This window comes from Schistocerca nitens, chromosome 7 (assembly GCF_023898315.1).
Source record: "Schistocerca nitens isolate TAMUIC-IGC-003100 chromosome 7, iqSchNite1.1, whole genome shotgun sequence".
NCBI classification, from domain to species: domain Eukaryota; kingdom Metazoa; phylum Arthropoda; class Insecta; order Orthoptera; family Acrididae; genus Schistocerca; species Schistocerca nitens.
In genome coordinates this window covers 622222386-622294474 of record NC_064620.1, presented here as the reverse complement: position 1 = coordinate 622294474, position 72089 = coordinate 622222386, and the positions used below count along the sequence as shown (strand labels likewise).

General features: G+C 47.2%; 1 protein-coding gene across 1 annotated transcript; it reads right to left on the bottom strand.

The window, feature by feature from the left end:
* Positions 1 to 21950: 21950 nt before the first annotated feature.
* LOC126195795 (trichohyalin-like) lies at positions 21951 to 56324 on the bottom strand (the record flags this gene model as incomplete). The annotated part of the gene is made up of 4 exons (XM_049934431.1): positions 21951 to 21955; positions 44232 to 47370; positions 55639 to 55654; positions 56308 to 56324. Coding segments are annotated over 4 exons (3177 nt in total), but the record flags the coding sequence as incomplete, so codon positions are not given.
* Between the last annotated feature and the right edge of the window lie 15765 nt (positions 56325 to 72089).

Below are 72089 nucleotides of genomic sequence, written 5' to 3'. Positions count from 1 at the left end.
GCTTTTTCTTTTTTTTTTTTTCAATTTCCGTGGTGTGGTGCATCTCCAATTTTTGCCTCAAGGTCGTACGGTCAATAAGGGGTGTTACCTTGACTTTATGCTCCGTTTGCGAGAAGCAATACGCAAAAAAGTCCGGAATTGTGGAAAAACAGTTCACGGCTTTTGCACCACGACAATGCGCCTGCTCACCGTTGCTTGCAAGAGATTTTTCGGCCATAAACAGCGCGACAGTCCTGCCTCAGCCACCATATTCAAAGCATTTGGCCCCCTGCGATCGTTTTCCTGTTCCCAGAACTGAAGAGACCTATGAAAGGACGAAGATTTTCAACTGTTGAGGAAATAAAAACTACATCGCTGGAAGTACTCGCGGCTGTACCAAAAAGTGCTTATGAGAAGTGCTTCGAGGATTGGAAGAAGCGTTGGCACAAGTGTATTGTCCCTGAGGGGGTTTACTATGAATGGGACCGGCCAGAGTGGCCGAGCGGTTCTAGGAGCTACAGTCTGGAACCGCGCGACCGCTACGGTCGCAGGTTCGAATCCTGCCTCGGGCATGGATGTGTGTGATGACCTTAGGTTGGTTAGGTTTAATTAGTTGTAAGTTCTAGGGGACTGATGACCACAGCAGTTAAGTCCCATAGTGCTCAGAGCCATTTTTTGAACTATGAATGGGACAACATGAATATTGGTGAATAAATAAATGTTTTTCAAAATATAAAAGTCACCTTACTTTTTGAACACACCTCTTATATTCTAATTATATAAGAAACGGGCATGCAGAATGCTTGCCACGTTTCACAACTCTCCCTGTTCTACTTAAAGCTTTGCTTAGAGGGTGACACACTTACGTTAGGTAGTGGGGGCATCTACAAGCAATTTTTTTTTTTCCTAATATCTCTAATAGATCGTTTAACCTCTGGCTTGCCTCAAGGACAGTCCATCACTTTTCAAGAAATTGCCAACGTTAGTGTGGCTTTTCGTTATTAACACCACATTTACTCGATCAGAATCAAATTCGAGGAGACCATCCTAACCTTAATTTTTCCTACTGCACTGTGCACAGAAGGCACGTCCTTCAGGACTGTGCAACCTAACAATAAGGGCAGAAGATCCAGGGAGCAAATTAGCAGATCAGAACTATTACGGTGAAGAGCATATCGTCAAAAGTTACTCTGCCTGATATTCTCACTGGCTGCTTCCCCTCTCATACTACAAGATGAGTGATCCTCATTCATATTTGTCTGTAAGAAATGTGTATTGCGTGTACTGTAATTTCTGGACATACATTTATAATGAAATTTTGTAATTGACTCCCCTCGGTCTGACTGAATTTAGCTTTGAACTAGCCAGGACAAAATCGAAAGCTGCACAGACCAATAGTATCGCTAGGCATTGAACATAATATCGATGAATCGTTAAATCTAATTCTTATGACTGACTACCCATGTTTCCGTAACACTTACATAAATATGTGTAGGAATGTAGTTCTTCCTAGCTGGGGTGATCTTAAAAACTACATGCTCTGTTGTGGAAACATGGCGAGTGTTTGTAACAAATGCAACAATACGATATTGCAGTGCCCGTATTGTTCAGAATTACGATGCAGTGTTCCTTCGGATAGCACGCGTGTCGTCTGCAGACAAGCCTTCGGCCTGAATTCTCGCTGACTGGAGCGTAACTGTCTCCAGTGACGAGCCCTGCTGGTCACGCGCCTGGCAGCAGACTGATACCAAAATGACTCCGCCCGACGACCAAGAGTGACGGTCTGGGGTGACGTTTCAGTTCACAGCAGGAGCCCTTTGGTTTTCATCCGCGGCACACTTACAGTACAACGGTGCACCGACAGTATCCTACGCCGCGTTTTGTTTGCCTTCGTGGCAACCCATCCTGGGCTTACATTTCAGCAAGATATTACATGCCCGCACACGGCGAGAGTTTTCACTGCTCGTCTTCGTGCTGCCAAACCATACCTCGGCCAGAGAGGTCACTGGATACCTGCCCAGTTCAGAACGTGTGGAGCGTTACGGACAGCGCCCCCCAACGAGCTCGTGATTTCGACGATCTAACGCGTAAATCAGACATTTGGCACGGTACCTCTCAGGGAGACATCCAATAACTCTTGTCAGTCAATACCCGGCTGAATACCCGCCTGCATATGGGTCAGAAGAGGACCACAGCATTATTGAGTTGCTCAGTTTGTAAAGCCTCTTCGCTTGCATAAATTATCCAATATTTCCGAAATTGTAATCGTTTGTTGGCTGCATATGTACATCACGTCTACCGATTTCCGTTGCATTCCGATAGTTCCTTTGCGGTGCGTCGTTTTTTGTTTTGTTTTTTTGTCTTGAAGTGTGTATTCCTTTTCTTGCCTTTACTATATTATCTGTGAAACATGCCGCTTCGTTTTCTATTGTATTACTCTGCCTCCGTGTATTGTTGCCTTACGCTCCCTTACAAAACTCACAACCAGTCGTCGGTTCTCCCGCTTTACGCAAGTCCCATCTCGTTAATCTTCTACCTTCTTGCAATTTGTTCGATTTTAATCTGCAGGTCACAACTAATAGAGTATGATCAGAGTTCACATGTGACTAGGACACGTTTCGAAATCTGTGCCTTACTATTATACAATCTGAAAGCTTCCGGTGCCATCAGATCTGTTACTTACAGGCAACTTTTGCACGATTCTTAGTCACATTGTGCTCTGCACAAGGTTCTACCACATCGGTACCCTTTTAATTCCTTTCTCTCTATCAATATTCTCCTACTCTTTTCCCAACTCTTCTTTCTGCTATTACCGAATTCCAGTCCCTAAATACAATTAATTTTTCACCTGCCTTAACTATCTCAATAACTTTATCTCGTAATATATTCTTTAAGAGGAGTAGGACGTCAAACGGGCCAACTTGGAGCAGGAGAGACACCACAGGACATTTTAATTTCCACTGTCTACACTTTTACAAGTAAAACTTTGTCAGCATGACCAGGAAGGATTCACGATTCACACTCATAGCAGTAAAAGTTCAAAAACATAATAAAATCCCCCCCTGTGAGTCTGGTGTTTAGAATAGGCCCCAGGTATTCCTGCCTGTTGTAAGAGGCGACTGACAGGAGTCTCACACGTTCCGGCCTTTATGTGATGGCCCCTGTAGGGTTTGACCATTTCTCAAAATTTTCCCAAAGAGTGAGCCAATTGAGGAAGCGCGCCTTACACGGTGCACAGTGTCCATCGTACGCTGAGACCTCTCGCATCCTTCGTCGACGTGGATCTGCACTTCTGCTCATTCTCCAGCTTTTCGGCGAGGTCACCCTACCGGGTGCGTTTTCCACCGTCCTCTGTGCGGTATCGCTTTCTGCACTGTCGACGGTAATGGGCTTCTTAGCTCGTTTGCGCCTGATATACAGCACGGTAGCCAGTCCGTTGTGGTGGGGCTGCCGTGTACCCCGTCAGTTGTAGCCCCCTGACTGCACAGGGAACGCTCTGCTGATGCCTGCGCTGTTAACTCCCCACATATTCCAAGGGGTAGATGCCCATCACCCTGGGGCATCAGGACTCCCGGCAATGGCCATCCTGCCAGGTGGCCTTCGCTATGGCTGGGTGGCGCTCGTGGGGAGGGCGCCTGGTCAGAGTGGGTGGCATCAGGGCGGATGACATGCGATGAAGTGTAGCACGTCATCTCTTGCTGGTGGTCAAACACCACCAGTCTCTAAGTGGTCGAGGTCTAACTTCAATCCTAAGAAATACGACCTCAAATCGTTCCCTCTCCCCCCTTCACCCAGCTACACCTTGGGAGGAACGCCAGGCTAAGGATGGCAGGGAAGCTTATTCATCCTGGTACTTCGAATGTACGAGAGTGATGCGGAATGTTTCTTGTCAATGAAACCTCAGGTTTTTGTGGAGCATTTAGGGGACAAGTTTTTGGACGTGGAGGGCTTGTGCAAACTGAGATCTGGGTCAGTCTTGATCAAAACAGCACCCTCTGCCCAGTCATGGGCACTACTCACCTGTGAAAAGCTGGGGGATGTTTCTGTTTCCATCATGCCTCATAAGAGCTTAATTATGGACCACGTTATCATATTTCACAGGGACCTTCTTTTGCAGTCTGATGATGAGCTGCAAGCCAATTTAGAGTGGCGTGGTACCCATTTCGTCTGGCGCGTCCACCGGTGCCTTCATCTTGGCTTTCAAGGTTGTCACATTACCCGAGAATGTCAAGGTGATGGTCTACCGCTGTGGCGTAAAGCCATATATCCCTCCCCCGATGCAGTGCTTTAAGTGCTAGAAGTTCGGCCATATTTCTTCCCGCGTCACCTGTCTGGATTGTGGGCATCCTTCCCATGCCAATACTCCCTGTGCCCCACCTCCCATCTGTGTCAACTGTGGAGAGCACCATTCCCCTTGCTCTCCAGACTGCAGGATACTCCAGAAAGAAAGAAAAATCATGGAATACAAGATCCTGGACCGACTGACCTACACTAAGGCAAAGAGAAAATATGAGAGGCTACATCCTGTGCATATGACATTAACCTACGCCGCCGCTACGACAACGGTTCTACCATCATCCGTTACGCCATCTACAATTGGCTCTCAAAGCCGTCAGACTCCACCTGACCCCTTGATGGTGGCGGGCACTTCCCTCCCTGTTGCTCCTGCACAACCTACTTCAGGAGCAACACCCCCTCAACCATCGGGAACATCAGTCCCCACTTTTCAGTCAGAGAAGTATAAGTCTTCTTCAGCTCCTCTCACCAGGAAGGGATCTCTTGGGTCCCTCCGTTCCCAGGTTGCTGCTAGTGGCAAAGCTGACACTCACCAGTGGGTGAAGCAACCACAGGTAGCTGGTCATTGGGCTTCACAGTCCTCTTCAGCCCCTGAGAGTCAGTGAAGCCCTCCCAGCTGGACAAACCCAAGGAGCAGTGAGAGAAACCTAATAAGAAAAAGACCCCCAAGAACCAAGGCACTGCAGTGGCACCCACACCGCCACTACCTACAAGCTCTGTGTCTGAGGATAAGGTGGAGATTCTGGTGTCCACTGAGGACCTAGATCTCGCTGGGCCCTCAGGCACAATGGCTGTCGATTGCACAGGTACTCATCTTGTTGCAGCAGGTGACCCTGAGGCGTAGACAGCCTCATTGAGTGTTTCATGCCTTTCCATGCTCACGATCACGTAAGCCTCCAGTGGAATTGCAGCAGTTTTTTCCACCACCTGGCTGAGCTATGGCAACTGTTAAGCTTTATACCTGCTTTCCGCATTGCCCTCCAGGAAACCTGGTTCCCAGCAATGCGGACCCCTGCCCTCTGCGGCTATAATGGATACTACAGGAACCGTAGTGACTATGATAGCGTGTCAGGTAGAGTTCGCATCTATGTCCCAAACTCAGTTTGTAGTGAACCTGTGCCCCTTCAAACCCCTCTTGAAGCTCTTATTGTCAGGATGAGGACGATGCAGGAAATAACTGTCTGCAATTTATATCTTCCTCCAGATGGTGCAGCACCCCTGAACGTATGGCTGCACTGATAGATCAACTCCTTAAACCTTTCCTACTTCTGGGAGATTTTTAACACGCATAACCCCTTGTGGGGTGGTGGCATGTTTACTGGCCGAGGTAGGGAGGTCGAGAATTTACTGTCACAACTCAACCTCTGCCTCTTAAACACTGGGCCCGCCACACATTTCAGTGAGGCTCATGGTAGTTCCTCGGCCATTGATTTATCAATTTGCAGCCCGGGACTTCTCCCATCTATCCACTGGAGAGCACATGACGACCTGTGTGGTAGTGACCAATTCCCCATCTTCCTTTCACTGCCCCGGCGTCTGGCCCACGGACGCCTACCCAGATGGGCTTTAAACAAGGCAGACTGGGAAGCCTACGCCTCTGCTGTCACCACTGAATCTCCCCCACATGGTGCCATCGATGCTGCCGTTGAGCAGGTCACTACAACGATCGTTTATGCATCAGAAAACGCGATCCTACATCCTTTAGGGTGCCCATGGCGAAAGACAGTCCCTTGGTGGTCGCCGTAAGTCACTGAGGCAATTAAAGGCCGTCGGCGAGCTCTACAGCGACATAAGCGGCACCCTTTCCTAGAGCACCTAATAGCCTTTAAGCGGATCCGTGCGCGCGTTCGCCAGCTAATAAAACGAAGGAAAAAGGGGTGTCGGGAGAGGTACGTGTCGACCATTCGGTGCCATACGTCACCTTCCCAAGTCTGGACGAAGATCAGACCTATTTTTGGGTACCAGACCCCCAGAAGGTGTCCCTGGCATTAACATCGATGACGTGTTATCTACCGGCGCAAACGCGATTGCCGAGCACTTTGCAGAGCACCATGCTCGAGCCTCTGCAAGGCCTAATCCCCAGCACCTCAAACAGCGGATGGAAAGGAAAGTCATCTCGTTCACTACACGCCACAGTGAACCCTATAACGCCCCATTTACAGAGTGGGAGCTCCTGAGTGCCCTTGCACATTGGCTTGACACAGCTTCTGGGCCGGATCGGATCCACAGTCAGATGATTAAACATCTCTCGTCTGACTTCTATGTAAGCTGCTGGAACATACAGACGTGTCCAAAAAATGTATCCACTGTTTAAAAGCCCATAACTTGCAAACTAATTGATGAAGTTGCTTAAAGTCCAACTTAAAGATATCACTGTAGGTGTTCGAAATGGTCTCCATTAACATCGACACACAAACGATGCCGCCGAACTGCAGCACGAACTACTGACTGCAATGTGTTCAGCTGGATATTTGCATATGAATGTACGATGGATTCTGGAAGTTCATCCAATGTGCGTGGTTTTTGTCGATAAACGACGTCCTTTAGAGTTCCCCACAGGTAAAAGTCCAGAGGAGTTAGGTCTGGGGAACGTGGTGGATACTCCACAGCACCTCTACGGCCTATCCATCTTCCTGGTAGATTTTCGTCGAGATACGCACTAACACGATTTTGGTAGTGGGCTGGGGCACCATCTTGTTGAAAGTAAACTCTTCCGTCTCCATACAATTCTCGGACGGCAGGTAAAATGGATGTCTGAAGCTTCTGAAGGTCTCACCGGTAATCGTGGCGTCTTTTTTGACTTACATAAAGCATACGACATGACCTGACGACATCATATCCTTGCCACATTGTATTAGTGGGGTCTCTGGGGCCTGCTCCCGATTTTTGTTCAAAACTTCCTGTCGCTCCGTACTTTCCGTGTCCAAGTTGGTGCCTCCCATAGTTCGACCTGCATTCACGAGAATGGCGTTCCACAGGGCTCCATTTTGAGTGTCACTCTATTTGTAGTGGCTATTAACGGTCTAACAGCTGTAGGGCCGTCGGTCTCACCCTCTCTGTATGCAGACGACTTCTGCATTTCGTACTGCTACTGCTGAGCGTCGCCTACAGAGAGCTACCTGCAAGGCGCAGTCATTGGCTCTAGCCCACGGCTTCCAGTTTTCGGCCACTAAGTCGTGTGCCATGCACTTCTGTCGGCGTCGTACCAGAACTTTACCTTAATGACGATACACTCACTGTAATGTAGACATGTCAATTCTTAGGACTGATTTTCGACGCCCAATTGACTCTGCTACCTCAGCTTGAGTGGAAGTGCTGGCAGCACCTCAATACCCTCCGCTGCCTGAGTAACACCAACTGGGGTGCAGATCGCTCTATGCTGCTGCAGCTCTACATAGCCCTTGTTCAGTCCTACCTTGACTATGGCAGTCTCGTTAATGGTTCGGCGGCGCCCTCAGTGTTGCGTTTATTCGACCCAGTGCACCACTGTGGCATTCGCCTAGCGATAGGAGCTCTTAGGGCGAGTCCGGTGACCATCGTCCTGGTGGATGCCGGAGTCTCTCCATTGAAGGTTAGGTCTGCACAACTGCTCGCCAGTTAGATTGCACACGTTCATAGTTCTTCTGCGCATCCGAATTTCCGTCTTCTTTTCCCAACCATGGCAGTTCATCTCTCACATCGGTGGTCCATGTCAGGGCTTACGATTGTGGTTAGTGTCTGGTCCCTTCTGTCTGAGCTGGAGTCCATCCCGTTACCACCTCTCTTTGAGGTCCATTCACGTACACCTCCATGGTGTACACCTAGGCCACACATTCTTCTGGACCTTTTGCTTGGCCCTGAGGACTCCGTTAACCCTGCAGCTCTCCACTATCACTTCCTCTCGATTCTCGACGTGTACCGGGGCCATGAAGTGGTTTACATGGATGGCTCGATAGTTGATGGTCAAGTAGGCTTTGCGAATGTTCATGGAGGACATATTGAACAGCATTCCTTACCAGATGTCTGCTGTGTTTTCACTGCAGAGCTGGCGGCCATGTCTCGTGCTGTCATTAAGGAGACTACTAATATGTGGAATTCTTCCATGCGATTTTCTCGCAGTGAATCAGTTGTCCTCTGCCAGCTCCGCATTGGCCATACGTGGTTAACGCTTGGTTACCTACTCCGTCACGAGGACCCACCTCGGCGTCGCTGTGGCTCACAAATGACAGTCGTCCATCTGTTGCTGGACTGCCCACTTTTAGCCGCGCTGCAGAGGACTTTTAACTTTCCCAGCACCCTACCTTCAGTGTTGGGCGACAATGCCTCAACAGCAGCTTTAGTTTTGTGTTCTATTTGTGGGGGTGGGTTTTATCATTTGATTTAAATTTTAGCGCATTCCTTTGTCCCTCTATGTCCTCTACCCTAGTGCTTTTAGGGTGGAGGTTTTAATGTGTTGCAGAGTGGCTGGCTTCTCCTTTTTATTCTCGTGGTCAACCATCCATTGTAATCTGCTCTCTTGTTTTGATCTACATGTTTCTTGCGTATCTCTATGGTTTTCTTGTCCGATTTTGTCCATTTTATTGTTTGTTGGTCTTCTGTCATTGGCTGCATTTGTTGCTATAGGTACATTTTTCTTCGTAAGTAAGAGAGATTGTTCGACTAATTTTGCAGAGCATACAAAGCATACTTACATGTGTATGAATTTTCCAAATTATTAAAAAAATGTGGTAAAAATTGAGATAATTAACCATAAAATTTGTGTTTTTTCTAAACATTCAGTTTAAAATGTAACAGCTCATTCATTTTTTTCATAAATTAAATAAATTATAGAGTTTCATACACCTGTAGGTATGGTTTGTACGCTGTGCAAAATTCATCGAAGAATCTCTCTTACTTAAGAAGAAAAGTGTACCTATAGCAGCAACTGCAACCAATAGTAAGTGAAAAAATGATGAAATTTCACATGTAAAAAGAAATTATTTTTTTATGTTTTTGATCTTCCACTGCCTTGAATGTGAATTCTGAATCCTTCCTGGTCATGATGACGAAGTTTTACGAATTTATTTGTAGAAGTATAGACAATTGAAATTAAAATGTCCCGTGGTGCCTCTCCTGCTCCAAGTTGGCACCCCCTTTAAGTCTCGTCGTCATCTGCACAGCTTGTTGCGGTATAAACCTGTACTACTGTGGTGGACGTCGGCCTCGTGTCTGGCTCGGCTGCTATCGCGTATTCACTATCCTGTTCACACTAGCTTACCCACATTCCTGTTGTATCCTTGTCCATTATTGCACTTGCTTTTGGATTATCCCCATTTGCAGTTATTATACGAAAGTCAGCAGACAGAGATCCTTCAGACCCAAAATCATACAGACCCATATGTCTAGTAAACACCACGGCAAAAGTCGAAGAGAGGCTGCTGTGTGACCGCTAGCAGGCCCACAGAGCCCTGCTTGGACTCAGCCCACAAAAATTTGGATTCAGAAAAGGCAAAAGCATTGATGACGCAGTTAAGAGAGCTCACAAAATTACACGAAATTACACAAAATACAGACAACACACACTCCTTGGCAATTGTGATTGACGTCGCAGGGGCATTTGACAACCTGTGGTGGCCAGCACTGTTTCAGAGGTTACGCCAGATCGAAGTACCCACAGCCCTATACAGTAGTCTACTAGACTACTGCAGGGATGTAATAGTGGAATGGCGTGCGGGCAACCGGAAGGTAATAAGGAAAATTACCAAGGGTTGTACCCAGGGTTCGATCTGTGGGCCCGTCTTCTGGGACATAACTATTCAACCGCTCCTGCAGCTGTTGGATGGGGACGTTAGGGCAGAAGGAGCTGTTGCATATGCAGATGACCTACTTGTGGTCATTACAGCAAATACATGAGCCCAGCTAGAGGAGAAGAGGATTGGTAGGTACCCTGCGCGCTCTTCGGGTCAGTACTAAGTTTTGCGGCCAGTACTTGAGCACACGGGCTCAACCTCCTCACAAACAGAACAGCGGTTAGGCGGGGACAGAGAAGCATCCTATTGTGACTATCTGGTGCTACGGCACAACATCAGTCGAAGCACTGTGTGTTGTGCTCGGAGTCAAAAATGTTCAAATGACTCTGAGCACTATGGGACTTAACTTCTGAGGCCATCAGTCCCCTAGAACTTAGAAATACTTAAACCTAACTAATCTAAGGACATCACACACATCCATGCCCGAGGCAGGATTCGAGCCTGCGACCGTAGCGGTCGCGCGGTTCCAGACTGTAGCGCCTAGAACCGCTCGGCCACTCTGCTCGGAGTCTTCCTGATGGATATTACAATCAGGTATCGGGCCGCTCTGTACTGGTTAAAGATGAGTAGACTAGACCAGGTTAATATAATAACTGGTTCACCGCTGGATAACAAGAGGGACCTCAGAAAACGGAAAATTGACACATGGCAGGAAGAATGGGGCGCAAGTGATATGCGATGGAGAGTACACACAGTTCTTCCGGATATAACGGGAAGGTTAAGAATGAAACCTGCTTACCCTAGCCGCGACATGGTGTATTTCTTGACTGGGCACGGACCTTATCCCACGCACTTGAACCGCGTGACTCTGAGAGACACATTCAGATGCTCATGCGGAGGTATGGGAACCCCCCGAACACACAAACCTATTCTGCGGGAAATACATACATCACAGGAACACACCTGCAATGCAACACGTACAAACTGAACGACACATATACGACGCAATAAGTACGTTTAGTTCGTCCCATAGTTCTATTGCTGTAATAGAACAAATATCAGACGAATGCCACAAAGAATACAAATGGGAGAGGCCGTACAGACGACAAACCTATATGCAGCACCTGGACAGACACCATAGTATGGAAGATGAAAACTAAGAACAAAAGACCTGACAGAAATATCCTTAACCTAGAAGTAGCGTCCTAGATCCAACACAATTATAGCCATAATAATGGTCAATACCAGACTAGATCCAAATCTGTACATAGACGTAAACAGTGTCGGTGTCGCAGTTGCCACAAACACACACGGCACTTGGAACTTGTAAATAGTGTAATTAGTTTAGTAATAGCTCTAGTAATTAGCTTAGCAGTAGCTCTAGTATAGCATAGATCTTCCTGGTTTAAGGGTTAAATTAATAGGTATTGGAGCTTGAGGACCAATGGTTTTCACCCTCAGTACCCCAGGCTGGCGGCACTTGAAACTTCAAACTTCTTCCTTTCCTGTCTTCCTTCGTCTTCTTCATTCTCAACTGACTACTTATTTGTATTTCTTTTTCAAAATTTCAAACATCTTGTAAAAGTTTTTGTTAAATGATTTTGGGATAAGCTTCCGAAAAAGAAAGAAAACATAGAAATACAAAGAAAATAAAAGAAACAAAATTAAAACAAAATAAAATTAATAAAAGATAAAAACAAAATAAGAACAACTAACACGTGCCTCCACGTGGCAGGACACGGGAACTGGTGTGGAGGTTCCAGCCACATCAGGGCCCGTACTCCGGTCGCAGCGGCTAAGTACTCAGTGAGGACCCACCGTAAGCAGGTGGTGGGTCGTAACATAAGGGCGACAAAAAAAAAAAAAAAAAAAAAAAAAAAAAAAAATCCCTCCTATTTCGTTTTGTATTTATAACCCTGTTGTCACCTGGCTGGCAGCTCTTTTCTTCCTTCCACCACACGTGTCTAGTTCCCACTATAAGATCGACCTATCCATTTTCATTTTTAAATGCTCTAACCTACCTGCTTGATTAAGGATTCTAACATTCCGTACGTTTTCTGGTAGAATGCAAGTTTCGCTTTTCCTGAGAACAACATCCCCCTGAGTAGTCTCTGTCCGCAGATCTGAATCTTAGAGTAACTGCGGAGTATTTTAGTCAAAAGGATGCCATCATCATTGTTCCGGCGTAACGCCAAGCGCGGGCACATCGGCCAGGAACGTTACAGCAGAGGGGGCTGCGAGACGACGTCAGCCAACAGGACGCTGACCGACCCCTCTCTAGGGCGAAACCAGTTATTAGGTACCCCTCTCATTCCTAATGCTGTTAATTTATTTAATAGAATCCTGTGGTCGACTGTATCAAATGCCTTAGAAAGAGCCAAAAATATGCCTGTGACACACTCATCTTTATCAAGAGCATCAAGTACAACTTTTGTGAATTCCACTATGGCTGACTCCGTATTTTTGTCACTTCGGAAACCAAACTGTGATTCGCTTAAAAGATTGTATTTATTCAGGTAATTCATTAATCTGTCTTTCATAATTGCTTCTATTATCTTTGAGAATGCTGACAGCAGGGAAATGGGTCGGTAATTTTCTATGTCTTCTGCATTACCTTTCTAAAGCAAAGGTACAACTCTTGCCTGTTTTAACTGTTCTGGAAATGTCCCTGATGTGAAGGATTCATTTATTATATTTGTTAAGGGGCCTTGCATTACTAAGCATTGTTTCAGTTCACACACTGATACTTCATCTAAGCCTACTGACTTTTTATTTTTTAATTTTTGAATTGTTTTACTGACTTCATTCTCTGTGGTTGCAAGTAACATAATTGTATTTAGTGCAACATTATTTACAGGTGTGATATTTGTGTGGGGGAATTTTTGCTGTAACTTCTCTGCAATACTTGAAAAATGCTCGTTTACATAGTTTGGTAACTGCTGTGGATCATTAATTACTTTATCCCCCTCTCATAGCAGTATGTTATTCTGCGTTTGTTTGCCTCTCCTCGTTTCCTTTTTTATAACATCCCAGATTGCTTTGCTTTTATTCTCTGCATTATATATTATTTTGTCATTAAATAACTTTTTTGCAGCAATCAGCACCTTCCTATAGATCTTTTTGAATCTATGATAGAAATTTAAGAATTCTGGATCATGCGATTCTTTTTCATGGAACTGAGGTGTTTAAGTGTTTGGGAGGACTTCTTAATATCTGCTGTTACCCATCTGCTTTTGTGAGATGTTGATACAGACATGCATACTTTTGGAAATCCCTTTTCAAAGTTCAATTTAAACAATGTGGAGTTTTTAGAGAATTTCATATTCACATTGGTTTCCTTATACAGTTCATCGCAGCCTTGTTTTTCTAGCTCTTTTGAAAAATCTTTTATTTTGATTTCTAATAGATGTCGTTTATAGGCTTGTAGTTTAGGGAATGATTCGATGCTTGACTTTACTGTTGTTATTTGATGAGATGGTCTGATAGTCCGAGATCTTTTACAGCTACATCACATTTTTCCCTGTCCATATTTGTGGCCACATGGTCAATTACTGATTAAGTCATCGTGGTAACCCTTGTTGCACTATTGACCAGTAGGGGCATGCCAAAACTTTGAAGGATGTTTATGAAGGTGCTGCTGCAGTCATTTATGATGTTAGTGTCCCCACACAGAATTATGTTGACCTTTGTACTTGAGACACTATCTAGAGCTTCTGTTAACTTATTGAAAAAAGTGTCCATACTACCACTGGAAGAACTATACACACACAAAATGATAATTTCTTGGCGATTTGAAGCCCTGTTAATTCAATAGCTGATATTTCAAATTGTTTGTCTTCACTTCCTGTGCTGAGGTCAAGTCTTGACCTGAACTGTGTTCCTTTTCTGATATAAATGCATGATCCTCCACCCCTTGAACTAGTTCTGTAGTAAGAGTTTGACTTTTCATACTATGATAATACTACATATTGGATTTCTGTGTTTCTACATCAGTGCTCAGTAATACAAACTACTGTGCAGTTCAATGATTGGAGCTCCTAATAGTTGTACTTTAGTTTTTATTGATTGCATGTTTTGATGGAGGATTGTTAAGTCTGTGAAATGCCCCATGTTACTCTTTCCAATGGTTTGTTTTTCTTTGTGATATCTGGTATATGTGATATCTGAGGTGTTAAAATATGTCTTGTGAGTGATTGTTTCAGTACTTTTTAAAGTGCTGGAGGTACTATTTAGGTAGGGGAAGGTGTTGCCTGGATTTATTCTAAAAAAGACCTACTTTTCCTACGTATGACAACAGGTATTTGGCCATGTACGGCCTGAGATCCACCCCCTATACTTTCATGAATCAGCTGTACCAATCTTCCCTTCCCAGTCCTGTTTAGGTGTGGGCCATGCCTAGTGAAACCCCATCTACATCTACATCTACATGGTTACTCTGCAATTCACATTTAAGTGCTTGGCAGAGGGTTCATCGAACCACAATCATACTATCTCCCTACCATTCCACTCCCGAACAGCGCGCGGGAAAAACGAACACCTAAACCTTTCTGTTCGAGCTCAGATTTCTCTTATTTTATTTTGATGATCGTTCCTACCTAAGTAAGTTGGGCTCAACAAAATATTTTCGCATTCGGAAGAGAAAGTTGGTGACTGAAATTTCGTAAATAGATCTCGCCGCGACGAAAGCGTCTTTGCTTTAATGACTTCCATCCCAACTCGCGTATAATATCTGCCACACCCCTATTACGTGATAATACAAAACGAGCTGCCCTTTTTTGCACCCTTTCGATGTCCTCCGTCAATCCCACCTGGTAAGGATCCCACACAGCGCAGCAATATTCTAACAGAGGACGAACGAGTTTAGTGTAAGCTGTCTCTTTAGTGGACTTGTTGCATCTTCTAAGTGTCTTGCCAATGAAACGCAACCTTTGGCTCGCCTTCCCCACAATATTATCTATGTGATCTTTCCAACTGAAGTTGTTCGTAATTTTTACACCCACGTGCTTAGTTGAATTGACAGCCTTGAGAATTGTACTATTTATCGAGTAATCGAATTCTAACGGATTTCTTTTGGAACTCATGTGGATCACCTCACACATTTCGTTATTTAGCGTCAACTGCCACCTGCCACACCATACGGCAATCTTTTCTAAATCGCTATGCAACTGATACTGGTCTTCGGATGACCTAAATAGACGGTAAACAGCATCATCTGCTAACAACCTAAGAGAACTGCTCAGATTGTCACCCAGGTCATTTATATAGATCAGGAACAGCAGAGGTCCCAGGACGCTTCCCTGGGGAACACCTGATATCACTTCAGTTTTACTCGAAGACTTGCCGTCTATTACTACGAACTGCGACCTTCCTGACAGGAAATCACGAATCCAGTCGCACAACTGAGACGATACCCCATAGGCCCGCAGCTTGATTAGAAGTCGCTTGTGAGGAACGGTGTCAAAAGCTTTCCGGAAATCGAGAAATACGGAATCGACTCTGAGATCCCCTGTCGATAGCGGTCATTACTTCGTGCGAGTAAAGAGCTAGCTGCGTTGCACAAGAACGATGTTTTCTGAAACCATGCTGATTGCGTATCAATAGATCGTTCCCTTCGAGGTGATTCATAATGTTTGAATACAGTATATGCTCCAAAACCCTACTGCAAACCGACGTCAATGATATAAGTCTGTAGTTCGATGGATTACTCCTACTACCCTTCTTAAACACTGGTGCGACCTGCGCAATTTTCCAATCTGTATGTACAGATCTATCAGTGAGCGAGCGGTTGTATATGATTGCTAAGTAGGGAGCTATTGTATCAGCGTAATCTGAAAGGAACCTAATCGGTATACAATCTGGACATGAAGACTTGCCCGTATCAAGCGATTTGTGTTGCTTCGCAACCCCTAAGGTATCTACTTCTAAGAAACTCATGCTAGCAGCTGTTCGTGTTTCAAATTCTGGAATATTCCATTCGTCTTCCCTGGTGAAGGAATTTCGGAAAACTGCGTTCAATAACTCCTCTTTAACGGCACAGTCGTCGGTAACAGTACCATCGGTAAAATAAATGGAATTGCTGTACTGCGCAGCGAAGGTATTGACTGCGTCTTGCCGCTTGTGTACTTTACGTACGACCAGAATTTCTTCGGATTTTCTATCAAATTTCGAGACAATGTTTCGTTGTGGAACCTATTAAAGGCATCTCGCATTGAAGTCCGTTCCAAATTTCGCGCGTCTGTAAATTTTAGCCAATCTTCGGGATTTCGCGTTCTTCTGAACTTCGCATGCTTTTTCCGTTGCCTCTGCAACAGCGTTCGGACCTGTTTTGTGTACCACGGGGGATCAGTTTCATCTCTTAGCAGTTTATGAGGTACGAATCTCTCAATTGCTGTTGCTACTATATCTTTGAATTTGAGCCACATCTCGTCTACATTTGCATAGTCAGTTCGGAAGAAATGGAGATTGTCTCTTAAGAAGGCTTCTAGTGACACTTTATCAGCTTTTTTAAATAAAATTATTTTGCGTTTGTCTCTGGTGGATTTGGAAGAAACGGTATTGAGCCTAGCTACAACGACCTTGTGATCACTAATCCCTGTATGATGCTCTCTATTAGCTCTGGATTGTTTGTGGCTAAGAGGTCTAGTGTGTTTTCGCAACCATTTACAATTCGCGTGGGTTCGTGGACTAACTGCTCGAAATAATTTTCGGAGAAAGCATTTAGGACATTTTCGGAAGATGTTTTCTGCCTACCACCGGTTTTGAACAAGTATTTTTGCCAACATATCGATGGAAGATTGAAGTCCCCACCAATTGTAACCGTATGAGTGGGGTTTTTATTTGCTACAAGACTCAAATTTTCTCTGAACTGTTCAGCAACTATATCATCGGAGTCTGGGAGTCGGTAGAAGGAGCCAATTATTAACTTAGTTCGGCTGTTAAGTATAACCTCCACCCATACCAATTGGCACGGAGTATCTACGGATCTATCTGTTGATAGCCCCGACGGGCACCAGGGGAACACGGGCAGAGTTTGCTGTTAGAGCCATCCCTAACCCCACACTGATTCGCCTCACAGCTCCATCAAGGTGTGGTCGACCATGACGCCGGAGCAGCTCAACAAAGTGTACGTTGGTGCCATGAGTCAGGGAAGCTATCGTGTCCATGTCATATGCCCTGTCCCTGTCCAGACTGTTTCCCGCCCCACCCACTATCACTACATGGTCCTCTTTTGTAAAGTCCTTACATAAAGACCCTAGATCCTCTATCACATGACTTAGCCCTACATTTGGCTTGAAGATACTGGTGGCCTGGTACGCTGCCCCTAAACTTTCCTGTAACTGAGGGCCTACACCTCGCCCATGGCTACTACCTAGCAGCAGCACTTTCTTCTTCCTAACACTTTGTACATTCCTAGGCTTCTTCGCCTCGGTTGAAGTGTGCTGCTCATTTCCTGCTCCTCGCTCTACCTGAGGCTCTTCCCTACTACTTAACTCTGGTAGAGGCAGATACCTGTTTTTCGTGTTGATGATAAAACTGTCATATCGCGTTCTCTTTCTTCCTATCCTCCTACCAGCTGCCAGTTCCCAACCACCCTCCTCCCCCCTATCTCCCTTGATCCTTATGAGATCCTTCCTCGCTTCCTCCAACTGTGCCTGAAGGGTCGGCCGCTTGCCCTTTTTCTTATTTTCCGTACTATAAAACAGTTCACTGTGGCAACATTACTAGGAAATAGATTTTGTGCTCTCATTTTACAGAGCATCTGCCAAGAGCATATTTTTCCTCGTAGTTGGTCAATCTTGTCGGCTCCACCCGTTACTTTGTTGTATCCTGCGACAACTTGAGGATATGGAAAAAAATGTCCTAGTACCGTCCTTGTTTTTCCTCTTCACCAATGTTGTTTTTCACTTGGGGTCACGAATAGAGGACAGACAAGTGAGTGACCCAATTTACAGTAGAAATGGCTCCTTTCGTCTCAGATTGGAACTCTCCTCTCGCCAATTCCATGTTTTCCTTCGCAAGTCCGGGTAGACCTTCCCTGCTGGTGTTCACAGTTCCACATCCATGCACACCCGTCTTCAAAAATGATGAAATTAATTTCTCAGTGGTGAAGAATCTGGCGACCACGAGACCGAATGCGGAATCCGCATTTAACATTTGACGATGCCACTATGGCTGCAGTACATTAGGACTTTGTTTTTATGAAACAGATCTGATGATGGTCATTAAAGACCGAAACCGGTAATCTGTTAAACAAAAAAGATTGTGACCATAGACGTAAATCAAAGGAAACTTATTACATATACGGGTCACTGTGTCTTTTGCGACGATGTCGCAGTTTGTGAAACTTAATGGTAGTCAGTTGTTCGATAGAACTACTGCGGATCTGTATATACACTAAAACACTATTGTGAAGATAGGAAAGTATATGTTCGAGAAGGAAACGGAAGCTGGAAAAATACCAAAGCTGGAATCTCTGGGGAGAAAGGCAGGGGAGAGGGGGTACCGTTCCATGCAAAAGCGGATTACCAATATACATTCACTTGCTGAAGATGCGATGCGTCGTGACGTTCATGCTTTTTCGTAGCAGAAAGGAACATTCGACACTCAGCAAGTTATTGGTCGTCCTTAAGGAACTGTTTTTTTCGAGTTCTCACAGTTTTGCACGTCCTAGAATTTCTTATTGCCATTTCTGTGGCCGTAATGTGTTGGTGGGAGAGGAAGGATATACTGCAACGCGATCTCACGAGACAGGAATAACGCCGACAGACATACGTAGAGCATCGTGGAGAGAGTGTGGCAGAATGAAGCCGTCTTGGAAAATTCAGTGAAGGAGGTGACTGTTTCGCCAGATAACGACAGTGACGGTCACAGCGATACTTGGAGCATCTGTCGTGGCGACGAGGCTGGCGCCATTGGAGCTTCATTACTACCGTGGAAATGAAGCCATGCATCAGCACGGCTTTAGAAAGCATCGCTCCTGCGAAACGCAACTCGCCCTTTTTTCACATGATATCTAGCGAATAGCGAACCACGGATGAAGGGTATCAGACGGATGCCATATTCCTTGACTTCCCGAAAGCGTTTGACTCGGTGCCCCACTGCAGACTCCTAAGGTACGAGCATATGGGATTGGTTCCCAAGTATGTGAGTGGCTCGAAGACTTCTTAAGTAATAGAACCCTGTACGTTGTCCACGATGGTGAGTGTTCATCGGAGGTGAGGGTATCATCTGGAGTGCCCCAGGGAAGTGTGGTAGGTCCGCTGTTGTTTTATATCTACATAAATGATCTTTTGGATAGGGTGGATAGAAATGTGCGGCTGTTTGCTGATGATGCTGTGGTGTACGGGAAGGTGTCGTCGATGAGTGACTGTAGGGGGATAATAGATGTCAAGATGACTTGGACAGGATTTATGATTGGTGTAAAGAATGGCAGCTAACTCTAAATATAGATAAATGTAAATTAATGCAGATGAATAGGAAAAAGAATCCTGTAATGTTTGAATACTCCATTAGTACTGTAGCGCTTGACACAGTCACGTCGATTAAATATTTGGGCGTAACATTGCAGAGCGACATGATGTGGGACAAGCATGTAATGGCAGTTGTGGGGAAGGCGGATAGTCGTCTTCGGTTAATTGGTAGAATTTTGGGAAGATGTGGTTCATCTGTAAAGGAGACCGCTTATAAAACACTAATACGACCTATTCTCGAGTACTGCTCGAGCGTCTGGGATCCCTATCAGGTCGGATTGAGGGAGGACATAGAACCAATTCAGAGGCGGGCTGCTAGATTTGTTACTGGTAGGTTTGATCATCACGCGAGTGTTACGGAAAGGCTTCAGGAACACGGGTGGGAGTCTCTAGAGGAAAGGAGGCGTTCTTTTCGTGAATCGCTACTGAGGAAATTTAGAGAACCAGCATTTGAGGCTGAATGCAGTACAATTTTACTGCCCCCAACTTACATTTCGCGGAAAGATCACAAAGATAAGAGAGATTAGGGCTCGGCATATAGGCAGTCATTTTTCCCTTGTTCTCTTTGGGAGTGGAACAGGGAGAGAAGATGTTAGTTGTGGTACGAGGTACCCTCCGCCACGCACCGTATGGTGGATTGCGGAGTATGTATGTAGATGTAGGAGTACACAGTGACTGGATTCAGCTGAATGTTCCAAGTGCTCAGTTTGGAATGGGAAGCAGCTACGTAACAAAATTATATTCTCTTAAGTTCCCACATTTTAGTAAGCAGATCAGCAACTAACTTTACATTCAGCTCGTCTCAATATTTCACTCTGTATCACACAGCATAAATGCATCTCAGTCGTAAGTTATCGTGGTGTTGCAAGTAAGCAGTCCGACAGCTTAATACTTGACGCGCGAAAAGACCATTGAGCACCGTGTTTAACTGAGATTGTCTCGTGTTGGAAAACTCTTACACAGTTCCGGTTTGGGGTAGATGAAAATATGGTCCATTGCTAAGATATAATGCGCGCAATTCGATCGCCTAAACTTCAAATGCAAAAAAGTTCCCTGCGTGTCGAAAATTCGCTAATGTCGTCAGAAAATGCATTGTCATCTTACTAATTTGCTAACGCTAATAAAACTAAAATAAAACATGGTGCAGCCCTTCCACAACACACTGATACAAGTTCCATGTTTGCACAATGAAAATAGGGCATAGCGAACTATACTCGCGTTGGGAAGTGCTCACCGCAGCCTTCGATACAGTATCGAGCCTGTTCGAAGAATCACGTGACATTCGATTGGCGCGGCCCAGGTGCAAGGGATGTGCGAGAAACAACCAACTACCCGCAACATCGAGCTATGGCTCTGTTTAAAATTGACAACTTCGTGAAAGCCAGAAGGAAATACCATCAAATCTTAATACCACTGCACAATTCCTGTTGCATTTGTATAAATCTGTAGCAAAGAGTTCCATACAGTACCGTTATGTATCATTTTTAAGTAACGGCAACAGGCAAAGGCGAAAATGCTGTCCTACGAAAAAATTACCACAGTGAACCCAGCACAATATCTTATTTGTTTACGGGAGATTAGTAATTTACTAGGTGGGTCGCAAAACTGCATTTCAGTCTTCGCATAAAAATCATAATAGCAGCTGAAAATTTTACAAATTTGTTTGAAAAAAGATGGCAACATTCAACTGAAATAAGGAAGAAAATTAATCGAGAGTTAAATGTCCGAATATACGAAGTATGTTGTAAGATATTCTACTGCCTGTGTTGTTCAAAATTGCGATGCAGTGTTCCTTTGGAAGCGCATGCACACATACATCGTAATTCTGAGCAACACAGGTCCTGCAATATAGTATTCATTCACCAACATCGGGCGGGTGACTCGCAATGAAAATGTCTCCCCTGTACGGGGATATACGTAACGAATGTGCGAGGCGAGTGCAGCTTGTTGACACTTGTACCTGCGCCGACGGCGGAACACGGCCCTTGACAGCTCGCATTACGTCAAGTTAAGCTGGCTACTCTGCAGTGGCGATGTTGCTACAGCAGCCCCTACACACATAGCAGGCGGTTCCGTTTTCTGTTCCAGCTAGTAAATGTGAGTTATTGAGCAATAACAGTACATATAAGAATTCGTTTCTGGCTTGCCACCACAATAACAGCAAATAAACAACCGCATGGTAATGTATACAGGATGATTCACGAAGATATGCAAATATTTTAATATGTTATTCTTGAAGTAAAACTAAAGAAAAAAGTTCATATATGTATCCGCAAATGTTTAGTTACGGAGTTACGCCTAGTAAAAGATTTTGACTGAAATTTAGCAACTTCTCTAATATGAATACATCGCAAAACTGTACGAGGTTAAAGTAAAGAACGATATCCATTCATATTGTTGTTATTGGTCTGTGAATCTAATAAAACATGTTCCAGACGTGTATATGCAGTAGTTTTCCAGAACATCCAGAGAAGCAAAGATTATTAGAACAACCCTGTTAAACTGAAACGCGCAACAAAATATGTTCATACACATGCAGCTAAATGCATTGAACTCGGTGGAGACATTTTTGAACATTTATTGTGAATGTATTGTGAAATTGTATGTACACTGTACAATTTCCTTAACACTGAGCTTTTTGTTCGGTTTGACTTCAGTTGACATGTGCTACGGTATTAATAAAAGCAGATTATCTGACACATTCATACTGTTTCAGTTAACGGTGTTACCGTCACTTTTCCAAAATTAAATCCTCTACAACTTCTGTTGAAAACTTTATGTAATTGTTTGGAATTTAAAAAAAAATTGGGCCAAGCAGTTAATAAATTAAAAATTTTACTTCTTTGCTTCTATGGAAAACTACTGCAGATATATGTCTGGGGCATGTTTTATTAGATTCTCCAGGTCAATAACAATAAAATAAATGGAAATCGTGATTTACTTTAATCTCTCACAGTTTTGCGATGGCTTCAAATTGGCGAAGTTGCTAAATTTAATGCAAAATCTTTTATTAGCCATAACTCCGTAACTCAACATTTGCGAACCTATGTTTATATGAACTTTTGTTCTTTAGTTTTACTTGTAGACTAACATATTGAAATATTTCCATACCTTCGTGAATCACCCTGTATACAAACGTAACGAAGCACACGCTTTAGACAACGGAACAAAGAAATACAGAAAATAAGCATTTGATGAGGACGGATGTCTTGGAACCAATACGGTACACAGTTTACAAAATAAGTAATAACCAAAATTGTAACTTGTCGTTATACGTCTTATAACGAAGATACTGCAATAAATAACCGATATTCGTAGCTTTTCACTCACCACTTCACGGCGACAATGGCGCAATTCCATCCATCTTCCCATGGTTACTGTAGCCGGAATCAGCACCAAAACGAACTTCACGATTGTCATCACAAACATAAGTCACGAGCCGCAAAAAATGCACCGTTTCTAACAGTACTTTGCGTTCGTCTAGCGCTTTGTAACGGAAATCCGTACTTTTCGTCGTAGAATACTGTTTGCCGCTGTAGAAAACATAAATACGCCTGCGAATTGGACCAGTCTCGAAAGAATCCAAGTCGGTGACACTGTGAGGCTGCTTTCTCTTCTTTCGAAGAGTCGCTGAAAATTCAGTATCTGATCCAGACGGCTCCGAATTGTTAGGGCTCAGGTCTGCAACTTTCAGCTTTTACAATACCACTTACTCGCTTACTACTCTTCCTGCATTAATTCCGAGCACTCTTTACGTTCGTCCCACAACCTTATCGGCAGGAACTGTTGGCTGTCACTCAGTACTCGGGTATTCCTTCTCCTGCTCGTAAGGCTCCGCAGTTCTCTGCAGTAATTTCGGTGCTTCCCTCGCCTTCTACCGGCACCCGGCACGTCTTCAGGCAAAGCAAAGCTTCTTTTTTTTTTTTTTTTTTTCCCCGAACATCAGAATTTTCTGCACCACAGTGCAACAATACGAAGGGCAGCACGACGCAGGCACACGTCTGGAGCGAAACGCAACCCACGTTGTTCACACCAAACGAAGTCGGCAGCGCACGTGCATTGACGTCACGACCTGCAGCGATTAACGCGCTGGGATCGGTTCACGCCCCACGCCTAACGCCTCTCGCTTGTCGTTCTTCACTTGTCGGCCTGTTTCGCTGCCAACTTGAAACGCATACGTCAGGTGCAGTTTCAGCAGCCTGGGTATAGTTACATACGGAGGTTTGAGTCTCACCGCAGAGCTTGTTCGCGTTGCGTAGCCGTACAAGGCATTGAAAATTTATATCACATATGTGCATACAATTGAGATATTAGCAGCTACAGAAATTAACCATTTGTACTTACTATCTCTCAATGTTTCCAACATTTAACAAATTAAATAAGCAAATGCAGATAGCCCAAAATATGTTAATTAGGAAAAAAAAGGTACGAGTAACCGTGAAAACAATTACAAACTGTCATCTGACACGTGAACTTCTCATTAAAGTAGGAGAGAGTGAACTTGCCTTTAAAAATCCCAGAAACTTTAAACCGTTAAAAAACATGTATATCCGCTCTGAAGTTGCTACATCATTATCTAAATTGAAACTCCTCGAAAGTGGCGTAAAGATATTCGAATTAAGACGTCTAGATTTCTACACTGAGGCCACAGTTCGGACGTGTCAGCCACTGAAATGGGAAACGGTCGCTGATGTAAACGTTTGCGACTGCTGCTAGCCACGGCCCACCTTCGTGTTACGTTGGTCGTTGTTAATTATTGCACTGCTTTCAGATTTCGTCCTCAGTTGTAACGAGAAGCCAGCAAAAACTGTCAACCTAAAAAGAAACGTACGTGCAATGCCAAGCTGGAACTTCAATTCAGTGTTAACATTCACTTTCGAACGTTTCAAGTTTACGTACATTTCCCGGCACTTGCAGACCAAGACGTACTAAAAAATGACACGATTTTGAAGAAATGTTTAACGCGGTGTATCACTAAAACTACGTTTTTTCGCAATACGCAGGTATAAATCCGACAACAACCATATATGGCATGTTAGTTTTGCATAATGACGAATGCAAATGTGACTGGTGGTCCGAGAATATATTACGAAAGCAAAGATGAAAAAAAAGTAGCTTACAGCAGCCCGCGAACCATGATCCATGGTTAATTACATGTAATCGGCAGCATTATTATTATTATTATTGTTATTATTCATCCCTAGCGTTTCCGGAAGGGTTTTACCTCCAGTACGTTATTAATTATTAACATATAATCATATAGGGACCAACGACCTCAGCGGTTTCGTCCCTCGTAATATTCTCTCTCTCTCTCTCTCTCTCTCTCTCTCTCTCTCTCACACACACACACACACACACACACACACACACGCGCGCGCGCGCTCTAACATTTAATCATAAGAACTCGTACCAACGGTGACGTATGCATAAAAAATCTGTGGTATGCGGAAAACGACGTTTAAGGCTCCTCCCTAGACACGCACAATTTATCGGCCGACCGATTTCGTGTCAGCCTACACACGTCCCGACCGACCGCACTCAGCGATTACAGAGCCACCCCGTTGTTTTGATTTGTTTCTCGTAAGTTCGTTGAATTATGTTCTACGAGATCCCACTTGGCCTTACACAGAAACAAAAACGGGGGTCCGCGTTGGCTCTTTGGCCAAGCAAGGCCGAGAGAAAGCTGTGGGCAAAGAAGTGGCTAATCTAAGGGAAGAAATTTGCCCACATTCTGTTACTTAAGCAGGTGCGAGCCGCTGATTTTCGTAATTACTTGACAATGGGTGAATCGTGCATTTCGGAGCTGCTGATAGTCATCAAACCATTCTCAACGAAAAATAATGCACTCATGGCAGAGGCTGTTAGCTGCGATTTCCAGCCACTTGCAGATTCTGTACTGTTGTATCCCCACAATCAGGGCCTAAAATTGTTCACAAAACCTGTTACGTGATTTATAGTCGACTGATGAAATACATCATGGTAAAGCAAAATAAATAAATCAAAAGATGTTCGTGACAATGTTATTATTAATTTATTAATGGTGGTAATATTATTAATTTGTTTATGGCAGTAGCATGAGAGATGCCGGTAAGTTTAAGAGACTCATTTCATATACGGGAAAAAAAACAACAAAAAAAAAAAAACGCTTTGCTCTTCACAGCAGAGGACTTGGATATAGCCTGGACTTTTTAACACGTACAACAATGAAGCAAGTAGATTTTACGAATTAACGTCCCTGGAATGTCGATATTTCGGTTTTTAGGTTTCATTTCGATTAGTGTCGGAAATAAAACGTAAAAACAGAAATACCGAAGGTGGACGGACTTTTCATCTCTCTATCTGCAATACGAAACCATCGTGGATTCGTTAAAAAATGAAACAAGTACTTCATGTCTTGTATTTCTTTTGCTATACTCCTCGCGCGACGTGTCCCACAAACATCTGTATCCTCTAAATTTCTCTAAAAACTCTGTCCTTAAAGTTACGTCCGCCGTACACCCTGCCACGTATATCGGAACAGTATTTAATCCCGCGCGCGGTTGTTACCACAGCGCTAGACAGGCGAGTAGCCGGCGCGCCGGCTGGCCCCACACCCCCGGCAGTGGAAGTCCGTCGGTCGGTCGGTCGGTCGGTCGGTCGGTCGGTCCATAGAGTAAATATCTCTGGACTGAGCATTGCGTTTTGCGCATGTTGTCAACATTAAACCAGGATTGGCACGTGTTTTCGGGACTTCGCTGTGCGTGTGTGCTTTCCGCAGAGTTTGAAGTTTATAGTATCAAAAGTTTTTGTTGTGTTGTCACCGTTTGTTGTTAGTGTAATAGTGATGGTGAATTACTGTTGTTGCTACGGATGCAAAGAAAAATATGTGAAAGAAGGGATAGTAACTTTTCATGGGTACTATGTTTAAAAATTTCGAGACGCATTATAATTAAGGCTTGATTCTCTAGACGTATATGACTATATAATAGATATTACGGCTCGTGCAAAAGCTTACAAACAATCGCTTCCTCTCGTAAATTTGCCAGTGGAACAGGAAAGGGAATGGTTGGTTGTTTCAGCAAATACTATCCTCCATGCATTTATCAGTGACTTGTTGATTATGTATATAGATTTGAAAGACGGCAGACAGATAAATTCAATAGAGTGGGAGTCTGTAATTGTCTTCGTATAATATGTGTGTGCAAACCTTTTCGTTTACTATAAAGTTACAGTAGAAGACCATGTTAAGTGAGTCCAAGACATGGAGAATGATTATGTGTGTTTATATTTTAGTTTCCCGAAGGATGAACAACGAGTAAAGATGTGGCTCCAGAAAATGAGTAATTTTGTCCCCACAAAATATTCCAAAGTATGTTCAGAACACTTTTAAGGGGAATGTTTAGACAGAGAAAAATTTGGACGTGTGTGGCTGAAGGTAGATGCTATACCAACTATTTTTAATTTTCCACAGCACCTACTACCAATTTCTGAATTCAGCTTAAATACATTTTCTGCACAAATCATATAAAAAACAATAGTGTAACTAATCAAAGTACACATTCATCATCTTTGGTGTATTTTGCCTCCAATTTATTTTCTTTGCCATTTGATTAAGAAGCGTAAAATACTAGTAAACATGTCTCCAAACTCTTTCATTTGTGTCACTTTCCACTTCCCTTAATGGTGTTATTTGGGTTGACTGTTACATGACCAACTGTGTTTGCTTTACAGCACATTTATTCTCCCATCGCCTCCCCCCCCCCTTCTTACTCAATCAACTATTTATTTAATAAACTGGGGGAAGTACGTAAAATGCGTTAAATAAAGACTTTAAAGTGTCACCAGTAAAAAAATGTTGTGCTTTAGGTCGCAAAAACGAGAAAATAAATACGCAGAAATAGCAAAAAATGGACGATTTAGCACGGATATAATCGCTAATGTGTGGCAAATTCGATGTTTTTCGGACACTTGCATGAGTACTAGCGTACTGTCAAGTCCTTTTGCAAGACAATCAGTGACAAAATGTACGACAGGCTCTGTAATACTATAAAGTGCCGTATCATACTAAAAACTACCAAAAATCGAGTGCATCTTAACTGTGACACCTATCGCAAAGAAGCAGAATGCAATATCACTTGTCCTTAAAAGTTACGTAGCTGGTTTATTCCCGGTATCAAATGGATACTGTTAAAATGTCTGCGCAACATATATAAATAATCCACGACACGTACGAAAAGAATCCGTCTGTACTAGAGATGTATACAGGGCGCTATACGGACAAACACACGACGTCCCGAGAACACGTGACTAGGCCGGCAGTGTATGTTGACAACGCAAAATCTGTTCTGCGCATGTGAGTGCTCACTCCAGAGATATTTACTCTATGGGTCGGTCGGTGAAACACCGATACACGTCCAATTAGTCGGTCGGCCGCTTGGTGCGTACGTAGGACCGTATTCATTCAGTGAGGCGCCGCTGGCGAGTCACGTGGTCTGGCTCACAGCCGCGACAGACGAAACGAAGCGCCGTGGGCCATTCTGCTTCATTTTGTGACGATTGCCGATGTTATATAGTACAGTATATAGTTCAGTTGTGTTAGTGCTGCTGTGTAAGTAGAGCAGTTTTTGAGTCTCAAGTTGCTTTTTGTGTTGTCAGAGGGTTTTTTTTTCCACTCTGGAGAGGTTTGTTCTTCTTCTCACCCCTCCGCCGCCCCCCCCTCCCCCCAAGAACAGCGAGGCAAGACTCGTCACGTTGTGCAGCACGCCAGCCACGGTAAGTGAACTCGCTTGTGTTTCTTGTAAATCGTATTTTGCAGTGCTGTTAACTTCTCTATAAAATAAAGCTCTCTTTTTCAAACGTGCGATGCATAAAAAAAAATGAACGTTATATACGACTTGTCCATTAATTAAAATTTTTCTCTGATAGAACTTACACAATAGAATGCTTATTGTGAATATTTTGACAGTAAATAGGAAAATCTATGTTTTATGTTGTTCACCCGTTTAGATTCGTTGGACGCTTAAATTTTTGTTTACTCAGCAGTGGTTGCGCTGTTTATTTTTGCTTTAGAGATTTTATTTCTGTCATTTGACTTAAGATTTCTTATCCATGCAACATGTTAACGTCCCTGGTGAAGGCTGTGAGAAGGAAAGTTTGGTAACCGACCAAGCATAGCATAATATGTCGTCGGTATGTTCGGGAAGAGGAGGACAGGCGACGGACATCAGTTTCGTCGTCCGTATTAAAGAAATTTCAGAGCATCTCACTGCCTGTTGCAGCGTGCAAAGAAATTGTATACGACGGGCTTATTTCGTGTAATAGCGGATTTCTGTGTGTGTGTAAGTAAATTTGCGATTATGCAAATTTCCATGAATTTCGGTGGTTTTCTTGTTTGGTAATTGTTGTATTTTGGTTGGTAGGTGTCATGGATAATGGTTTACCATCTACAGTTAGGTTAAGTTTTTGATGTCAGTTATGTGGGAGTTTTCGTTTATTGTACAGTGGACTTGGTTTAAGGTAGGAAAAGCGAAGGTCTGCATAACGGATTTGACGTCAGTGTTGGTTTTTGGCAGTGTGAGCTGCCGCACAGGTGAAGCGGGTCAACGGAGACGTCCGATCCCACCTGTCGGCTTTGACCCGTGACGTAAGGGTGTAGTGGTGTGTGACGTCACGACGGCGCGCAGTCTAGTTTGAGTGTTATTTATAGATGTTTGTGGCTGTAGGTGGGTGGGAGTGGTTGTTTTGTGATTATCTTGTGGATCTGTTTTGTTGCAGCTGTTTTTGAGCTGTAGTGTGATTGACATTAATTTTTTTAGTATTTATTTGTTGATGGATTCTTGATTTTGGGGGGAGGGTGGAGGTTGAGTGGGGGGGGGGGTTGGTATGTTGTGGGTAGGTTGAGAGTTTGTTTTGGTTGTTTCCTTGTGTGTGTGTGTGTGTGAGGCTGTGGCTGGGTGAAATTGTGATGCTTGACCTAGTGCGTCGTGCCGGAACCCATTTGTGGTAAGTAGTCCTGTTTTTTTGGTGTATTTTTCGTGTGTTATGATGTTCAGTGTGGTATTTCTGTATTGTGAGGTCGGTGGTCTTTACTGCATGTGTTTTTGGTTGTTTCCGCATTGGCACTTGGGTTTGATTTATGTATCTTTGGGAAGTACTCAATTCAAAATTTTTTGATATAGTTAGTTTTAGAGCTATATAGGTCAAGGGAAGTGTCAGATTCCAGTGGGATGTTTTAGCTACGTGTTTCGGTATCGCGAGCTGCTGTGGTGATTTTGTAATTTTTGGTCCAAAAACCCCAATTTCCCATCCTGATCCCGATAGTTTGATTATATCTTTGGAGGAAGATGTGTGTTGGTTTTTTTCGTTGTTTTCGTAATGACGTCATAGGCCCTATATTGGAGTCGTTGTCGATGGTCGTTTCCGCCGTATGGGTGACGTCATTGGTCAAAGCAGACGGGTGTAATCGGACACTTCTGTAATCCCGGTAAAGTTTGTGAGGATTATTAGTGTCCTCTGTATCACTTATGTGACGTAGGAATGTCGTAATACCATTCATCAGCACAATTCGATAAATCATCGAAAAGCTAATATTTTAAAATATTACTAATGAACTAATGCATTGGCCTTGCACATGCTCTGACTTGTCATGCGTGCAGTACGCTTTGAGAAACACATTTATCACGTAATTTACGGTTGAAAGAATGTACAAACAAAATATAAAATTTAGAATGAGAATAGCCTGTTCGAATGACAACGAAGAAAATATAGTGGTACATACATTCAGAATTTTATAGAAACATTTAACAGGTATTTTTTTAAATTCTGGCGAAAATTCTCATCTCCAGTTCCCCAGATGCAAATTAGCGGAACATACAGCATTATTACGTAATGGTTCAAATGATTGACTTTTTTCTAGGTCTTTCTCCATGCAGATTACTTACACGTGTTAGGTAAGTCTGAATTCATACGTAAACTATTCAAGCGTGTACTTGTATAAATGAGACTTTTGAATATGTACACAGACGGTATTGGAAGAATTTTATCTGAACCTGCGTCCATTCTTAAGCAGCTGGGAAGCCTATGATTTTCTTAATTATCTAAGAATGGATGAATTCTGCATTTCAGAGCATGTCTCTTCTTAACAAAAATACTCACGAGACAGGCTGTAAGCTGCGAGGGAAGGCTGTAGTCACTGACAGAAGTTAAGGACCTCAAATTCAGTGCTATTGTATCCCCACGATTATTAACTTGTATCCTGAAACCTGCAATGTGATTTATAGCTGACTGAGGAAATGTCACGGTAAAGAAAAGTGAAGAAAACATTCGTGTAAACGTTATTTATGCATGTAGCATAAAAGATCTGTTAGTTTAAGAAACTCATTTGAAATTCAAAGGAGAAAAAAATGTGGAGGTGGCACACATCTAATAAATACATGAGAAGTAGCGTTTAGCAATTGTCTGAATATAAAAGTCCCACACTTTGCTACTTGTAGCACAGGGCTGTTCGTGATAGCTTGTTCAGTTAGCTCAGGACGCGTTGTGGCACACTGAGACCCCATGTTATTTCCTTTCTCGCTGTACAAGTGTTTCCTATCGTGAGCGATTATCGTACAGGGGTGGTCCAATAAGTACCCGACCCAACAAAGAAAAACAAATTTTGGAAAAAACTTATTTTTGAACGTAATCTCCTTTCATTTCTGTCATCACGTCTTCATTTTTTGAAAATATTCGACCACCTAGCCATTTTTTCAAGTTTGGGAACAAAATGATCAGAGGGGGTTATATCTGGCGAATAGGGTGCATGATGTTAGCAATTCAAATTTTAATCATTTTGGCCATTGCAATAAAGGACTTGTGGGCTGGTGCATTGTCCTGAAGGAACACTTTCTTCTTGGCCAAATGCGGCCGTTTCTGCTAGATTTCTTCGCCCAAACGTTGCAATAAGTTCGCATAATATACGGTGTTAATAGTTTTTCCTTTTTCAAGGTAGTCAATGAAAATTATCCCACGCGCACCCCAAAAACCGACGCCATGAGCTTGTCTGCGGATGAAACGGTCTTCGTTGTCTTTGGAGTCGGTGCTCCAGTATGTGTCCAAAATTTTGATATTTCGTCTCGGAAGTGGAACCATATTTCATCCACGGTTAAAACAGCGCAAAAAATCGCCTTTGTTACTTCGAAACTTCGCTAAACTCTCAATTGAAACATCTTCACGAGACTGTTTTTGCTCGACTGTCAGCAAACGCGGCACAGGCCTTGCACACAGTTCTCTCATTTCCAGATTTTCAGATAATATGCGGTGTACCGCAATTTTTTGTCTGCTAGCTCGGGCACTTCGTCGACGATCATCCAGTACCGCTACACAAAGGAAGCGACTACTCGGGTAGCAGAGTACTTGTGGCGTGCACATGGGGTTTTTTAGGCTAGGCAGTAGTGCGAGGTGTCCTGATGAACACTCACCAGTCGAGGTGCAGGCAGGGAAATCAGGACGCGCTCAGTGTAAAGACACTTCAGCTATCAAGATATTAGCAGTAAATTTTCAGAGTGTTCGCAATAAAGTTTCTGAGTTTACTGACCTCCAGGAAGTGTGTGGCGCGCAAATTATTCTCGGGGCTCAGACCTGGCTGAACCCTCAGATAGAAAGTTCTGAAATATTTATTGAGGGTTGGAACGTGTATCGGAAAGACAGATTAGACACCGTAGGAGGTGGTGTCTTCATAGCAGTTGACAAAAATGTTGTCTACTGAGATCGAATTAGTGTGTGATTGTGAAGTTACCTGGACACGTTTAACAGGGCTAGGGGAAATAAAGTTAATTGTGGAGTGTTATTACCGGCCACCAGGTTCCACCGGTTTATTCAAAGGGAGTCTACATTCTGTATCGCAGAAGTACCCGGATCATGCTATATTAGTCGGAAGCGACTTCAACCTACCTAGCATAGACTGGGATGTCTATGGATTCATTAAAGGTGGTACAGACAAGCCGTCGTGTAAATTACTTTTGAGCACATTATCCGAAAACTGTCTTGAGCAGCTAAATCGACAGCCAACGCGTAATGCAAATATTTTAGATTTGGTAGCCACGAAACAGACCAGACCTCATAGACGGTGTCAGTGTTGACAGGGATTAGTGAACATGATGTTGTCATTACGACTATGGTCACGAAGTCGGTCAAGAAGGCTAGGAGAGTATTCTTACTAGAAAGAGCAGATAAGCAGTTGTTAGCATCCCACTTAGTAAATGAATCGACTTCATTTACTTCCGGTACGATGGACGTCGAAGAATTATGGGCAAATTTTAAACACATTGTAAATTAAGAATTGGACAAGTATGTGCCGAAAAAGTGGGTTACGGACGGAAAAGACCCACCGTGGTTTAACAGCGCAATTCGGAGAATGCTCAGGAAGCAAAGGCAGTTGCACTCGCGGTACAAGAAAGATCGGGAGAATGAGGACAGGCAAAAGTTAGTAGATTCGTGCTGCTGTAAAAAGAGCGATGCTCGAAGCATTCAACCACTACCACCGTCTTCCCTTAGCAAAAGATCTTGCTGAAGACCCTAGGAAATTCTGGTCTTACGTAAAATCGGTAAGCGGGTCGAAGGCTTCCATCCAGTCGCTCACTGATCAGTCTGGCCTGGCAACGGAAGACAGCAAAAAGAAAGATGAAATGTTAAATTTAGCATTTGAGAAATCTTTCACGCAGGAGGATCGTACAAACATACCGCCGTTTGAGTCTCTTACAGATTCCCGTATGGAGGACATAGTGATAGACATCCCTGGGGTTGTGAAGCAGCTGAATGGGTTGAAAAATAAATAAATCGCCAGGTTTTGATGGGATTCCAATTCGGTTTTACAGAGAGTACTCTACTGCATTGGCTCCTTACTTAGCCTGCATTTATCGCGAATCTCTTGCCCAACGTAAAGTCCCGAGCGACTGGAAAAATGCGCAGGTGATGCCTGTATATAAGAAGGGTAGAAGGACGGATCCTCAAAATTACAGGCCAGTATCCTTAATATCGGTTTGTTGCAGGATTCTCGAACATATTCACAGTTCGAATATAATGTATTTCCTTGAGATAGAGAAGTTGCTGTCCATGCATCAGCACGGCTTTAGAAAGAATCGCTCCTGCGAAACGCAACTCGCCCTTTTTTCACATATCTTGCGAACCATGGATGAAGGATATCAGACGGATGCCATATTCCTTGACTTCCCAAAAGCGTTTGACTCGGTGCCCCACTGCAGACTCCTAAAGTACGAGCATATGGGATTGGTCCGCAAATATGTGAGTGGCTTGAAGTCTTCTTAAGTAATAGAACCCAGTACGTTGTCCTCGATGGTGAGTGTTCATCGGAGGTGAGGGTATCATCTGGAGCGCCCCAGGGAAGTGTGGTAGGTCCGCTGTTGTTTTCTATCTACATAAATGATCTTTTGGATAGGGTGGATAGAAATGTGCGGCTGTTTGCTGATGATGCTGTGGTGTACGGGAAATGTCGTCGATGAGTGACTGTAGGGGGATACAAGATGATACGATGACTTGGACAGGATTTATGATTGGTGTAAAGAATGGCAGCTAACTCTAAATATAGATAAATGTAAATTAATGCAGATGAATAGGAAAAAGAATCCTGTAATGTTTGAATACTCCATTAGTACTGTAGCGCTTGACAGTCACGTCGATTAAATATTTCGGCGTAACATTGCAGAGCGATATGAAGTGGGACAAGCCTGTAATGGCAGTTGTGGGGAAGGCGGATAGTCGTCTTCGGTTCATTGGTAGAATTTTGGGAAGATGTGGTTCATCTGTAAAGGAGACCGCTTATAAAACACTAATACGACCTATTCTTGAGTACTGCTCGAGCGTCTGGGATCCCTATCAGGTCGGATTGAGGGAGGACAGAGAAGCAATTCAGAGGCGGGCTGCTAGATTTGTTACTGGTAGGTTTGATCATCACGCGAGTGTTACGGAAATGCTTCAGGAACTCGGGTGGGAGTCTCTAGAGGAATGGAGGCGTTCTTTTCGTGAATCGCTACGGAGGAAATTTAGAGAACCAGCATTTGAGGCTGACTGCAGTACAATTTTACTGCCCCCAACTTACATTTCGCGGAAAGACCACAAAGATAAGAGACTAGGGCTCGTACAGAGGCATATAGGCAGTCATTTTTCCCTCGTTCTGTTTGGGAGTGGAACAGGGAGAGAAGATGCTAGTTGTGGTAAGAGGTACCCTCCGCCACGCACCGTATGATTGATTGCGGAGTATGTAGATGTAGGTGTTCTTCACCATTTGCGGAGTCTTCACCTCATTTGGTCGACTACTGTGATCCTAGCCTTGGCAGTTTGTACGGCTTCGTTTCAACTCGGCTACCCAATATTTTACTGTTGCCAATGAAGGAGCAGACTCTGCCAAAGTAGAATGTAGCTCAGCTTCAATATTGGTTGCGCTGAGGCATTTCAAAAACCCATACTTGAGATAAATTCCGTACAGCTTCCTGCCACACCTTGGTAGACGTGACGCCACCAGCAATCGACCAGTGGGTAAAACATATTGACGTGATCCACTCTTTTAAGTTAGCTATCATTAGTTTTGTCTAAGATATATATTCTAATTTCACAGTATGTTCGCCCTGAAGATGGTGCCTGCGATGGGTTGAAACCGGTCGGTACTAAATAAACCAGATTAAGACTGTTTTCTTAATACCAAGTTAAAATATTTCAAAAAATATCACATAACGATGACCCATTTTATCCTTTTTTACAAGTTCACTCACAACGTTCCCTATTGGTGGCTGCCAAACAAATACTAAACAATGTGGCGTCTTCTAACTTGAAACATGTCATAGATCGTATACTTTCTAATCGAGAGAGATTTTTCAACGACGATTGCCATCTCTAAGTCAGGCCGGGTACTTACGGGACAACCCTCGTATTTCTAGGAATTTGCATGAAGTGTGGAAAATGTGAATGTACTTGAAATTTGTAAATTGTCAAGCATTTTTGGTATTGTTTTAAATTTAAATTAACGCTCTTGGAGGGTACGATGAACAAACTTTGCTTCTGTGCTTTTTTTCAACAGGAGTTTCCTTTGGGCCATCACTTGTTCCATTCTACGAGAATGTTGTTCCATGAGTCCACTTTTTCCAGTTCCTAACATTTTTGTCCTGAAAGAGTGCCTTTCCCTTCATTCCTCAAGCAATGTAATAGTTATGATACCGTACATGACGAGATTCATTGCAGTCTAACACATCGTACATTGCCTTTGAAAATCATTATTCGAGCACGTAGAAACGATTGACACATAAGATCTCCACGTCATTATAATTACACCGAAGAGCGTTTCATCTCTTTCAACGAGTAGATAGGGTGACGGTTTAGATAAGTAAAGGACGAGCGTTATCTAACTGGAGTGAACCATCACTTTAGAACTGTGCATTTAATATTTTAAACATTAATTGGCTACAAATTGTGCAGTTTTAGGCTTTCCTAGATTCCGCATTCTTTCAAAAGATATTCCTACTCTGCGGTTGTACTGTGTGTTGTACAACGTAGGTTATCAGTCTGCAAGGGACCTGTTCAAAAAAATTCTGGAACTTCATCAGCAAAATTTTTGTACTCTTATCTTTTACTTAGCGTACATGGTCTCCGAAATACTCTTTTAGTTTTGATACACAGCTCCCAAACGCCATTTCCACTTACACAAGCAGTCTAGGTACGTCTGTTGCAGAATCGCGCGAAGCTCAGTCTGCGAATTTTCTTTCGTCTCGTCTATCGTTGCAAATCTTCATCCTTGCAACAGTTCTTTTTTTCTTTGAACTTTGGAAATAGAGGAAAGTCCGCAGGCGCCAGGTCTGCAGAGTACGGAGGATGAAGCAGCAGTCTATTTTTCTATTTTTTGTGCAGTAGTCACGCGCCAACGTTACCGTGATGCAAGAGCCATAATTCCAAGATGCTGTGTCAGGATTTCATGACCCGATCCAATTGAAATGTTAAATTCTTCTGCAATCTCCCGGAGAGCCAGTCTTCCATTGGCATGCAAGGTTTCGCTGACGTTCCTGGAACGACCGTCGTCGAAGGGCGTCCTGAAAGAGTGTCTCCTTTAACTTCCATGTGGCCAGTTCTAAACCGCGTGAGCCATTCTTAACACAGAGCACTTTTCACCGTAGGCTTCGTGCATCATTTCGTGTGTCTGTGTAAAGGTTTTCTTAAGTTTCACACAAAGTGTAATGCAGACGCGTCGCTCCTCTAACTCTGCCATCTGGAAATTCGCAAATGGGAGGCACAACGTTCTACTCAATACAGCACTGATCAACAACGAACAGATATAGAACAATGAAACTCCCGACAGTTACGCGTTGAACACAGGCGTGTGCAGGGATGCCAACCGCAGTTTGCTCCAACACACCATTGTTCAGGAATTTTTGGAACAAACATCGTGTAACCAGATTACCGGTGGATAAATGCTACACCATTTACGAGATCGCATAAATCGGAAGTCCACTTATAGTCAAGGCTTGAATCACTGTTAAGATTCCAGAACTGTAGCTCATTGTACTTAAGTGTTTCGTTTCATAAACAGTCCGCTGCCGTAGGTGATTGGCCAGTGTGACACTCGTGTGGTAGACCCAGGTTCGATTTCTGGTGCTTCCAGATATTTTTCCTCTGTGGAATGACCGGATTGGGGTGCACACAGCCCCTGAGAACTGAGGAGCTACGTGGTGGAGAGGTAGCGCCTGTAAGGCTGTAACGCGGACAGCGGCCGGAAATACCATGTGCTGACCACGTATCCCTCCCGATGAATGACTGGGGATGACACGGTGATTGCTCGACTATCGCGTCGTCTTCAGAGCCTGGTCGAGGGTTTCCTTTTCGTTTAAAAGTAAATTTGGTTGCTATAGTTTGAAGCTGACTGTTGGAACAGTCATTTAAAAAGTTCTTGATCACTTCAGGAAACTGGAGAATTTTAACGAAATGGAAGATACGTTAGTAAAATCTGAGACGGAACTGAGGAACCTAGTTTGCTCTGATGTGCTGAAGGAATTATGATTAGGTTTAAGATAAGTAGTAAATTTAAATGCAGGGTTGTAGTAGGAGAAAGATAGCTATTTTCAAAAGAGGTTTGAGCCCGGTTAGCTTCATAAGTGATTCATCCCAATGTTAAGATTTTCTGTTCTCCGATAGTTAACCTCGTTTCAAAAAGCTGTGCTGTGCAAAGATGCACCAGATTATACTACAGTTTTAATTTATTGGCAATAAAATGAAAATATTCAGTGATGCTACTCCAGGCCGGTGTAAAATGAATGTGCGCAACGGAGAGTAATACACGCTAAAATGAAGATTTGACCCTGTCTGACTACCCCCTGAAGCAGATCTTCGGATCTGTTAATTCTTTAACATATAAATTACAACCTAAACGTAAATGGATTAAGGCAACTAATCCTACTAAATGATAAACGTTATTCCTGCTTATATTATAGGTTAAAAAAACCTTCACATTACAAAGTTTACATTTCCTAAGTAACATTACTAATCAGTTGCCCAACTCTGCCTCCTATGACTGCGCGATCTAATATCAATAACGCCAAATGACTGACATCTACGTACCAAACACAAGAAGACACTACTTTCAAAGATGATAAACGGTGGTGTGGAACCTCAGTGGAAATAAACTAACGTGATCACAGCTGTTAACTTTTATAGCCGTAATAAGCCGAAGCAATTTGCGATATCACCGTATGTACTGCGTCTGGTGCGTCGAAGTGATGGTTCTCGTACTCGTCTGTGACGATGGAAGAACATCAGCCACAAATACTGTTTCAAACACTAGGACGGCAGAAGGCGGTCCTCTGACTAATATACTCCAATACTGTCTTCTCCTCTCTGTGCTCTACAGACGAGAAATGTGAACTCCCAGCCACAAGGACGGAGTTCAGATAGCGTCTCAATTACTGAATGCTGCGTACTCAACGACGGCTTCCAACCCGGAGGTGAAGTCCAGAATCGTATAGGGCCGCAACAGTACAGTGCTTAACTGTTCTAACTATAAACCCTCCTGAGAGCAAAGACGGCAAGTCCGTCTGTCCCAACAAAGCCAATATCACCCCCAGGGGTCCACAACTCTTCTGTGGATACGTGCGTAGCGAGCATGGGACCCCGAGCTAATGTGGCCCTCCTTCCTTTCCGGGCTGCATACCTTCCTTTTTCGCATCCTTCCCTATCCCCCATCTTCGCCCCCCCCCCCCCCCCCCCTTGCCTCACCTCTGGCTCTTTCCCTCGCTTTCTCCCCATCTGGGAGTATGGTTTGATGCTTTGTGCCTACGTCCGGAGACGGACACTCGTAAATGTAACGCATTTTGCGCCTTCTCTGCTTATATGTCTCCATCCTTCCCTTGTCCTTCTCTTTTCCTTACCACTTCTCTTTACCCTTTTCTCCACTGCGGCGTTTGAGATCCCTCTTCTTTCCTTTCCCTTTCTCTTTTTTCCTCCCTGTGCGTGTCTGAAGGCCGACCCACGCATTTTCATGTGTAGCTGGTGACGGGGTAACGCCCCGGGTAGACAGGTAGGACATGTACGTACCCCCTGGTAACGGCCAGGCCCAGGGAGGGGTGATTACCAGAGCTGACACCTTCCGATAGTGCCAATTGGTCCCTCCGTCAGTTTGTCGGGAGGTTTGACCTGCGGTGTGAACAATCACCTAAGGTGGGAGTGCCCTCAGAGAGGGCCCCCACAAGGGAGGAGCGCGCCATCAGAGACGCCGGTAATCATGGGGGATTCTTCCGAAATGGTTTCCTCACCTTCCACTATGTCTGCTCACAAGCATAAGTTCACTGAGTCTCAGCCACAGAAAGTTCTTCCATCGTTGCCACAGTTCCTTGTTGTTTCTCGGTGTGATGGTCACGACTTCTCCACAGTCAACCCTTTCATTATTCAGAAAGGAGTCTACGCAATTGCAGGTCCTGTAAAGTCTTGTTCCAGATTAAGTAATGGCACCTTGTTGTTAGAAACAGTCAGTGCCCTCTAGGCACAAAAATTGCTGCGTACTTCTCTGCTCCACACTTTCCCTGTCCGGGTTAAGCGCACCACACTTTAAATTCCTCGCGTGGAGTCGTTTATACACGCTCCCTCGATGGATTGTCTGATGAAGAAATTCTGCACTACCTGTCTGACCAGGGCGTAATGGCTGTTCGAGTTATGAAAAGGGTTGACACGAACATCATTCCAACCTGCACTGTCTTCTTGACATTTGACAAAGTTCAACTCCCATCGAAAATCAAAGCAGACTATGAGAATTTCCGTTCGCCGTTACGTCCCAAACCCTACGCGTTGCTATCGGTGTCAGCGGTTCAATCACACCAGCCAGTCCTGTTCCAATCCGGCCAAATGTGTTACGTGTGGCAAGGATGCCCATGAGGGTGCTTGTCCACCTCCATCCACTCGCTGCATCAACTGTATGGGTGACCATGCTGCTTTCACTCGAGATTGCCCCATTTTTAAAGACGAAAAGCTCATCCAGGAAATCAGAGTGAAGGAAAAGGTGTCGACCTTTGCTGCTCGAAAATTATTCGCCAGTCGACTGCCCACCGTTCCTCAGACGGGAAAATAAAGCACTGTCCTTGCTTCTCCTCGGCCAACAAAGGAGGCGGCCACGCAGACTTGCGACCTCACCTTTAGTACCACGGTCGTCAGATCGGCCAGCGCAAAGATCGCCCGTTCAACCTCACCACTTTCGCCTGCCCACTCCTTGGCTCACCCTTCGTCGAGTTCTGCTTAATCTCGAACCCAAAAGTTAGACACCAAGACTTCGAAAAAAGAGCATACTCGTGAAGAGATTTTACGTACCACAACTTCCCAACAATCGGTTCCTCCTTCATCTAAACATCATACTTCCAAGATGGCTACAAAGAAACCCAGTTCCTCTCCTTCTCCGCCAAGGCGTGTCCCATCTACAGCACCACCTGGCGGGAATCGCCGTCGGCCGTCTTCTGTGTCGCCGAGGCGCACTGCTGGCGGCCGGTCAACCGGCCGATCGCTGGTAGCAGGAGCTGCTGCTGAACAATCTATGGATCAGGATCTTCTGCCTTCGGCTGAATTCCATTCCATGCTGTCGGTCGCAAGCTCTGAGCAGTCGTTGAGTTGACGGCAACCTTGGTCACATTCCACCATTTTCTGTTCACCCTATGTCCATTATCCACTGGAATATCCGCGGCATTCGAGCCAATCGGGATGAATTGTCGATCCTCTTACGATCCTACTCGCCGGTCATCTTCTGTCTTCAGGAATCAAAGCTGCGTCCCCATGACTGTTCTCCCCCATTTTCAGTCAGTCCGATTTGATCTCCCCTCTGCTGAAGGCACTCCAGCCCATAGAGGACTCATGATTCTTCTCCATGATACTCTCCATTATCACCCAATCCATTTAAACACTTCCTTCCAAGCTGTCGCTGTCCTTCCCTTTCTGGATATACCTTTCCTCTATTCGTACTGTATACATTCCATCATCCACACCAATGGCACGAGCTGATCTCCTTCATCTTCTTGGTCAGCTTCCGCCCCCCTATTTGCTGGTTGGGGACTTCAATGCCCACCACCCGCTTTGGGGTTCTCTACATCCTTGTCCACGTGGCTCACTATTACTAGACGTCTTCCACCAAGCTGATCTCGTTTGCCTCAACACTGGGGTCCCCACATTTGGACCTTTGTCGGTACTGTTCCGCTAGCTCGGCGCTTCGAATGGTTCGCCCTTTCTGATACACACTCTAGTGACCACTTTCCATGTGTCCTTAGACTGCAGCCTCAACTACCCTATATGCGCCCGCAACGCTGGAAGTTTGCCCAAGCCGATTGGACACTTTTTTTTGTCTCTAGCGACATTAGATAAACGTCACTTTCCTAGCGTCGACGATGAGGTCACACATATTACCGACGTTATTCTTACAGCTGCGGAACGTTCAATACCACGCACCTCCGAATTGCCCCGGCGCCCCACCGTTCCTTGGTGGAACGAGGCATGCAGTGACGCAATACGTGAGCGGCGACGTGCTCTTCGCGTTTTCCGCCACCATCCTACTTTGGCCAACTGTATCCGTTATAAGCAGTTCCGTGCGCGATGCCGTCGCGTCATCCGCGATAGCAAGAAGGCAAGCTGGAAATTCTTTATTAGCTCATTTAACACCTTCACTCCCTCCTCGGAAGTTTCGAGTCGGCTTCGACGTTTCTCAGGCGCGCCTAGTTTCTCCCCGGTCTCTGGGCTCACTGTTGCGCATGATACGTTAGTGGACTCCGTCGCAATTTCTAACTCGTTGGGTCAGCACTTTGCTGAGATTTCGAGCTCTTCAAATTAGGCGCCAGCGTTTCTCCCGAAGAAACGTGCAGCGGAAGTGCGACCTCTTGCTTTCTTCTCTCAAAATCGCGAAAGCTATAATACTGTTTCCTCCATGCGGGACCTCCAACATGCACTCTATTCTTCTCGCTCCTCCGCCCCAGGACCGGATGGTGCCCACATCCAAATGTTGCTGCATTTATCAACCCATAGTCTGCGTTACCTCCTTCGCATTTATAATCGAATTTGGACCGACAGTACTTTTCCCAGACGATGGCGGGAAGCTATCGTCGTTCCTGTTCCGAAACCTGGAAAGGACAAACATCTCCCCTCTAGCTATCGCCCCATTTCTCTCACGAGTAGTGTCTGTAAGGTTTTGGAGCGTATGGTGAATTACCGTTTAGCGTGGTGGCTGGAATCCCGCAGTCTTTTAACACCTGCCCAATGCGGATTCCGAAAGCATCGTTCTGCAGTTGACCATCTTGTTGCTCTGTCCCCTTATATCATGAACGATTATCTCCGGAAACGCCAAACAGTAGCAATATTTTTTGATCTGGAGAGAGCATACGATACCTGTTGGAGGACAGGCATCCTCCGCACACTGTTCTCTTGGGGCTTTCGAGGCCGGCTGCCCCTTTTTCTTCGCGAATTTATGGCAGAGCGCACATTTAGGGTGCGGGTGAACACTACTCTCTGCCGTACTTTCTCCCAAGAAAACGGGGTACCCCAGGGCTCCGTGCTGAGTGTTGTACTGTTTGCCATTGCCATCAATCCAATTATGGATTGTCTCCTTCCTGATGTCTCGGGCTCCCTCTTTGTGGACGTTTTTGCGATCTACTACAGCTCTCAACGGACCAGCCTTCTTGAACGACGTCTTCAAGGATGTCTCGATCGCCTCCACTCTTGGAGCATCGACACCGGCTTCCGTTTTCCTCCCAGTAAGACCGTTTGCGTTAATTTTTGGCGACGTAAGGAGTTTCTTCCGCCCTTCTTACATCTAGGTCCTGTCAACCTTCCGTTTTCGGACGTCGCTAAATTCTTGGGTCTTATGTTTGACAGAAAACTGTGCTGGTCCTCCCACGTTTCCTATCTTTCGACACGCTGTCTGCGATCCCTTAACACCCTCCGTGTCCTGAATGGTACCTCCTGGGGAGCGGACCGAGTGGTCCTTCTCCGCCTCTATCGCGCCTTAGTGCGCTCGAAATCGGACTATGGAAGCATACTCTACTCCTCTGCTCGGCCGTCTATTCTTCGGCGTCTCGACTCTATCCACCACCGTGGATTACGTTTAGTGTCTGGAGCTTTTTACACCAGCCCTGTGGAAAGCCTTTATGTTGAGACTGCTGAACCTCCGCTGTCCAATCGGCGAGCAGTCCTTCGGAGTCGTTATGCTAGCCATGTGTCTTCCATGCCTGCTAATCCAGCCCATGACCTTTTTTTCGACGCCTCCTTTGATGTAGGGTATGCAGGCCGCTCCTCCTCCCTACTACCACCGGGAGTCCGCTTCCGTCAACTACTCAATTCTCTTTCCTTCCGCTTTCCTAAAACCTTCTTGACAACTTAGGGTACAGCACCGCCTTGGCTCCGTCCCCGGATCTGCCTGCTCCGTAACCTTTGTCGATTTCCCAAGGATGGTGGTACCCCTTCACTTGTTTATCGTCGGGCATTTGCTGCTCTATGTGCACAAATGACGGACGCCACCTTTATTTACACCGACGGCTCGAAAATATCGTTCGGTGTAGGGAGTGCCTATATTGTTGGCGACACCCCAAATCACTTTCGGCTTCCCGACCAGTGTTCGGTTTATACTGCGGAGCTTTACGCTTTTCTCCAGGCTGTCCACTACATCCGCCGCCATCGGCGGATACAGTACGTTATCTGCTCAGATTCTCTCAGCTCTCTCCTCAGTCTCCAAGCTCTTTACCCTGTGCACCCTCTGGTCCCTCGGATTCAGGACTGTCTGCGCTTGCTCCACCTGGGGGGCGTCTCGGTGGCGTTCCTCTGGCTCCCGGGACACGTTGGTATCTGTGAAAATGAGGGGGCCGATATTGCAGCCAAGGCTGCAGTCTCTCTTCGTCGGCCAGCTATTCAATCGATTCCCTTCGCCGATCTACGGAGCGTTCTATGTCAACGTGTTGTTCATTTATGGCACACGCATTGGTCGACACTTACCCATAATAAATTGCGGGACGTGAAATCTCTTCCTTGTGCTTGGACCTCTTCCTCCCGAACACCCCTCCTGCAGGTCCGGGGGTTAGAATAGGCCCGAGGTATTCCTGCCTGTCGTAAGAGGCGACTAAAAGGAGTCCCTCCCCCTTACGGGGGTAGTTAGCGCCTGCGTCCGGAGACGGATGGTTCGACGACCTAAATTTGTGGTCTTTTTGGTTTTTCTCTTCTCATTTCTTCATTCCTTTGGTTGGTTCCTTTCTTTGTTCTTCTCCATCTCACTGTCTTCCTTCCTCCTTCTCTTTGCCTTCCTCCTTCTCTTTGCCTTCCTCCTTCTCTTTGCCTTCCTCCTTCTCTTTGCCTTCCTCCTTCTCTTTGCCTTCCTCCTTCTCTTTGCCTTCCTCCTTCTCTTTGCCTTCCTCCTTCTCTTTGCCTTCCTCCTTCTCTTTGCCTTCCTCCTTCTCTTTGCCTTCCTCCTTCTCTTTGCCTTCCTCCTTCTCTTTGCCTTCCTCCTTCTCTTTGCCTTCCTCCTTCTCTTTGCCTTCCTCCTTCTCTTTGCCTTCCTCCTTCTCTTTGCCTTCCTCCTTCTCTTTGCCTTCCTCCTTCTCTTTGCCTTCCTCCTTCTCTTTGCCTTCCTCCTTCTCTTTGCCTTCCTCCTTCTCTTTGCCTTCCTCCTTCTCTTTGCCTTCCTCCTTCTCTTTGCCTTCCTCCTTCTCTTTGCCTTCCTCCTTCTCTTTGCCTTCCTCCTTCTCTTTGCCTTCCTCCTTCTCTTTGCCTTCCTCCTTCTCTTTGCCTTCCTCCTTCTCTTTGCCTTCCTCCTTCTCTTTGCCTTCCTCCTTCTCTTTGCCTTCCTCCTCCTCTTTGCCTTCCTCCTCCTCTTTGCCTTCCTCCTCCTCTTTGCCTTCCTCCTCCTCTTTGCCTTCCTCCTCCTCTTTGCCTTCCTCCTCCTCTTTGCCTTCCTCCTCCTCTTTGCCTTCCTCCTCCTCTTTGCCTTCCTCCTTCTCTTTGCCTTCCTCCTTCTCTTTGCCTTCCTCCTTCTCTTTGCCTTCCTCCTTCTCTTTGCCTTCCTCCTTCTCTTTGCCTTCCTCCTTCTCTTTGCCTTCCTCCTTCTCTTTGCCTTCCTCCTTCTCTTTGCCTTCCTCCTTCTCTTTGCCTTCCTCCTTCTCTTTGCCTTCCTCCTTCTCTTTGCCTTCCTCCTTCTCTTTGCCTTCCTCCTTCTCTTTGCCTTCCTCCTTCTCTTTGCCTTCCTCCTTCTCTTTGCCTTCCTCCTTCTCTTTGCCTTCCTCCTTCTCTTTGCCTTCCTCCTTCTCTTTGCCTTCCTCCTTCTCTTTGCCTTCCTCCTTCTCTTTGCCTTCCTCCTTCTCTTTGCCTTCCTCCTTCTCTTTGCCTTCCTCCTTCTCTTTGCCTTCCTCCTTCTCTTTGCCTTCCTCCTTCTCTTTGCCTTCCTCCTTCTCTTTGCCTTCCTCCTTCTCTTTGCCTTCCTCCTTCTCTTTGCCTTCCTCCTTCTCTTTGCCTTCCTCCTTCTCTTTGCCTTCCTCCTTCTCTTTGCCTTCCTCCTTCTCTTTGCCTTCCTCCTTCTCTTTGCCTTCCTCCTTCTCTTTGCCTTCCTCCTTCTCTTTGCCTTCCTCCTTCTCTTTGCCTTCCTCCTTCTCTTTGCCTTCCTCCTTCTCTTTGCCTTCCTCCTTCTCTTTGCCTTCCTCCTTCTCTTTGCCTTCCTCCTTCTCTTTGCCTTCCTCCTTCTCTTTGCCTTCCTCCTTCTCTTTGCCTTCCTCCTTCTCTTTGCCTTCCTCCTTCTCTTTGCCTTCCTCCTTCTCTTTGCCTTCCTCCTTCTCTTTGCCTTCCTCCTTCTCTTTGCCTTCCTCCTTCTCTTTGCCTTCCTCCTTCTCTTTGCCTTCCTCCTTCTCTTTGCCTTCCTCCTTCTCTTTGCCTTCCTCCTTCTCTTTGCCTTCCTCCTTCTCTTTGCCTTCCTCCTTCTCTTTGCCTTCCTCCTTCTCTTTGCCTTCCTCCTTCTCTTTGCCTTCCTCCTTCTCTTTGCCTTCCTCCTTCTCTTTGCCTTCCTCCTTCTCTTTGCCTTCCTCCTTCTCTTTGCCTTCCTCCTTCTCTTGGTCTTCCTCCTTCTCTTGGTCTTCCTCCTTCTCTTGGTCTTCCTCCTTCTCTTGGTCTTCCTCCTTCTCTTGGTCTTCCTCCTTCTCTTGGTCTTCCTCCTTCTCTTGGTCTTCCTCCTTCTCTTGGTCTTCCTCCTTCTCTTGGTCTTCCTCCTTCTCTTGGTCTTCCTCCTTCTCTTGGTCTTCCTCCTTCTCTTGGTCTTCCTCCTTCTCTTGGTCTTCCTCCTTCTCTTGGTCTTCCTCCTTCTCTTGGTCTTCCTCCTTCTCTTGGTCTTCCTCCTTCTCTTGGTCTTCCTCCTTCTCTTGGTCTTCCTCCTTCTCTTGGTCTTCCTCCTTCTCTTGGTCTTCCTCCTTCTCTTGGTCTTCCTCCTTCTCTTGGTCTTCCTCCTTCTCTTGGTCTTCCTCCTTCTCTTGGTCTTCCTCCTTCTCTTGGTCTTCCTCCTTCTCTTGGTCTTCCTCCTTCTCTTGGTCTTCCTCCTTCTCTTGGTCTTCCTCCTTCTCTTGGTCTTCCTCCTTCTCTTGGTCTTCCTCCTTCTCTTGGTCTTCCTCCTTCTCTTGGTCTTCCTCCTTCTCTTGGTCTTCCTCCTTCTCTTGGTCTTCCTCCTTCTCTTGGTCTTCCTCCTTCTCTTGGTCTTCCTCCTTCTCTTGGTCTTCCTCCTTCTCTTGGTCTTCCTCCTTCTCTTGGTCTTCCTCCTTCTCTTGGTCTTCCTCCTTCTCTTGGTCTTCCTCCTTCTCTTGGTCTTCCTCCTTCTCTTGGTCTTCCTCCTTCTCTTGGTCTTCCTCCTTCTCTTGGTCTTCCTCCTTCTCTTGGTCTTCCTCCTTCTCTTGGTCTTCCTCCTTCTCTTGGTCTTCCTCCTTCTCTTGGTCTTCCTCCTTCTCTTGGTCTTCCTCCTTCTCTTGGTCTTCCTCCTTCTCTTGGTCTTCCTCCTTCTCTTGGTCTTCCTCCTTCTCTTGGTCTTCCTCCTTCTCTTGGTCTTCCTCCTTCTCTTGGTCTTCCTCCTTCTCTTGGTCTTCCTCCTTCTCTTGGTCTTCCTCCTTCTCTTGGTCTTCCTCCTTCTCTTGGTCTTCCTCCTTCTCTTGGTCTTCCTCCTTCTCTTGGTCTTCCTCCTTCTCTTGGTCTTCCTCCTTCTCTTGGTCTTCCTCCTTCTCTTGGTCTTCCTCCTTCTCTTGGTCTTCCTCCTTCTCTTGGTCTTCCTCCTTCTCTTGGTCTTCCTCCTTCTCTTGGTCTTCCTCCTTCTCTTGGTCTTCCTCCTTCTCTTGGTCTTCCTCCTTCTCTTGGTCTTCCTCCTTCTCTTGGTCTTCCTCCTTCTCTTGGTCTTCCTCCTTCTCTTGGTCTTCCTCCTTCTCTTGGTCTTCCTCCTTCTCTTGGTCTTACTCCTTCTCTTGGTCTTACTCCTTCTCTTGGTCTTACTCCTTCTCTTGGTCTTACTCCTTCTCTTTGCCTTCCTCTTTCTCCCCTTGCCTTCCTCTTTCTCCCCTTGCCTTCCTCCTTCTCCCCTTGCCTTCCTCCTTCTCCCCTTGCCTTCCTCCTTCTCCCCTTGCCTTCCTCCTTCTCCCCTTGCCTTCCTCCTTCTCCCCTTGCCTTCCTCTTTCTCTCCTTGCCTTCTCTGGTCTCCGCCTCGGCGTTTGAGACGGTCTGTTCTCTCTCTTCTTCCTTCCTCTTCTTCCTTCCTCCCTGTGCGCGCCTGAAGGCCGACCCACGCGTTCGCACACGTAGCCGGTGAAGGGGTAACGCGTAATTCCCCGCCCTGGGTAGACAAGTAAGGCACGCACGTACCCCCGGTAAAGGCCAGGCCCAAGGAGCGGTGATTGCCTGAGCTGATACCTTCTTACCATGCCGATTGGTCCCTCCGTCTGTTTCTTGGGAGGTGTGACCTGAGTTGTAAACATTAAGCTAAGGCGGGAGTGCCCAATGAGAGGGTCCCCATAAGCAAGGAGTGCGCCATCGGAGACCCTGGCAATTATGGGGGATTCCTCCGCAATGGATTCTTCTTCTTCTCTCTCGACTTCTGCCCACAAACAGAAACTTGATCAGCCACCAGTGACAAAAGTACTACCACCTGCCCCACAGTTCCTCGTCGTTTCTCGACCTGAGGACGGAAAGGATTTTTCCTCTGTCAACCCTTCAGTTATCCAGAAGGGCGTAGATGCCATAGCCGGATCTGTCAAGTCGTGTACCAGGTTGCGTAATGGTACCTTGTTACTAGAAACTGAGAGCGCCTTTCAAGCACAGAAACTGCTTCGAGCCACACTCCTGTACACGTTCCCTGTCCGGGTGGAGGCTCACCGAACTTTGAATTCGCCTCGTGGTGTGGTCTATACCAGATATCTCGACGGTTTGACTGACGAGGAGATTCAATCTTTCCTCGCTGAGCAGGGCGTGACGGCTGTCCATAGGGTCATGAAAAAGGTCAACAATGACCTTGTACAGACCCGGACACTTTTCTTGACCTTTGATAGTGTTCAGCTGCCGTCGCGCATCAAAGCGGGCTACGAGGTTATTTCTGTTCGCCCCTATGTCCCGACACCTACGCGCTGCTACCAGTGTCAGCGTTTTAATCACACTCGCCAATCTTGTTCCAATGCGGCTAAATGTGTCACTTGTGGCAGGGATGCCCATGAGTGTGACTGTCCACCTCCGTCTCCTCGTTGTGTGAACTGTCAGGGTGACCATGCAGCGTCCTCCCGCGACTGTCCCATCTATAAGGAAGAACGCTGTATCCAAGAAATTCGGGTCAAAGAGAAAGTGTCCACCTCGGCTGCTCGCAAGCTATTTGCTAGTAGGAAGCCCACGCTGCTCCCAGCGGGGAAATACAGTACTGTCCTCGCCTCTCCTCGGACTACCAGGGAGGTGGCAACCCAGACATGCGATCTGACCTTCAGCACCACGGTCGTCCGTTCGGCCAGTGCTAAGATAGCGCGGTCGACGTCTCCTCTTCCTCCCATCACCCAACAGACACAAGCCCCTTCATCAGCTTCTGCTAAGACGAAGACCCAGAAGTCAGATGCACAGGCCTTCAAGAAGGAACCGTCCCGTGCAGACTACCTACGTACCTCGACCTCTCAGCCATCGACCAGTACTTCCACCAAACGACCTTCCGAGAAGGCTCATAGGAAGCACAGTTCTCCTTCTCCGCCACGGCGCATTTCTTCTCCTGCGCCACCCGGCGGTTGCCGCCCCAGGCCATCAACCGTTTCGCCTGGCCACACCGCTGGTAGCCGAACATCTGGCCGTTCACCGGCGGAGGAAGCTCCCCCTCCCGGCCATCTTACCGAGATGGCCGATGAACCTATAGAACCAATGGACGATGACTGTCCGCCTACTGATAGCGGCGGCAGTGCTCGCTCGAAGCCAGGCCCTCAGCGGCCTTCGAGGTGACCCCTTCTTTCATCTTCCTTTTCTTCTTACGATGGCACTTATTCACTGGAATATTCGCAGCATTCGCTCCAACCGAGAGGACTTGAAGTTGTTGCTCCGCTTGCACCGTCCGCTCGTCGTAGCCCTCCAGGAAACGAAGCTACGCCCATGCGATCAAATTGCCTTGGCACACTACACCTTTGTGCGTTTTGACCTACCCCCTGTGGTAGGTATTCCGGCTCATGGAGGGGTTATGTTGCTGGTCCGGGATGATATTTACTACGATCCCATCACATTGCACACCGGCCTGCAGGCAGTTGCCGTCAGAATTACTCTCCCCACTTTCACATTTTCTATTTGTACCGTTTACACTCCATCGTCGTCTGCCGTTACCAGGGCAGACATGATTCAACTTATTGCTCATCTACCTGCACCATTTTTGTTAACTGGAGACTTCAATGCCCACCATCCCCTTTGGGGCTCTCCAGCATCCTGCCCGAGGGGCTCCCTGTTAGCAGACCTTTTCAACCAGCTCAATCTTGTCTGGCTCAATACTGGTGCCCCTACTTTTCTTTCGGACACAGCTCACACCTATTCCCATTTAGACCTCTCTATATGTACTACCCAACTTGCACGCCGGTTTGAGTGGTATGCCCTTTCTGATACATATTCGAGCGACAACTTCCCGTGTGTCATCCATCTCCTGCAGCATACCCCCCTCTCCGTGCTCATCTAGTTGGAACATTTGCAAAGCAGACTGGGGCTCTTCTCTTCCAGGGCGACCTTTCAGGATCAAACCTTCACAAGCTGCGATAGTCAGGTCGCACACCTCACGGAAGTCATTCTCACTGCTGCTGAATAATCCATCCCTCACACTTCTTCTCCACGTCGCGTACCGGTCTACTGGTGGACCGCAGCATGTAGAGACGCTTTACGTGCTCGTCGACGTGCTTTACGCACCTTCAAACGCCACCCTACAGTGGCGAATTGTATCACTTATAAACGATTACGTGCACAGTGTCGTCGTATTATTAAAGAAAGTAAGAAAGCCAGCTGGGCTGCTTTCACAAGCACCTTCAACAGTTTTACTCCTTCTGTTGTCTGGGGTAGCCTGCACCGTCTATCTGGCACTAAGGTCCACTCACCAGTTTCTGGCTTGACGGTCGCGAATGACGTCCTTGTGGCCCCTGAGGATATCTCCAATGCCTTCGGCCGCTTCTTCGCAGAGGTTTCGAGCTCCGCTCATTACCACCCTCTCTTCCTCCCCCGAAAACAGGTAGAGGAGGCTAGGCCACGCCACCTAACTTCCGCTCCTCGAATCGTGAAAGTTACAATGCCCCATTCACCATGCGGGAACTCGAAAACGCACTAGCCCGGTCACGGTCCTCCGCTCCAGGGCCTGATTCTATTCATATTCAGATGCTGAAGAACCTTTCTCCTGCGGGTAAAGGTTTTCTTCTTCGTACTTACAATCGCATCTGGATTGAGGGACATGTTCCCGCATGCTGGCGCGAGTCTATTGTTGTACCGATTCCTAAACCGGGGAAGGACAAGCACTTGGCTTCCAGTTATCGACCCATCTCACTTACTAGCTGTGTCTGTAAAGTGATGGAGCGAATGGTTAACTCTCGTTTGGTTTGGCTGCTCGAGTCTCGACGCCTACTTACCAATGTACAATGTGGATTTCGTAGGCGCCGCTCTGCTGTTGACCATCTGGTTACCTTGTCAACCTTCATTATGAATAACTTCTTGCGGAAGCGCCCGACCGCGGCTGTGTTCTTTGATTTGGAGAAGGCTTAAGGCACCTGTTGGAGGGCGGGCATTCTCCGCACCATGCATACATGGGGCCTTCGCTGTCGCCTCCCTCTTTTTATTCGTTCCTTTTTAATGGATCGACAGTTCAGGGTACGTGTGGGTTCTGTCCTGTCAGACCCCTTTCGCCAGGAGAATGGGGTGCCACAGGGCTCAGTTTTGAGCGTCGCTCTCTTCGCCATAGCGATCAATCCAATAATGGATTGCCTCCCAGCTGATGTATCAGGCTCCCTTTTCGTGGATGATTTTACCATCTATTGCAGTACGCAGCGTATATGTTTTCTGGAGCGCTGTCTTCAGCGTTCTCATGACCGTCTTCACTCCTGGAGTGGCGCCAATGGCTTCCGTTTTTCTGCCGAGAAGACGGTCTGTATTAACTTCTGGCGGTACAAAGAGTTTCTCCCACCGTCCTTACGACTCGGTCCCGTTGCTCTCCCATTCGTGGAGACAACAAAAATTTTAGGTCTTACATTTGACAGGAAACTTACCTGGTCTCCACATATGTCATATTTGGCTGCCCGTTGTCCCCGTTCTCTAAATGTCCGTGTTCTCAGTGGTATGTCGGGAGCGGATCGAACCGTCCTACGTCGCCTATATCGGTCGATCGTCCGCTCCAAGCTGGATTATGGGAGCTTCGTATACTCCACTGCACGGCCGTCCATCTTACGCCGCCTCAACTCCATACAACATCGGGGTTTACGTCTTGCGATCGGAGCGTTTTATACTAGTCCCGTCGAGAGTCTTCATGGTGAAGCTGGTGAATTGCCACTCACCTACCTGCGCGATATACTGCTTTGTCGGTATGCCTGTCGGCTACTGGCAATGCCCGACCACCCGTCTTATCGTTCGTTTTTTTGATGACTCTCTCGACAGTCAATACGGGTTGTATGTCTCTGCCCTGCTACCCCCTGGAGTTCGCTTTCGTCGCCTCCTTTAACACCTTAATTTTTCACTCCCTGCAACCTTTCGAGTGGGCGAGAGCCACACGCCACCTTGGCTCCAGGCTCAGGTTCGCGTCCACCTTGACCTCTGCTCGCTCCCGAAGGAGGTTACCCCCGGTTCGGTGTACCGCTCCCGTTTTGTCGAACTTCGTTCGAAGTTCATTAATATGACCTTCATTTATACAGATGGCTCTAAGACCAATTATGGGTTCGGGTGTTCTTTTATTGTCGGGGCACAAAGTTTCAAATACCGGCTCCATGGCCATTGTTCGGTCTTCACAGCTGAGCTCTTTGCCCTCTACCAGGCTGTTCTTTACATCTGCCGCCACCGACATTCTGCTTATGTCATCTGCTCTGATTCCCTGAGCGCCATCCAGAGCCTCAGTGATCCGTATCCGGTTCACCCTTTCGTGCACCGGATCCAACGCTCTCTTCAGCAGCTGGTGGACGACGGTTCTCCTGTTAGCTTTATGTGGGTTCCTGGCCATGTCGGTATCCCTGGGAACGAAGATGCAGATGCCGCGGCCAAGGCTGCGGTCCTCCAGCCTCGGACAGCTTTTTGTTGTGTCCCTTCGTCAGATTGTAGCAGGGTCATTTGTCGGCGCATTTTATCGCTGTGGCATGCCGATTGGGCTGCACTTACAGACAACAAGTTTCGGGCCTTGAAACCTCTTCCCGTGTCTTGGACGTCCTCCTCCCGCCCTTCTCGGCGGGAGGAGGTCGTTTTGGCCCGGTTACGAATAGGACACTGCCGGTTCAGCCATCGCCATCTGCTGATGGCTGCGCCGGCGCCGTTCTGCCCATGTGGGCAATTGCTGACGGTCCGCCACATTTTAACGTCCTGTCCAGATTTTAACCCACTGCGTCTTGATCCTGGCCTGCCATGTACTCTAGATGCCATTTTAGCGGATGACCCACGAGCAGCTGCTCGCGTTCTTCGTTTTATCAACTTGACAACCCTCTCTAAGGACATTTGATTATGCTGTTTTTTTAATCCTCTGCCTGTCAGTCTTTTATCGTGTTTTTCCTTTTAGTTGCTGTTTTAACCTTGTGCCTCGCGGTGCATTCCTAACGTAGTCTGGGCGCTAATGACCATTGAAGTTGTGCGCCCTAAAACCGCAAAAAAAAAAAAACTCCCGAACGCGTCGACGGGAGGAGGGAATTTTAACTAGACTCCGGATAGGGCACTGTCTTTTTAGCCATCGACATCTTTTAAGCGGCGATCCTCCACCACTCTGTCCCCACTGCTCTCAGCTGTGGACGGTAAGACACCTTTTGAGTGCCCCTCTTTTACTCCGTTACGCGCCCGTCTACAGCTGTCGCCTGATATATCGTCCTTTTTAGCAGATGACACGCGCTCAGCCGATCGCGTTCTCGAGTTCATTAGTGCCAGTGAGATGACGTCAGTCATTTGAAAAATTTTTTTTTGGGGACAGCCAACCCCTTTCTGTAGTGGATTTTTAAGCCTTCCTTCTGCTTTTAGTTTCTCCAATTTTTTGAGTTTCGTTCCCATTGCTGCTGGTTTCCATTTTCGGTTTTTACTGTTTCCTAAGTCACGGACTGGGCGCTAATGACCATAGCAGTTTTGCGCCCTAAAACCAAAACAAAAAAAACTTTTCTCACCTGTGTCCAAGATTTTCGGCGTTCAGAAGTATTATCCAATTACCCTTCCGGCCCTTACTACAGTTGTGCTCCAGAGCTCAGGTGCCACGATATCTAGCTACTTCCTGTGTTTAAGCAGGACCAACACCTGTGCGGACCTTCCACCCAGAGCTTGAGTTGTGCCTGCCGTTTCATCTCCACTGGCGTTCCAACCTCTACTAGTATAGGCAACACCGTTTTTATAATACACTGTCACCTTTCATGCAATAAGCTTTACCAATTATTTACAAGACGTACGTGGCAATGTCAGTCTCCTTTATATATTCATATATACGATGTACAACCTTTCAAATAATACCGAATGTGGTTGTAAATCATGGCAAAGTATGTGGATGAGGGCTTGTAAGGTACAAAATTATAGGTACCTTATGTTGCCAAATAAAGAAATATTTAACAATGCATTCAAGAATTTCTCTCCTTTGTATACCAAATGCTTTCACCTGAAAACAAGTAATGCACATAAAATAACATCCCCCTGCAGGCCTGGGGGTTAGAAAAGCCCCCGGGGTATTCCTGCCTTTAAGAAGCGACTAAAGGGAGCCTCACACGTTTCGGTCTTCATGTGATGGTCGGCTGTAAGATTTGACCTCCATTTTTCAAAATTTTCCCGAAGAGCGAGCCAACTGGGGAAGGGCGCCTTACCTGGTGCATCGTGTCCATCATACGCTGAGACGTATCGCGTGCTTTGCCTACGTGGATCTGCACTTCTGCTCATTCTCCAACTGTTCAGAGAGGTCACCCTCCTGGGTACGTATTGTTCCATCGTTTGCTGCGCTGACGATAATTGACTTGTTTGCTTGGTTGCACCTGATATCCAGTAAGGTAACCAGTCCATTTTAATGGGGCCACCGTGTATGCCGTTGGTTGTAGTCTTGATCAAAACAGCATCTTCTGCCCAGTCTCGAATGTTACTCACTTGTGACAAGCTGGGATCTTTCTGTAACCATCATACCGCATTAGAACTTAAATATGGTCAAAGATATCATTTCACAGGGACCTTCTTTTGCAGTCTGACGAGTTGCGCACCAATTTAGAGTGGCGAGGTGTAAACTTCATCTGGCGTATCCACCAGGTTCTGAGGGATAATCAGGTTGCCACTGGTGCCTTCATCTTGGCCTTCAAGGTTTGCCCGAGAAGGTCAAAGTGATGGTCTACTACTGTGTCGTAAAGCCATATATCCCTCCCCCGATGCAGTGCTTAAAGTGCAGGAAGTTCGGCCCTATGTCTTCCAGCTGTACTTCCAGCATCACATGGAGACTGCAGATGCCCGTCGCATCCCAATGCTCCATGTGCCCCGCCTCCCATCTGTGTCCACTGCAGAGCACTATTCGCCTTGCTTGCCAGACTGCAGGATTCAAGAGAAAGAAAGGAAAATCGTGGAGTAAAAGACCCTGGACCGACTGACCTACACTGAGGCCAAGAAAAAATTTGAACACTTGCATCCTGTACGTATGACACTTACGCCTCCGCTACAACAGTTCTGGCACCATCAGCTCTGCCAACCCCAGTCACCTCTCAGAACTGGGAGACAACTGCCCCTTGATGATGGTGGGGGCAATTTCCCTCCCTGTTACTCCTGTACAGAGGAAATTGCAGTGGTACCGACACCACCGCTACCTACAAGCTGTGTCTGAGAATTCGGTGTAGACTCTGGTGTCTGCTGAGGCCCCCCTGCGGGTTCGGGGGTTAGAATAGGCCCGCGGTATTCCTGCCTGTCGTAAGAGGCGACTAAAAGGAGTCTCAAATTTTTCGGCCTTATGTGATGGTCCCCTCTCGGGTTTGACCTCCATCTTTCTAAATTATTCCGAAGAGCGAGCCAATTGGGGAAGGGCGCCTTACATGGTGCACTGTATCCGTCGTGCGTTTAGATCTTTAGCCGGCTTTTTCGTCGTTGCACTGGTGTCCCGCTCGTTTTCCATCTATTGGGCGAGGATACGTCCCTGGGTGCGATTCCCACGCTGCAATCTGCAGTGTTTCTTTTAACTGCGACGACGACCTTGGACAGTTTTGCACCTAAGATCCAGCACAGTAGCCAGCCCGTTGTGGTGGGGCCGCCATGTACCCTCTTGGTTGTAGCCCCCTGACAACACAGGGATCGCTCTACTGATGGCTGCGCCGTTAACTCCCCACGTCTGCCAAGGAGTAGATGCCCATCTCCTTGGGGCATCAGGACTCCCGGCAATGACCGTCCTGCCAGTTGGCTATTGCTGCGGCTGGGTGGCGCCCATGGGGAGGGCCCTTGGTTGGAGTAGGTGGCATCAGGGCGGATGACCCGCAATGAAGCGTGGTACATCATCTCTCGCTGGCGGCCAGCCGCCAGCAGTCTCTAAGCGTTCTCGGGCTCAATTTAATGCTGAAAGGTACAATCCGAAAACGTTCCCCTCTCTGGCCACGCCGTGGGAGGAACGTAAATCTCAGGATGGCAGTAGCAGTTATTCGCCCCGATTCTTAGTTTGTACGAGAGCTGATGGGGAGTCTTTTCTCTCCACAAAGCCTCAGTTCTTCGTCGAGCATTTAGAGGACAAGTTAGGGGAGGTGGAGGGTTTGTCAAAAATGCGCTCTGGATCGGTCCTGATACAAACGGCATCCTCTGCCCAGTCACGGCGGTTACTTGCTTGTGACAAGTTGGGGGATGTTGCTGTTACGATCACACCGCATAAGAGTTTAAATATTGTACAGAGTGTTATTTTTCATAGGGACCTCCTTTTGCAGTCTGATGACGAGCTGCGCGCCAACTTAGAACGTAGAGGTGTTCATTTCGTCCGGCGCGTTCATCGGGGTCCGAGGACAATCAGGTTGCTACCGGTGCCTTCATCTTGGCCTTCGAGGTTGATACATTACCAGAAAAGGTCAAGGTGATGGTCTACCGATGTGACGTCAAGCCCTATATCCCTCCCGCGATGCGGTGCTTAAAGTGCTGGACGTTCGGCCATATGTCTTCCCGCTGCACTTCCAGCCTCACATGTCGAGATTGCGGACGCCCATCTCATCCCGATACTCCATGTGCCCCGCCTCCCATCTGCGTCAACTGTGGGGAGCACCATTCACCTTGCTCGCCAGACTACAGAATATTCCAGAAAGAGCGCAAAATCATGGAATATAAGACCCTGGACCGACTGACTTATACTGAGGCCAAAAGGAAATACGACCGATTACATCCAGTGAGAATGACTTCTTCCTATGCCGCTGCTACAACACCTGTGCTCGCCCCCATCAGTTTCGCGACTTCCGGCCGGATCGCTGAGTGGTACAACTCCTCCTGCCCCCCTTGCCAGTGGGGGGCTCTACCCACCGGGTTGCTCCTGCGCCACCTACCTCAGGGGCAACACCATCCCCCCCCCCCCCATCAGGGACGTCCGTCCCTGCTTCTAAGCTGGAGAAGTGTCCAACTTCTTCGGCTTCTCACGCTCGCAAGGGGTCCCTTGGGTCCCTCCCTTCCCAGGTTTCCACCAGCGGGAAGGCTGACGACCGACAGTGGCGTAAGTGCCCACAATCAGCTGGTCAAAGGGCTTCACGATCCTCCTCAGTCCCGGAGACTGAATCGGTGAAGCCCTCCCAGCCAGTTAAACCCAAGGAGCAGCGTGAGAAACCAAAGAAGAAGAGCTCTAAGCCCAAGGAACTCGCGGTGGCAGCCACCCCACCGCAACCTTCCAGCTCTGCGTCTGAGGACGAGGTGGAGATTCGGGCGTCCGCTGAGGACCTCGATCTCGGCGGTCCCTCAGACGCCATGAATAGCACTAGCGCGGGTGCTCAATCGGAGGCAGCAGGTGACCCGGCGGCGTAATCTGCCTTCCCAGTCCCGTCACGCCTTTCCCAGCCATGGCCAATACCATCCTCCAGTGGAACTGCAGCGGTTTCTTCCACCATCTAGCTGAGCTCCGCCAACTTATCAGCCTTCACCCTTTCTTCTGCATTGCTCTCCAGTAAACTTGGTTTCCAGCAATGCGAACCCCCGCCCTCCGTGGCTATCAGGGTTATTATAAGAACCGGGCAGCATATGAAAGGGTGTCTGGTGGCGTCTGCATATATGTCCTTTACACTCTGCACAGCGAGTCTGTCCCTCTCCAAACACCTTTAGAGGCTGTCGCTGTTCGGGTGTGGACGCCACAGGCTGTTACCGTCTGCAGTCTTTACCTTCCACCGGATGGTGATGTCTCGCAGCATGTCCTGGCTGCGCTGATAGCCCAATTGCCTCCACCTTTCTTGCTATTGGGCGATTTCAACGCCCATAACCCTCTGTGGGGTGGGTCAGTGGCAACAGGTCGAGGCGCCATCGTTGAGCGTTTATTGTCGCAGCTCGATCTCTCGCTGTTAAATGATGGTGCCTTCACACATTTCAGTGTGGCGCATGGCACATACTCTGCCATTGACCTTTCAATCTGTAGCCATAGCCTCTTACCGTCTGTCCAATGGAGTGTGCATGACGACCTGTGTGGTAGTGACCACTTTCCGCTCTTTTTGTCACTACCACAGCGTCACTCTTCAGGGCGCCCTAGCAGATGGGGTATGAATAAGGCTGACTGGGACTTGTTCTCCTCCACTGCCGCTTTTGAGCCTCTCTCTACTGATGACATTGATGCGGTGGTTCAATCGGTTACCACCGGCATCGTTAATGCCGCCGAATCTGCCATTCCCCGTTCATCTGGGTCCCCTCGGCGGAAGGTTGTGCCTTGGTGGTCGCCTGAGATCGCTGAAGCGATTAAAGATCGCCGGCGGGCGCTCCAGCGTCACAAGCGACATCCCTCCATAGACCACCTTATCGCCTTCAAACGGCTGCATGCGCGGGCACGCCTCATTATCCGCCAAGGCAAGAAGGAGTGCTGGGAGCGGTATGTGTCCACCATTGGCCTCCATGTCACTCCATCGCAGGTCTGGGCCAAGATTCGACGCGTCTACGGCTATCGGCCACCTGTCAGCGTCCCTGCGCTCTCACTGAATGGAGCAGTTTGTACTGACTCCGACGTCATTGCAAATCGCTTAGCAGAGCATTTTGCTATGAGTTCCGCTTCTGCGAATTACCCCCAGGCCTTCCGCTCCATTAAAGAGCGGATGGAACGTCGGAGCCTTTCGTTTCGCACCAACCACCTAGAATCTTACAATGCTCCATTTAGTGAGTGGGAATTTCGCAGTGCCCTAGCTGCTTGCCCTGATACCGCTCCTGGGCCAGAGGGCATCCATTGTCAGATGCTGAAACACCTTTCAGTGGACTGCCAGCGGCGCCTTCTCGATCTTTACAACCGTCTTTGGGTCGAGGGGGAGTTTCCGTCGCAATGGCGGGAAGGCATTGTCATCCCCGTTTTGAAACCTGCAAAGAACCCTCTGGAGGTGGACAGCTACCGTCCCATTAGCCTCACCAACGTTCTTTGCAAGTTGCTTGAACGGATGGTGAGCCGGCGCTTGAATTGGGTACTGGAGTCTCGGGGCCTTCTGGCTCCGTCTCAGGGTGGGTTCCGTAAAGGCCGCTCCGCCACCGACAATCTGGTGAGCCTGGAGTCGGCTATCCGTGTACTGCCTTTGCCCGCCGTCAGCACCTGGTCGCTGTCTTTTTCGACATGCGGAAGGCGTACGATACGACATGGTGTCATCACATCCTTTCTACGCTTCATGGATGGGGTCTTTGGGGTCCTCTGCCGATTTTTATCCGCAATTTTCTGTCGTGTCGTACCTTCCGCGTGCAAGTCGCGGCCTCGTATAGTTCGTCCCACGTCCAGGAGAACGGTGTGCCACAGGGTTCTGTTTTAAGTGTCTGTTTTTAATAGCCATTAACGGGCTTGCTGCGGCCGTGGGAAATTCTGTCTCCGCTTCCCTGTATGCTGACGACTTTTGCCTTTACTACAGCTCTACTGGCATTGCAGCTGTTGAACGTCAGCTAGAGGGCGCTATCCGTAAGGCGCAGTCTTGGGCTGCAGCGCATGGGTTTCAGTTTTCGGCAGCCAAGACCCGCGTTATGCATTTCTGCCGGCGCCGAACAGTCCATCCTGAGCCGCGGCTTTATCTTGCCGACGAACTGCTTGCTGTGGTGGAGACCCACAGGTTTTTGGGGGTGGTTTTCGATGCCCGGTTGACTTGGCTGCCTCATATCCGGCAGCTCAAACAGGCGTGTTGGCGGCATCTCAATGCTCTGCGATGTTTGAGCCACACCCGCTGGGGCGCCGACCGCTCTACCCTGTTACGGCTCTACCAGGCGTTAATCCAGTCCCGTCTGGATTATGGGTGCCTGGCATATGGCTCAGCATCCCCGTCTGCGTTGCGGGTGCTGGACCCAATTCTCCACAGCGGGATACGCCTTGCCACTGGTGCTTTCCGCACCAGCCCTGTGGACAGCTTACTAGTGGAGGCAGGTGTCCCTCCACTGCGGTTCCGACGCCAACAATTACTGGCTGCTTATGCTGCCCATGTTTTTAGCTTGCCCGGGCATCCAAATTACCGTGTGCTGTTCCCGCAGTCGGTCGTCCATCTGCCAGAGCGTCGGCCCCGGTCGGGTTGTCCGATCGCTGTGCGCGTTAAGGAGCTTCTCTCCGGGCTTGGATTTTTCCCTGTTCCACCTCCTTTCCGGGCCACTTTGCGTACACCCCCATGGTGTGTTCCTCGCCCTTACCTTCGGCTCGACTTGGCACAGGGCCCGAAGGACTCAGTCCCTCCAGAGGCCTTCCGCCGCCGCTTTTCTTCCATCCTGGCCACGTATCAGGGCTCTGGAATTGTTTACACTGACGGTTCGATGGTTGCTGGTCGTGTCGGATATGCGCTCACTCTAGGGGACCAGTCCGAACAACGTTCCTTGGCGGCTGGCTGCAGCGTTTACACTGCTGAGCTGGTCGCCTTCTTTCGAGCACTAGAGTATATCCGCTCCTGCTCAGGTGAGTCCTTTGTTATCTGTAGAGACTCCCTGAGCAGTTTACGAGCTCTCGACCAGTGTTTCCCTCGTTCCCGTCTAGTGATGGCTATCCAGGAGTCCCTGTCTACTCTTGACCGTTGCGGCCGCTCTGTGGTCTTTGTTTGGACCCCAGGCCATGTTGGGATCCCCCGGGAATGAGAATGTTGACCGTCTGGCGAAAGGGGCCACGAGTACATCATCTCTTGATGTTGGCCTCCCAGAGACTGATTTGCGGGCAGTCTTGCGCCGCAAAATTTTGGCGCTATGGGACGATGAATGGCGCGAACTGACGACGCGCAATAAACTCCGTGCTGTCAAGGAGACGACGGTTGTGTGGCGGTCATCCCTGCGAGCCACTCGCAGGGACTCAGTAGTTCTTTGCCGGCTCCGCATTGGCCACTCCCGGCTGACACAGTTATTTACTGCGCCGGGAGGACCCTCCTCTATGTCGCTGTGGGGCGGCTTTGACGGTGGCCCACATTTTGATGGCCTGCCCCCTTTTAGCTGTGGTCAGGCAGACATTTGCGCTGCCTGATACGCTCCCTGCCCTTTTAACAGACGACTCCGAAATGGCTGACTTAGTTTTACGTTTTATTCGGGCAGGGGGCTTTTTATCATTTAATCTGAGTGTTTCTGTTTTATGTTATTGTTTTGTGTTGATTCTGGCCTTTGGCCTATGCTTTTAAACTGGTTTTTTAACGTGTTTCTACGTGGTTGGCTTTTCCTTTTTTTATTTCTATGGTCGGCCAACCGCCGTCACACTCTGTGTGGTTTTAGTTCGTTTTGTCTTGTCTTTGTCTCAGTTTCTGTTGTTCTGTATCGTCTGTGTTCTATTCTGTTCCTCGTTTTTATTCTCTGTGGGTGTTCTTTGTATTTGGAAAAAGGGACCAATGACAGTAGCAGTCTGGTCCCTTTGATCCCCCAAACCAACCAACCAATCTGCTGAGGACCTAGATCTCGCCAGACCCTCACACAAAATGGATATAGACTTCTCAGGCAGTAAATCATAAACTGCCTCACTGAATGTTCCATGCCTTCTCAGTCTCATGTCATCATCCTCCTGTCGAATTGTGGCGGTATTTTCCACCGCCTGGCTGACCTAAAACTGTTAAGCTTTACACCTACAATCCTACAAACCACTTCAACGCAGCACGGACTGTCTATTCTTTAAACCCAATGGCATCCAGTGATATTGATCGCACTTCCATAGGACAGTGAGTGTAGTACTTGGTCAATCTATAGGAACTACTTGCTACTAGTTATAACGACTTTTAGAGTCCGTCGTCAAATAGTATGTACACAGACCCAAATTGTTCAGTCTCCGTTATGTTCCGTATTGGATATGCATCAGCGTTAGATGTTCATGTGTAGTCGCAACAAAACCTATACTTGTTCCATCTGATGACTTTTTGGGCAACAGTACCCCACGGATTATCACTAAGTTCAATAATGCCATAAGCCTGTTGATCGAGCAGTGCCATGGTTGGCTGTAGGTTTTTCGGGGTTTCCTATGGTTTCCCGTGAACTGGACCGTTACGACCCACTAGTATCGTATATTGCATTGCTGCTGTTGTTTGATTTAGAAAGTCTGAATCGAAGCAGTGGAGCTCCGGTAACTGTTCCTTTTCCACGGAGTGATCCGCCTTTCCGTGTAATGTCAATGCTTCGTCAGTCTGCACGCGACTGTCTCCGCTCGACGTCCTGCAGGGTTTCAAAGTTGAGTTCCTCGGCAGACACACCTCAGGACTATACAATCTATTTCTCTTACACTTGCTGCACTACTGTGCAGAAAATAGGATTAACCTCTCCAGTGGATTCCAACGGCTCCACAGCACACACCACTACCCACATTCACCAAGACCCCCCCCAGGGGATCCACAACTCTTTTGTGGATACGTGCGTAGCGAGCACGGGACCCCGAGCTGATGTGGCCTTCCTTCCTTTCCGGGCTGCATACCTTCCCTTTCCGCATCCCTCCCCATCCCCCATCTTCGCCCCCCCTCACCTCTGGCTCTTTCCTTCCCTTTCTCCCCCTCCGGGGGTATGGTTTGTGCCTACGTCCGGAGACGGACGCTTGTAAATGTACCACATTCTTCGCCTTCCTTCCTTGTAAGTGTTCATCCTTCCTTTGTCCTTCTCTTTTCCTTACCTCTTCTCTCAACCCTTTTCTCCGCTGTGGCGTTTGAGACCACTCTTCTTTCCTTTCCCTTTCTCTTTCTTTCTCCCTCCCTGTGTGTGTCTGAAGGCCGACCCACGGGAGGTGTGACCTGAGGTGTGAACAATCACCTAAGGCGGGAGTGCCCTCAGAGAAGGCCTCCACAAGGGAGGAGCGCGCCATCGGAGACGCCGGTAATTATGGGGGATTCTTCCGCAATGGTTTCCTCACCTTCCACTATGTCAGTTCACTGAGTATCAGCCACAGAAAGTTCTTCCATCGTTGCCACAGTTCCTTGTTGTTTCTCGGTCTGACGAAGGTCACGACTTCTCCACGGTCAACCTTTTCATTATTCAGAAAGGTGTCGACCAATTGCAGGTCCTGTAAAGTCTTGTTCCAGATTACAGAATGGCACCCTGTTAGAAACAGTCAGTGCCCTCCAGACACAAAAATTGCTGTGTACCTCACTACTACACACTTTCCCTGTCTGGGTGGAACCGCACCGTACCTTAAATTCCTCGCGTGGAGTCGTTTATACACGCTCCCTCGATGACTGTCTGACGAAGAAATTCAGCACTACTTGTCTGACCAGGGCGTAACGGCTGTTCATAGGGTTATGAAAAGGGTTGACATGAACATCATTCCAACCCGCACTGTCTTCTTGACATTTGACAAAGTTCAACTCCCATCGAAAATCAAAGCAGGCTATGAGATAATTTCCGTTCGCCGTTACGTCCCAAACCCTACGCGTTGCTATCGGTGTCAGCGGTTCAATCACACCAGCCAGTCCTGTTCCAATCCGGCCAAATGTGTTACGTGTGGCAAGGATGCCCATGAGGGTGCTTGTCCACCTCCATCCACTCGCTGCATCAACTGTATGGGTGACCAAGCTGCTTTCTCTCGAGATTGCCCCATTTTTAAAGACGAAAAGCTCATCCAGGAAATCAGAGTGAAGGAAAAGGTGTCGACCTTTGCTGCTCGAAAATTATTCGCCAGTCTACAGCCCACCGTGCCTCAGACAGGAAAATACAGCACTGTCCTTGCTTCTTCTGGGCCAACATAGGAGGCGGCCACGCAGACTTGCAACCTCACCTTTAGTGCCACGGTCGTCAGATCGGCCAGCGCAAAGATCGCCCATTCAACCTCACCACTTTCGCCTGCCCACTCCTTGGCTCACCCTTCGTCGAGTTCTGCTAAATCTCGAACCCAAAAGTTAGACACCAAGACTTCGAAAAAAGAGCATACTCGTGAAGAGATTTTACGTACGGAAACTTCACAACCATTGGTTCCTCCTTCCTCTATACATCATACTTCCAAGAAGGCTACAAAGAAACCCAGTTCCTCTCCTTCTCCGCCAAGGCGTGTCCCATCTACAGCACCACCTGGCGGAAATCGCCCTCGGCCGTCTTCTGTGTCGCCGAGGCGCACTGCTGGCGGCCGATCAACCGGCCGGTCGCTGGTGGCAGCATCTGCTCCTGACCAACCTATGGATCAGGATCTTCTGCCTTCGGCTGAATTCCATTCCATGCTGTCGGTCGCAAGCTCAGAGCAGTCGTTGAGTTGACAGCGACCTTGGTCACATTCCTCCATTTTCTGTTCACCCTATGTCCATTATCCACTGGAATATTCGCGGTATTCGAGCGAATCGGGATGAATTGTCGATCCTCTTACAATCCTACTCGCCGGTCATCTTCTGTCTTCAGGAAACAAAGCTGCGTCCCCATGACCGGTTTGTTCTCCCTCATTTTCAGTCCGTCCGATATGATCTCCCCTCTGTTGAAGGCACTCCAGCACATGGAGGACTCATGATTCTTCTCCATGAAACTCTCCATTATCACCCAATCCATTTAAACACTTCCTTCCAAGCTGTCGCCATCCGTCTTTCCCTTTCCGGATACACGTTCTCTCTTTGTACTGTATACATTCCATCGTCCACACCAATGGCACGAGCTGATCTCCTTCATCTTCTTGGTCAGCTTCCACCCCCCTATTTGCTGGTTGGGGACTTCAATGCCCACCACCCGCTTTGGGATCTCCACATCCTTCTCCACGTGGCTCACTATTGCCAGACGTCTTCCACCAAGCGGATCTAGTTTGCCTCAACACTGGGGTCCCTACATTTTTGTCTGCTTCCACGACAAATTTATCTCATTTGGACCTTGCGGTCGGTACTGTTCCGCTAGCTCGGCGTTTCGAATGGTTCCCCCTTGCTGATACACACTCGAGTGACCACTTTCCATGTGTCCTTAGACTGCAGCCTAAACTGCCATACATGCGCCCGCGACGCTGGAAGTTTGCCCAAGCCGATTGGACACTTTTTTCCTCTCTAGCGACATTCGATGACCGTCACTTTCCCAGCGTCGACGATGAGGTCACACATATTACCGACGTTATTCTTACAGCTGCGGAACATTCAATACCACGCACCTCCGAATTGCTCCGGCGCCCCCCAGTTCCTTGGTGGAACGAGGCATGCCGTGATGCACTACGTGAGCGGCGACGTGCTCTCCGCGTTTTCCGCCACCATCCTACTTCGGCCAACTGTATCCGCTATAAGCAGCTCAGAGCGCGATGCCGTCGTGTCATCCGCGATAGCAAGAAGGCAAGCTGGAAATTCTTTATTAGCTCATTTAACACCTTCACTCCCTCCTCGGAAGTTTCGAGTCGGCTTCGACGGTTCTCAGGCGCGCCTAGTTTCTCCCCGGTCTCTGGGCTCACTGTTGCGCATGATAGGTTAGTGGACTCCGTCGCAATTTCTAACTCGTTGGGTCAGCACTTTGCTGAGATTTCGAGCTCTTCAAATTAGGCGCCAGCGTTTCTCCCGAAGAAACGTGCAGCGGAAGTGCGACCTCTTGCTTTCTTCTCTCAAAATCGCGAAAGCTATAATACTGTTTCCTCCATGCGGGACCTCCAACATGCACTCTATTCTTCTCGCTCCTCCGCCCCAGGACCGGATGGTGTCCACATCCAAATGTTGCTGCATTTATCAACCCATAGTCTGCGTTACCTCCTTCGCCTTTATAATCGAATTTGGACCGACAGTACTTTTCCCAGACGATGGCGGGAAGCTATCGTCGTTCCTGTTCCGAAACCTGGAAAGGACAAACATCTCCCCTCTAGCTATCGCCCCATTTCTCTCACGAGTAGTGTCTGTAAGGTTTTGGAACGTATGGTGACTTACCGTTTAGCGTGGTGGCTGGAATCCCGCAGTCTTTTAACACCGCATTTCGCAGGATTCCGAAAGCATCGTTCTGCAGTTGACCATTTTGTTGCTCTCTCCGCTTATATCATGAACAATTTTCTCCGGAAACGCCAAACGGTAGCAATATTTTTTGATCTGGAGAGAGCAAACGATACCTGTTGGAGGACAGGCATCCTCCGCACACTGTTCTTTCAACGGACCAGCCTTCTTGAACGACGTCTTAAAGGATGTCTCGATCGCCTCCACTCATGGAGCATCGAAACCGGCTTCCATCTTTCTCCCAGTAAGACAGTTTGTGTTAATTTTTGGCGACGTAAGGAGTTTCTTCCGCCCTCCTTACATCTAGGTCCTGTCAACCTTCCGTTTCCCAACGTCGCTAAATTCTTGGGTCTTATGTTTGACAGAAAACTGTGCTGGTCCTCCCACGTTTCCTATCTTTCGGCTCGCTGTCTGCGATCCCTCAACACCCTCCGTGTCCTGAATGGTACCTGCTGGGGAGCGAACCGAGTGGTCCTTCTCCGCCTCTATCGCGCCTTAGTCCGCTCGAAATTGGACTATGGAAGCATAGTCTACTCCTCTGCTCGGCCGTCTATTCTTCGGTGTCTCGACTCTATCCACCACCGTGGATTACGTTTAGTGTCTGGACCTTTTTACACCAGCCCTGTGGAAAGCCTTTATGCTGAGACTGCTGAACCTCCGCTGTCCAATCGGCGAGCAGTCCTTCTGAGTCGTTATGCTAGCCATGTGTCTTCCATGCCTGCTAATCCAGCCCATGACCTTTTTTTCGACGCCTCCTTTGATGTAGGGTATGCAGGCCGCCCCTCCTCCCTACTACCACCGGGAGTCCGCTTCCGTCAACTACTCAATTCTCTTTCCTTCCGCTTTCCTAAAACCTTCTTGACAACTTAGGGTACAGCACCGCCTTGGCTCCGTCCCCGGATCTGCCTGCTCCGTGACCTTTGTCGATTTCCCAAGGATGGTACCCCTTCACTTGTTTATCATCGGGCATTTGCTGCTCTATGTGCACTAATGACGGACGCCACATTTATTTACACCGACGGCTCGAAAACATCGTTAGGTGTAGGGAGTGCCTATATTGTTGGCGACACCCCAAATCGCTTTCGGCTTCCCGACCAGTGTTCGGTTTATACTGCGGAGCTTCACGCTGTTCTCCAGGCTGTCCACTACATCCGCCGCCATCAGCGGATACAGTACGTTATCTGCTCAGATTCTCTCAGCTCTCTCCTCAGTCTCCACGCTCTTTATCCTGTGCATCCTCTGGTCCACCGGATTCAGGACTGTCTGCGCTTGCTCCACCTGGGGGGCGTCTCGGTGGCGTTCCTCCGGCTCCCTGGACACGTTGGTATCTGTGGAAATGAGGCGGCCGATATTGCAGCCAAGGCTGCAGTCTCACTTCCTCGGCCAGCTATTCAATCGCTTCCCTTCGCGGATCTACGGAGCGTTCTATGTCGACATGTTGTCCATTTATGGCACACGCATTGGTCGACACTTACCCATAATAAATTGCGGGACATGAAAGCTCTTCCTTGTGCTTGGACCTCTTCCTCCCGAACGCGTCGTCGGGAGGAGGTAATTTTAACTCGACTCCGGATAGGGCACTGTCTTTTTAGCCATCGACATCTTTTAAGCGGCGATCCTCCCCCACTCTGTCCCCACTGCTCTCAGCTGTGGACGGTAAGACACCTTATAATTGAGTGCCCCTATTTTAATCCGTTACGCTCCCGTCTACAGCTATCGCCTGATATATCGTCGATTTTAGCAGATGACACGCGCTCCGCCGACCGCGTTCTCAAGTTTATTAGTGCCAGTGAAATGACGTCAGTCATTTGAAGCTTTTTTTGGGGACAACCAACCCCTTTCTGTAGTGGATTTTTAAGCCTTCCTTCTGCTTTGTTTCTCCAATTTTATGACTTTCGTTCTCATTGCTGCTGGTTTTAAATTTCGGTTTTTTACTGTTTCCTAAGTCACGGACCGGGCGCTAATGACCATAGAAGTTTTGCGCCCCAAAACAAAAAAAAATCACCAAGACTACCATTTCAGACTCTCTCAATATCGTACCGTGCAAACTGCAGTGGACACGTCTGCAGTTTGTTTGGTGCCACCTCCATTATACGTCAAACTTGCAACATGTCGCACTAGCAGTGGTGCTTCGAAGCTGGACTGTTGTCCCACATGAACAAAATCTAGGTCCTGGACTACGCAGTAGTCATCGCCAACAAGTGGCAATACTTCTACATGCTCTTGGAAATTTCTTACTCCAGCAATGAAACTGAGCCATGTTGGTCCCGATGACACATCGTCGTCTCCTACTCCACACAACTTATTACATCATGGAGTCTCGACATATCCCCTGGAAATGCTCGTAAAAAAATAGGTCCAGCCTCCAGCAGAGTAAGTCTTAGTTTCTGCTTTTTACCTTAACGCATAGATAATTGTCCGAAAATGCTTCTAAGGATTGATACCATTTCTGCGACAAACCATTAAGCTTTTCTCTAAAAAAAAGTCACTTCTGTTTGGAATACCATTGGTAAAGCGCCTTAATAATCTGTTCAGACGTCTGTCCTGTTCGTGACGGTATGTGACTAAAGTCTTCGCGTCATCAGCCAACTGCAGCTCGGCAAAGCGGTCTGGTGAGACACGCTTGCCTACAGCTTACTCAGGGGCAGCTTTCAAGTAACTAATAAATACTGACACATCCTCAGTGAATGTATCCAAAGGAGGCGGCACCAAATTAGCTGCAGCGGTATCTGGAGGAGGGATAGGGGTATTCAGCTCGTCCAGACTCATCAACGGCTAGCAGAGTGCCAAAGGGCTCCCGCGATGCAGTATCATTCTCCATAGCAGAGTTGCTGAAAATTATTTCCGTGCTACTTGCACTTTCAAAATTTGGATCGCTTCGCGCGTCGGTGCTGTTTACGTTTCCATTATTTGTCGACTCTCCGTTTGACGATAGCAAAAATGTGCTGGATGACCAGAGTAAACAAAAGACCAGGGACTAAGATGAAACCTTACGGGGAGTACTGGTAGAAGCTTCGGCTATAGAGTGCAGCATTGCTCTGAACCTCGCCAGTGTAGCGTGCACTGCCACTGCGCCCAGGCACACTGCAGCCTTCACACCCGACTGAATGAATGCCGACAGCATCCCTCAGTCACTCCCAGCCTGTGGAAGGCCCGCAGGCTCGTGCAGTTTCAGCAGAGAGACTTCTAAGTTGCGGTGAACGTCCTACGGTCTAATTGCGCTCGTAACACAGAAAACGAAGCCAAAACCGAGAATCACTCGCGAAAGCGTAGCGCTGGGCTGCGAGGCGAGGCGAGGCACAAGTTGTCAGACGACTCGAGTCGCCGGGTGTAGCATCAGCGGGGCCGGACGGTACGGCGGGGGCCCTGTGAGGGCCGGCTGCGTTCAGGCAACACCCACTCAAAGTGAGGCCTCTGCGCTTGTTGGTGACGTGACGTCACGTCAGCTAGGCACGGTGAACGCCAGGTCCTGGGGCGACGGCGCAGCCGAGGGCGCTCCTCCTGTGGCAGCAGTGGGCGGCTGCGAAGGCCGCGCGGTCAGTCGGGTGGGTGAAAAGCGCCAGAGTCAGGGGCCAAACGACACGCTGGTGGCGGCGCTGCAAACCGTCGGGACCTAGAGAGCCGGTGTAGGGAGGGAGTGGCCATAGGTGAAGTTGCCCGTGATTGGTTGTTAGCTTTGGCAGAAAAATGGCGCCAAACATCTCTCGCGCTTCCTATGTTCGCCGTGCTTTTGAGTTGAAGTTCAGAGGATTTTTGGAAACGATTAAAAGGTATTCGAATTATTGACAGACTTGTTATGCGTTGTACATGCATGTTCGATTTAGTTGTATATCGTTTTTAGTACGTAATTAGCGTTTGCGATCTTAAATACGAGTTGAAATAATGATGCGTTTTGTGATGAAGTCGGTAGGCCTACATGTTTGAAGTAAACACGTTAGTAATTGTACAGTTTTGTTTTGACATCTGTAATTCGTTCTGCAGATGTTCGTAAACGATGCCAGGTTGTGTTGCATTTGGTTGCTCCAATAGAAGCGAAGGTGGGTTTCGCATGTTAGCATTTCCACGCAATGAAGAAAGACGAAAGCAGTGGGCAGTCGCAGTCAACAGGGCTGACACAAATCAAACGGGAGTCTTGTGGAAACCAGCCAATTACTCTTATCTATGCGAAGTAAGTCGTTTTTGCTTTTTACTACATACAAAACAACTTGCAATATCCATAATTAAATTTGAAAACAGACCTGTAAATTGGCTGTGTGAAAATTATAACACATTTTTCTTGTAGACAAAGGCATTAAACGAATGATTTGACCATATTGTCTTGTGCTTTTGATTCGGTGTGTACTCCACTACTTCAGTACTGGCCATTCAAAAGTCCCGCCCGCAGTTTGGCAGAAAAATGGCCGCCGTATCGTCCGGTTGGCCACTCTTACCTATACAGGTTCTCTAGTCGGGACCTGCAATCGAATACATTGCCAATGCAATTCGACGCCCGCGGTTGCCATAAACATAGAAGAAGAAGAAGAAAAGTGGCGCAATTGCGTTCTCGGATCCTGTGGTGGGTGTATAAGCGTCCGATGGCGGCGGCCGTGCATAACTTCTGCCAGTGATGGTCCCTCTCGTGGGTGGGAGCGATACAGGGTGTATAATTGGACAACGAAAAAATCCCGGATTTCCCGGGTGAAAATACGCTTTTTCCGTGTTAACTGACAGTATACTCTTCCTCATCAATCCTTTCAATGTTTATGGTTTTATATACCGCAGTAAAATTTCCCGCCACTTTAGAAAACGAAACTCGGGGTAAAAACAAGTTTTGAAAGACCTTTGATGTGCAGCAACACGTACGCTGCATATTTTCGTATTACAAAGGTTGTTGTTGTTCTGGTCTTCAGTCCTGAGACTGGTTTGATGCAGCTCTCCACGCTACTCTATCCTGTGCAAGCTTCATCTACCAGTACGTACTGCAGCCTACATCCTTCTCAATATGCTTAGTGCATTCATCTCTTGGTCTCCATCTACGATTTTTACCGTCCACGCTGCCCTCCAATACTAAATTGGTGATCCCTTGATGCCTCAGAACATGTCCTACCAACCGATCCCTTCTTCTGGTCAAGTTGTGCCACACTCCTCTTCTCCCCAACCCTATTCATTACCTCCTCATTAGTTATGTGATCTACCCATCTAATCTTCAGCATTCTTCTCTAGCACCACATTTCGAAAGCTTCTATTCTCTTCTTGTCCAAACTATTTATCGTCCACGTTTCACTTCCATACATGGCTACACTCCAAATACTTTCAGAAACGACTTCGACATTTAAATCTATACTCGATGTTAACAAATTTCTCTTCCTCAGAAACGCTTTCCTTGACATTGCCAGTCTACATTTAATATCCTCTCTACTTCTACCATCAGTTATTTTGCTCCCCAAATAGCAAAACTCCTTTAGTACTTTAAGTGTCTCCTTTCCTAATCTAATACCCTCAACATTACCCGACTTAATTCGACTACATTCCATTATCCTCGTTTTGCTTTTGTTGATGTTTATCTTATACCCTCCTTTCAAGACATTGTCCATTCCGTTCAACTGCTCTTCCAAGTCCTTTGCTGTCTCTGACAGAATTACAATGTCATCGGCGAACCTCTAAGTTTTTATTTCTTCTCTGTGGATTTTAATACCTACTCCTAACTTTTCTTTTGTTTCCTTCACTGCTTGCTCAATATACAGATTGAATAACATCGGGGAGAGGCTACAACCCCGTTTCACTCCCTTCCCAACCACGCCTTCCCTTTCATGTCCCTCGACTCTTATAACTGCCATCTGGTTTCTGTACAAATTGTAAATAGCCTTTCGGTCTCTATATTTTACCCCTGACACCTTCAGAATTTGGAGACTATTCCAATCAACATTGTCAAAGGTATAAATTTGAATTCCACCAAACACTGCATCTTACTTTCCGAAACATTGAAATCGAGATTGCGATGCGCTGTTGTAAGACAGTCATAGCTCCTGTCACGTGGTCTCGCCAGCTGATGGCGG